We start from the raw sequence: 69,937 nt of genomic DNA, 5'->3' as shown, positions 1-69,937 counted from the left end.
TCCTCGTACTGCTCTGGCTGCTGCCCAAACTGCTCGGAAGACGGATCTTGGCACTGGTACTGAGGCTCCTCAGATGGATCAACGTCTACTCACGAACACATGGCCAAAACAATGCACAAAATAAGCATACAAGCAAACACTAACAAAAAGCTAAGAAACAGTACATCAATACATAAAAACAGCAAGAAAAACTAAGCTAAAACCATTCTACGCGTTACAACGATCGCGTGGATATAAAGAACGCTAAAATCGGAGCTAAAACGCATATTCTAGGCCAAAAACAAGGTTCAGGGGCTTATTTGTAAGAAAACTGAAGTTCCAGGGGGTTTTCTGCTAAAACCGAGGGCCTAGACGTAATTAAACATTAGTTCCAGGGTCTAGCGTGCAAAAACGCCAAGGGTGGACGGCGGGTTCAAATCTGGTAAAACTCAGGGGGGTCCGTGAATAAAACAGGGCCAAACTGCAAATAGGTTTTCAATGGAGGTGGACTGCGGGTTAAATACTCAGAACCCGGGGGGCTCTTTAGCAAAAGGCACCGGCCGAACCGGTATCTTTGGATATGGGCCGTTGGATCGCGATCTAGCGGCTCAGGATGGCTCGGGCTTGGATCTAATCTGGCGCGTTGATTCGGGATCGGGCGGCCACGGGCGGTTGGGGTGCGGGCGGCGGCGGGTTCTCGCCGGAACAGAGTTCCGCGGCGGCGATCTCACCGGAGAAGGCCAAAAAGGCGCCCCGGTGCATGGTTTGGCCTGGGATTTAGCCCAAACGCTCGAGAACGGCATGCGTGATGCACTGGAACACTCGGAGAGGCGGTGCGGGACAGGGAGAGGGGTTCTCACCGGCGAGGGCGGCTCGGCGGCGGTGAAGTTCGCCGGCGGGTGGTGTGCTGACCTCGGGAGCGGGCTAAGGGCCTAATCAACTAGCGCAAAAGGAAACTCGGGGATCCAGGGTGCTCACAGAGGGCGCGGGGCGGACGGATTCGCGGCGCAGGGGACCGGCGGCGGGGGAGTTGAGCGGCGGCGCTCCGGTGACCAAATTGACGCAGGCGCGAATGGCGGTCGGGGCAGCGAGTCCGGGGGCGAACCTGGACCCAAGACGAAGCTTCGGCGGCGGATCTCGGTGGCGGGGGCGCGGCGGGGCTTTGGGACCACGGCGGCGCAGGGGGTGCAGGGGCTCGGCGCGGCGGAGCTGTGCGAGCGGGCGGAGCTGGGGCTTCGTGCGGCGGCTGTGAAGGGGAGGGCGGGTCCGTGGGGTGGTTTAAAGAGGGAGAGGGAGGCCCGGGGCGAGCGTGATTCCACGCGAGGGCGGAGGAGATCGCAGCGGGGATGTCGGGCGGAGGTTGCGCGGGGAGGAAGAAAGGAAGGGAGAGGAAGGCGCTGACGTGTGGGCCCGGTTCGCCAGAGAGAGAGGCGCGGCTGGCGCGCGGGGCCGCGCTGTCAGAGGGAGAAAGGGGGAGGGCGCAGTTGGCTGGGCCGGTGAGCTGCGCGCGCGTGGGCAGGCTGGGCCACGGCGGCGTTCTGGGCCGAACCAGGGAAGGAGAGGATGGGCCGCGAGTGGGAAAAAGAAGCAGGCCGGGCTGGGTTGTTTTTGGGATTGGGTTGGGTTGCCATTTGGGTTATTGGGCTGGGTTGGTGTGGGTTTTGGGTTGGTTTGGGTTTTCTGTTTTCTCCTTCTCTTTTCTATTTCTAAACAAATCAAATCTAATTGAATTCAAACCAAATTTGAATTCAAACCCTATGCACTCAACCAAACAAATAAAACTTATGCACCAGCATGAATGCACAACCAAGTTTAAACCTAAAATAAATTTTAATTACTTAAGGAACAAAATTTTAGATTAAATGCAAGATTAGCACAAAAAATCCTTAGAAGAATTAAATAAACCAATTAAATTTATTATTAAACATTGAAATTTAACTTAGGGTGTTACAAATCCTACCCCCTTACAGGAATCTCGTCCCGAGATTCTGGGCTGGCTAGCAAAGAGATCCGGGTATACCTTCATCAACTTCTCTTCCTTCTTCTGACAAGTTTTCCGGAAAGACATCCGGGCATTCAGCTACGCGAATATCATCCGTGGGTTTAGCCTCCATCTGATGAAGAAAACCATAAGGCTCTGTAGCACTGACTGTCACCTCTTGGCCATCAGATGCTGACAAGTGAACTGTCCGCTGAGCACAATTAATACGGACTCCCCATCTGGTAAGGGTCTCCATGCCCAAAATCACATCTATCTCTGAGGAATCAATGACGATCAAACCAGTGCAGAATTCTGCCCTCCTTATAACAATTCTAACTCTAGAGCATATAGAGCATGTGTGTATCTGGCCCCCAGGTGAAGTAACTATCATAGCTGTCCTCATACAAGAAATTGGTATACGATGCTGCTCGGCAAATGACTTGGAAATGAAAGAATGGGTAGCACCGGTATCGAAAAGCACCGTAGCTGGATAAGAGTTGACCGTGAATGTACCAATAACCACATTAGAAGCCTCGGCCGCTGACTCGGCCGTCACGTGGTTCACCTTCCCCTGTCGTGGCGCCCTGGGTTGGGCTGGGCGCCCCTGCTGTCCTGCCTGCCGTGGAGCCTGAGGTGCTGGACAACTTTTAGCATAATGACCTTTCTGCCCGCATTTGTAGCACATGCGGTGGCGGTGAATGGCGCTACTTCGTTGACCTCCCTGTGAACTTATCTTCACATCTTGCATTATTTCTGCTGCTTGCTCTTTGGACTCCTTGCGACCGCGTGGCTGGATCACATTCATAGTGATAGTCAACCCATCAACATAATCATAGAGTGCTTGATTCTCGACCTGTGTATCTCTAGAGCACTTAGGATCCTTTCTCTTTGGCATGGTCTGTAGCTCTCCGACCGATGGATTATCGAGGAAAAGGGAATTCTCTACCAGCTGCTCTTGATGAGACCTCTTTCTCTTTGTACCGGAGAACAACCTCTGGTTCCTCCTAGTTGTGGCTCCATCTTCAGTTGCACGAACTTGACGACAAGGGACGCCATAGAATTGGCAACACTGGCAAGTCTTCTCACCATCACCCATTGCACTGTCTCCAAGATCTTTTTGTTCTGCCGACATCTGAGCTGGGATAAAGGAAATACAAATTGGTAAGGTCAAGGAAGAAAGAAAAGCTCCATTATTTAAGGTTCTATCCTATTTAGACAACATTGCACAGGCATTACTGCTGATAACTCCAGATAGGTGTTACATAAATCAGGGAACTAGGAACTAGAGCATAACTCTTCTGTTTCGTCTGAGAGATTCTCAACTTCTCTTGTACTAACTGTAGGCCGGGGTGTCACATCCCTACCCCCTTACAGAAACCGACGTCCTCGTCGGTGACGTCCTTGTCGGTGATCCCTGGATATCACATTCTCTTCGCACTATCCTTCTTCTCAACAAGTAAGACAGAAGAAACCCAAGGCAGGATAAGGTAGAGAGGATAGAGTGGATGGTTTTACCTCCCAACGATCTAACTCATTTTATTAATTAGTTAACTTTAACATCTAAGTGATTTTCTTTAAACAAATTTAAACTGCTAAGCTATGCAATCAAGCAAAAATCCAAATCAAACATGAAGCATAATAACAAGCAGACAATTTCACGATTTAGCCGAGTTTAACATACGACTCGACTAACACAACGCGTCGCAGAACGTGCTATCGTATTATTATAAAAGGTCAACTACCTAATACTTATGGTGGTCAGATGACTGATTCAGGCCAAATCTACGAAAACTATTCTTCAGAGAGAAATCAAGGCAAGACGGGTGAAAAGTCAAAGAAGTCAAGGGGTATAATAGTAAAATAGTTTCAGCAGACAAGGATTGGTGAGGAGAAGTCCTAAAACGCGACCAGTTCTATCTAGGCTTCGTCCTACAGTCGATACGGCTTTGATACCACTCTGTAACACCCGGTTTATAAAAGGACATAAACCGAGCAATCATATACGTGCCAGGATCAAGTCACACGTATATACAACAGAATGAACAGTATATCATAGCACATATCACGAATAAGACATAATAAAACGAATACGAATGTTATTTATTACAATAATGACAAAAATGTCTGATACAGCGGAAGCGAAGTACAAAATACGATAAAGCTCTCCGAAGCTGAAGCAGGGCGCCACAGGGACGTCGACTGGGAGACGAAGCACCTAGAAGTCCTCGTAGTCCTGGTAGCGCTGGACGAACTCCCTCGAGTCGGCAGGAACTGAGCAGCAGTAGCGAAGCCAAGAGGAAAAAGTAGAGAAGAGGCAAGGGTGAGTACACAACTTGTACTCAACAAGTATAACACAAACTATGAGGCTCTAGGCTGGCTGACTCAACTGCATTAGCTTTTAAGTGTTGGCAAAATTTTATTAAAACTATTTACTACGAGTTGATGAATTACCATTAACCCAGTTACATAGTTATTAATCAGAATTAATTAAGAAACTACTGAGAACCAAACCGAAACCAAGCCACCAAGGTAACCCCGAGAAGCACCTCCCTCGTCGGAAGGAGATAACTTCACTAATCAAAAGGAGGATCTGGGCCGCTCATAACCGTGAGCACGGCTAGTATACCAGTTTTACACTCTGCAGAGGTTGCACATCTTTACCCACAAGTCGTGAGCTACGCCAGTTGTTCATCACACTTCCTTAGGTGAGATGGCCAGCGACTCACTACGAGGCCTTTAAAAAGAATCTCGTTGGTAAGGCGTAACCGCGAGAGTTAGGTCGGCGACGATGGGGCCCACCTCCAGGGGTACAAGCACGTAGCACAGACCAAGCCGGAGGAGCAGGGACCATTGAAGCTTACTACTCTTGCCCCGCAGGTAAGTTACTCCAAACCAAAAAGATCTAATTATTACGCCAAGTCTATCCCATTCTAGCCTTGTGGTAGCGCTGTTGTCCCAGGTTGTCGCTCTATGAACCGGTCCTTATGGAGAGTGGCCAACCAAGCACTAAGCACCGTGCTGGCCCCCTAAACCATGTTTCTAACAAAAGCCAAATTTTAACGAGACGTGAGCCACTCAAGCCACACAGAGTGCCACTCTCAGAATTAAATTCAAGTAAACCATTAATCAATTTAATTAAAAAGGACCAGAGTGTGTTATAGCGCAGCAACCTAGCACAACTAACCAAAAATGCAACCCAAGGGTATATATAAAGGATATAAAGTGGCTAGGAAAGTCCTTATAGGCATACAGTATTAAAATGCAGTATGAAATTGTAATTTAAGATGATAGGTTGTTCATGTTATACTTGCCTTCCTCGTACTGCTCTGGCTGCTGCCCAAACTGCTCGGAAGACGGATCTTGGCACTGGTACTGAGGCTCCTCAGATGGATCAACGTCTACTCACGAACACATGGCCAAAACAATGCACAAAATAAGCATACAAGCAAACACTAACAAAAAGCTAAGAAACAGTACATCAATACATAAAAACAGCAAGAAAAACTAAGCTAAAACTATTCTACGTGTTACAACGATCGCGTGGATATAAAGAACGTTAAAATCGGAGCTAAAACGCATATTCTAGGCCAAAAACAAGGTTCAGGGGCTTATTTGTAAGAAAACTGAAGTTCCAGGGGGTTTTCTGCTAAAACCGAGGGCCTAGACGTAATTAAACATTAGTTCCAGGGTCTAGCGTGCAAAAACGCCAAGGGTGGACGGCGGGTTCAAATCTGGTAAAACTCAGGGGGGTCCGTGAATAAAACAGGGCCAAACTGCAAATAGGTTTTCAATGGAGGTGGACTGCGGGTTAAATACTCAGAACCCGGGGGGCTCTTTAGAAAAAGGCACCGGCCGAACCGGTATCTTTGGATATGGGCCGTTGGATCGCGATCTAGCGGCTCAGGATGGCTCGGGCTTGGATCTAATCTGGCGCGTTGATTCGGGATCGGGCGGCCACGGGCGGTTGGGGTGCGGGCGGCGGCGGGTTCTCGCCGGAACAGAGTTCCGCGGCGGCGATCTCACCGGAGAAGGCCAAAAAGGCGCCCCGGTGCATGGTTTGGCCTGGGATTTAGCCCAAACGCTCGAGAACGGCATGCGTGATGCACTGGAACACTCGGAGAGGCGGTGCGGGACAGGGAGAGGGGTTCTCACCGGCGAGGGCGGCTCGGCGGCGGTGAAGTTCGCCGGCGGGTGGTGTGCTGACCTCGGGAGCGGGCTAAGGGCCTAATCAACTAGCGCAAAAGGAAACTCGGGGATCCAGGGTGCTCACAGAGGGCGCGGGGCGGACGGATTCGCGGCGTAGGGGACCGGCGGCGGGGGAGTTGAGCGGCGGCGCTCCGGTGACCAAATTGACGCAGGCGCGAATGGCGGTCGGGGCAGCGAGTCCGGGGGCGAACCTGGACCCAAGACGAAGCTTCGGCGGCGGATCTCGGTGGCGGGGGCGCGGCGGGGCTTTGGGACCACGGCGGCGCAGGGGGTGCAGGGGCTCGGCGCGGCGGAGCTGTGCGAGCGGGCGGAGCTGGGGCTTCGTGCGGCGGCTGTGAAGGGGAGGGCGGGTCCGTGGGGTGGTTTAAAGAGGGAGAGGGAGGCCCGGGGCGAGCGTGATTCCACGCGAGGGCGGAGGAGATCGCGGCGGGGATGTCGGGCGGAGGTTGCGCGGGGAGGAAGAAAGGAAGGGAGAGGAAGGCGCTGACGTGTGGGCCCGGTTCGCCAGAGAGAGAGGCGCGGCTGGCGCGCGGGGCCGCGCTGTCAGAGGGAGAAAGGGGGAGGGCGCGGTTGGCTGGGCCGGTGAGCTGCGCGCGCGTGGGCAGGCTGGGCCACGGCGGCGTTCTGGGCCGAACCAGGGAAGGAGAGGATGGGCCGCGAGTGGGAAAAAGAAGCAGGCCGGGCTGGGTTGTTTTTGGGATTGGGTTGGGTTGCCATTTGGGTTATTGGGCTGGGTTGGTGTGGGTTTTGGGTTGGTTTGGGTTTTCTGTTTTCTCCTTCTCTTTTCTATTTCTAAACAAATCAAATCTAATTGAATTCAAACCAAATTTGAATTCAAACCCTATGCACTCAACCAAACAAATAAAACTTATGCACCAGCATGAATGCACAACCAAGTTTAAACCTAAAATAAATTTTAATTACTTAAGGAACAAAATTTTAGATTAAATGCAAGATTAGCACAAAAAATCCTTAGAAGAATTAAATAAACCAATTAAATTTATTATTAAACATTGAAATTTAACTTAGGGTGTTACAAATCCTACCCCCTTACAGGAATCTCGTCCCGAGATTCTGGGCTGGCTAGCAAAGAGATCCGGGTATACCTTCATCAACTTCTCTTCCTTCTTCTGACAAGTTTTCCGGAAAGACATCCGGGCATTCAGCTACGCGAATATCATCCGTGGGTTTAGCCTCCATCTGATGAAGAAAACCATAAGGCTCTGTAGCACTGACTGTCACCTCTTGGCCATCAGATGCTGACAAGTGAACTGTCCGCTGAGCACAATTAATACGGACTCCCCATCTGGTAAGGGTCTCCATGCCCAAAATCACATCTATCTCTGAGGAATCAATGACGATCAAACCAGTGCAGAATTCTGCCCTCCTTATAACAATTCTAACTCTGGAGCATATAGAGCATGTGTGTATCTGGCCCCCAGGTGAAGTAACTATCATAGCTGTCCTCATACAAGAAATTGGTATACGATGCTGCTCGGCAAATGACTTGGAAATGAAAGAATGGGTAGCACCGGTATCGAAAAGCACCGTAGCTGGATAAGAGTTGACCGTGAATGTACCAATAACCACATTAGAAGCCTCGGCCGCTGACTCGGCCGTCACGTGGTTCACCTTCCCCTGTCGTGGCGCCCTGGGTTGGGCTGGGCGCCCCTGCTGTCCTGCCTGCCGTGGAGCCTGAGGTGCTGGACAACTTTTAGCATAATGACCTTTCTGCCCGCATTTGTAGCACATGCGGTGGCGGTGAATGGCGCTACTTCGTTGACCTCCCTGTGAACTTATCTTCACATCTTGCATTATTTCTGCTGCTTGCTCTTTGGACTCCTTGCGACCGCGTGGCTGGATCACATTCATAGTGATAGTCAACCCATCAACATAATCATAGAGTGCTTGATTCTCGACCTGTGTATCTCTAGAGCACTTAGGATCCTTTCTCTTTGGCATGGTCTGTAGCTCTCCGACCGATGGATTATCGAGGAAAAGGGAATTCTCTACCAGCTGCTCTTGATGAGACCTCTTTCTCTTTGTACCGGAGAACAACCTCTGGTTCCTCCTAGTTGTGGCTCCATCTTCAGTTGCACGAACTTGACGACAAGGGACGCCGTAGAATTGGCAACACTGGCAAGTCTTCTCACCATCACCCATTGCACTGTCTCCAAGATCTTTTTGTTCTGCCGACATCTGAGCTGGGATAAAGGAAATACAAATTGGTAAGGTCAAGGAAGAAAGAAAAGCTCCATTATTTAAGGTTCTATCCTATTTAGACAACATTGCACAGGCATTACTGCTGATAACTCCAGATAGGTGTTACATAAATCAGGGAACTAGGAACTAGAGCATAACTCTTCTGTTTCGTCTGAGAGATTCTCAACTTCTCTTGTACTAACTGTAGGCCGGGGTGTCACATTTACCTTGCTTACCTCAGCGGAGGTGCGTCGTTACAGAAGTAAGGTTTAACAAAAAGTAAAAGCTGGAAGTGCTAGAATAAAATAGATACTTAGATGCCACCTAACTTATATAACATAATTAGGGCATACGAACTATCTATCCTATTCCTTAGCGCATCTAGCGTCAACTTTTCGAAAACCCGAAATCGTTGCAAGGTAGGAGTTACTTAACGTAATTAAGCACGCCAGTACTCACCCCAGTGCAATTTAGAGCTCTGATGCAAGCTGTAGCAGCACCGTCCAAATTAAACCGGCTTAAATGTACTAACCATCATCTTAATACTTAATCAAGTTACTGTGCACTTAAAACGGTGTAACCTGACAGGCTGTCGGGTAAAATCCCGATTAAACTACTGTACTCCAGGATCACAATTGCATTTAGACTCGTACGAAGACGAGCACAGGTGATACCAGCATACAGAAATCTTCAAATTAATTTACAACACGAGTTTTACATAAAAGGTTCGAATACAAACGACAGAGTTCCAAAACACAGTGGAAGGTTAAAAACTGAGTTCGAAATACAAAACAATAACCACAACGATGATATAAGGTGAGCTCCACATCCTGCCCACCGATGTGATGCCAACCTGCCCAATCTTCACGGGGAAGACGGGGCCCACTCGACGGTCCGACCCGGAGGAAGCGGCTGTCCAATCCAGGACGCACAGACCTCCTCGAAGTCAGCGGGGACACAACCTGCTAAAAAGGGTACAACAACAACCCTGAGTATACTAATACTCAGCAAGGCTTACCCGACTTTGGGTATACTTAGCTCATTACCTAGACATGCAAAGCTTTTTGGCTCTGGAGTTCTTTTGCTGAAAGGCTGCTAGGAGTGAATCCTTACTTTCAATATTTTAGCTCCATTTAGTACAGCGAATATTAACTAAATTTGCCTAAACATCTAGAGCACACATGGTGGAACAGATTATTCTTCAGTAACTCACAAACCAATCTTTTCCATTCCTCTTTCATTCCACTTTCTTACTACGATGCGACAAAGTGACCAAGGTTCTCTTTACTGAGAGAGACGGCGAATCGATCCGATTTAACCTTGCAAGGTGGACCTAACTCACACGACACGCGTAAACCCCGTCGGGCCACACACGTCAACTGTTCCCATCATCACCCCGACGTCTGAATCACGCCTGCCAAAACCCGGGTGAAGGATCCCTCACGGCGAACTCCCTGAGAACCCGGAGGCGATATACTATCCAACACCCGCTATCATTCCACTCCCAGAGTAGCAGGTCGCGATTCAAAGTATCGTTGCAAATCCAGTAATTAGCTTACCGGTTTCGACTACCTCCTACTTCCGGCATGTGGTTAGTACTGTTCAAACTCGGTCAACACTGCCAACAACGGAACGGTCCTCAATCGACACAGGCGGAGATTTCTTTTCATCCAAGCCATACCATTAATCCAACTCATTTCCGCCCGGTCTCCATTTCTCTTTACTCAACAATCCATTTCAAAGCCATAGCTAAGGAATCAAGATCCTAAACTCGCGACTCGCGAGTGACAGTAATCACTCGACTTCTACCGAAATCCTATTTAGCAGAGCATTTCTATCGACACCTGCATACTAGTATAGGCCCACGGTACCTAGGGAAAACATGCATACTATGGTTCCATTCAACTCCTAGAACATAAATGCACAAATACTTAAATAAGTATTGAATAATTTAAATTATGGTTATGCTCCGGGGCTTGCCTTTCAGGTCAGCGGGGTTAATGAAAACCTCTGGACTGGGCTCAATGGCGTCCTTCTGCGGCTCTTCTGCTCGTGGCTCCTGGACCGGCTCAGCGATCAACTCGCAGGCGACTTCGTTCGCGGCGTCTACACGAATAAAAATATGCCATGCACAATTAGAACACAGTGCAATGCATGAGCACTTAATGCGATGAAAAGATCAACTCAAATTAGCCTGAAGTGTTTCCTTCAACCACAAAACTACTAAACTTGCTTCGGTAGCAGGGATTAAAACAGAGGCTTGTTTTGCATGCATGAAACAATTAACTAACAACATTTAAATAAAGAAAAGAGCATGGCTAGGGGCAAACTATAAGCAAAACCCTAACTTGCATACATGATCTAGCAACACAATTAATCAGCGTAACGTGAAAGTAGTAAAGCATGCCTCACAAATTTTTCCAACATTTATTGATATAGAAACACATTTCTATTAGCCCTAGGAAAGGAAAACAAACACTAACAGATGCACAACCAAGCACATAGGCCATGCATCTGAAAATTTTACAGTGAACTACCCATGATAAGATGAGGCTACTAAAATATTTTCAGAATTTTTAGATCAACAGAACTGCAGAAATAAAATAGACAAGCACAAACACAAAGTAAAAACTATCAGGGCTAAAATTGACATTTGACATGCATGGATATTTTTCATCTAAAGATCTCAGTTTTAGAAACCTAACAAAATTGGGTTTGCATTTTTAGGATTTTTCTGTGATTTTCTACAAATTCTAGAAGTTTTCAGCCAAAATAACTAAATGAAAAACAATAAAAAGGGGGGCTGACAGCCGGGCCCCACTTGCCAGGGAGCCCAGCCCGCCCCCTCCTCTGCTTCGCCCGCACGGGCGGGCGGCGCGCGGCTAGGCAGCCGCGGCGGCGCTCCCCGCCGGCGGGGGCCGACCGGCGGCTGCTGCTGGGCCGAGCCGTGGCCCGGGGCGGCCGGGGGGTGCGGGGCAGCAGGCGGCTCGCGGGAAAGCGCAGGGCGGCAGCTGGCGCGGCGGCACGCTGCGGCGCAAGACCTAGGGCGGCGGCGGCGCGCGGTGTTCCGGCCGCTGCAGTGCAAGGCGGCGGCGGGAGTGGGGGGCGCGAGCTTCAGGGAGTCCAGACGGCTCTAGGGCTCGCGGAGGTGGCGCACGGGGAGGCGCATGGGGGCCGGCAACGTGCGTGCGCGGCGGCCAGCGTGTCCGCGGCGGCGATTCGGCGGCGGCGACGCCGAAATCAAGTGGGGAAGGGGTCGGGGAGTAGGAGTAGGCCGCGGGGAAACTCACCGGGGGTTCGTTTTGCGTGAAGGAAGGCCGGGAGAGGGTCGTCGATGAGAGGGGCGAAGCTCGGGGCGGAGCTTCAATGGTGGACGGCGGTCTGCAGGTCGATTTCGGCCGGGATGTGGCTCGACCGAGCTCGGCGACGGCGAAGGAGGTGGAGGGCTAAGTGTATCGGGGTTCGGGAGGGTCGGGGCGTGAGGAACGGCGGCGGAGCGACGAACGACGGCCGGCGCGACGAGCTCTGCTCGCTTCGGCTCGCCGTGCACGCGAGCTCGAAGAAAGAGGAAAGGACTGCGCTGGACGGGAAGCTTCGAGGCCTGCGCGAGAGGAGAAGAGCGGCGCTCAGGCGCAATTGCCGACGCGTGGAAGCGGCGCGCCGACGGCCACAGTCGCCGATATGGCCGGCGAGCAACACCGCGTCGAGCACAGGAGATCTACTGTTTCTTCGTTTGAATGATTTTAACTCGAAATCGACTAGCTGAAACTCCAAATTTCATATGGGAACATGAAATTTGGTCAAAATAAAAGTTGTAGAGGAAAAGAAGATCTACAACTTTCGTTTTGGGCGAAAGTTGATTTGGAGCTCGGATCGATGATAAAAACGAGATCGAAAACGGCTGAGTAGATGTTTACTAAGCGAACGCGATTAGCGCTAACGATGAGCTTGAGTCCACGGTTAGTGAATTAACTCGGGATTAGCGAGCACGATTAACACAGAGGTGTTACAGTGGGCTGCAAGGTAGGGCCGCAGTCGCGTAGCGGACGTCCGGCGCTGGATTTGGCGGAAGCGGGGCGCTCGCATGGGCTTTAGCAGAAGCTGTAGAGGAACCACTGCAGCGGATTTTTCCACTTCCCGGTACTCCGGGATGGGGTACCGAACCCAGTGCGAGAAGCCTAAGTGGTCGCTATACGAAATGAAGCTGCGGCTAGCACGATCTCTCCAATTGTCATGGCTATGGACAAAATCAATGTATTGATCGTTTCACTATCGTCAGTCGTCACCCTTTTTCTTTGGAAGAACTCTATCCCACCCTTTACAATTGCTTCCTGGTAATTGCTGCTCTCTTCACTGGTTACTGGTTTCATTCATAATGTTAATGAAGATATCTTTTTAGTTATAGGTAAGATGTGTACACACACTTTTCCTCGCAAAAAGAAAGTGTAACGCACTTGAGTGGTACGCAGACACAGGTGAGTGCGTTCCTAGTCACAAAGTCACACACCATCAAGAGGAACATAGACTTGTGGAGACGCGGCAGCAGGACCGATGATTTCGCACTAGCCATTTGCAAAGAACCGCAATAACTCAGATTCCCATCATCTTTCATTTTTGTTCTTTTAAGATCTTTTTTAGGACCACCACCGTACGTCTTTTTCGCGCATCGGTGCTTTAAGATCGGAAGCATTTTACTTTCCTTGAAAGTTGAAACTTTGTTTGGACAACGTTAGGTGCGTGTCTACGGACGTGTCCCTCGTGTAACAGGATGGCGACGGCGACGTTAACCTAACCAGCAACCATTGCCTTCTTGCTGATGTTTTGCGTTAAATAACCTGTTTGCGAAGTTCAAGGGGCCAGCCTAGTGGATGTTCGTTCGGAGTCTGCTTGTTGCGTGCTTGTCGTGCGTGTAGATGGCATTTTCTCGCTTGTTGCCTCCTCTAGTGTGCTCCTCTTGTACTAGCTGCTCTCTTGAGTGGTGTGAGTGCGACCTCCCGTTCTGCAAACATTACTGCCGTGGCCCGTGGCCTCAGACGATTAGCGGCGCTGGCTAAGTAGCTGTTGCATCTGAGTTTTTCTTTTTTCCTGGCGCGGTTGGGCCTGAGATTCCCTGGAGTCCTGACTCTTGAACACGGGCGAGGCACGAGGCTTAAATTTCTCTGAGGAATTTGTTCGGAAAAAAAATCTCAGAGGAAAAGATCTGTGAAGGGCATGCAGGTCCGTGAGTGACCGCTGTTGGGGCTTTAATCCCTCAACTCCAGAACACGAGCATGCCTCGTAGCATGCCGACGCTTTGATCGGCAGAGAACTGTGTCCATCACCAGAAGCCAACAATGTAGGACCTTGACAAGTTTCGGCACCATTCACTACTTCGAATCAATCAAATCGAGTCAAAAATATTGTGCACAGCACAATATAGGCCAGAAAGAACCTCGAGCCTTCAACATGCGCAAGAAGGCTACAAACTCGCAGGATCGATCGACCGACTGGTGAGAAAATCAAGCAGAGTTTTGGCCAGCAGGCTGACGACAACCAACACATGCATGCTTATCGCGTACACACGAAACAACAGAGATTGCGAAGGACAAACAAAACGATAGGGGGGCGCACGTTACAAAAGATGGTCCGATATATTAATCTGGCCATGATCACAATCTTCGGTCAGTGCAGGCATCTAGAGCTGCATGCCAAGGTGCGTAGTTCGCAACCTCAAGTTATCAACACAGGGAGGTCGCATCAACGTTAAATGGCATACGAGTGACTGGGCGTCGGGAGCCACCAGGCAGTTCACATCTGGTATGAGAACTCTAACGACGAATAGGGCAGGAATTCGACATAAACATGAATAAAATCAATCCCTCAACCAAGGGAGACTAGGGTTCAAGCTGCGTCCCTACAAGCATTTCTATTCCATCATCAGAACTTCCTCCACTCATCAGCTACAGAAGTGGTAGCGGCGAAATTGTCCTGCAAACAAGGCAATCAAAACACATGGTTAATCAGTCAAACGAGGGGGGCAAAACAAGAGAAAGCTACGGTGATGTGAAATAACTAGTTTCCACATGTCAGTTGCAGCAGCTTATGTGCTGTGCAAACATCAGCTACCACTCTCAAATGATTCAAATGCAATACACAACGGAGACAAACTTAAGTCTGTATCATGCTGCCCAGAAGACAAGACAACAAGGGGTCCAAACCAGCAATGCCAAAAGGGATCTCCAACACCTGGTGCCGTTCTTGCATGCCAGTTTCCAGGTAAATAGCATATGCAGTACCCAGAAAGAACATTATGATATAGTAACTAAATAGATGCTATGTGCCTGTATGATCATGTAATTAAGGTAGCTGCCAATATTTGGGTAACAGTAACCCACTGGACACAAATTAAGATTGATTCAATCCATGCGTATATACTTTTCTGCTACGCAAACACAAAATTTATTTGACTGCAAGGTTTCTTTTTCCTTAACTGCTAGGCTGTAAAGCATATTTATTTGAAAATTTAACACACAAAACAAACCCATAAAGTAAGCCATAATGATATGAACATTCAATACCAAGAAAAAAAAAAGATACCACATAAAGGTGTACCTATGTCCTTGAAAGACGGTATGTCGGATGATGGAATTTGCAGCTCTTCTGAAATTTACAGTAGCCATGCTTCATGTAGTGAGAACACTCGGGTTCACCAGGCCTTTCAGGATATATTGTCTTTTCCTGTTGTTGCAGAACATTCTCTGACTTCATGACGAAATCATGCTCATAGTCAGTACCATCACAAATTGCTTCCTGAAACAACACGGTGCCAAAGTTCAGATATCAGAAAGGAACGATAAACCATTTATTTTTGTTGAAATCACAATGTGGCAAAATTTGTGAGCACTAATACACTAATTCTACAACCCCTAGAGGTCATGTGGGAATAACATTTGCTGTTCTTTGCATAAACATCAGATCAGAAATGAAAGTACAGAAGCTTGTGTATGCTTTCTTATCTCCATTACAGATAATCAAATAATCAGTATATAACTATATTTGGAAACCAATTAAAGAATCTCAGAACCCGTAAGGTAATTTGAAAAGGTGTGTTCAGTTATTATCTCATGCCTCTTCCAATGCTTCAGAAAAAGTACCAAACAAAAGGAAGATGAAAGAACTACCAATAGGTACTACTGCCAAATAAAAGGGAAGATAAAGAACATCTATATCTCTAATACAATGACCCATAGGTCTCCTGGACGTTCATGTAAAAAAAGTGCCACCACTGAATGAACTAACCATCAGTAAAAAATACATACCCCTGTGCTTGAACACTGATCTTTGGGATGAGAAAATTCACAAGCTGATCCAAATTGGCATGTCCCAGTTTTCATGTAGAATGGGCATTCTGCTGGATGCCACCCAGTTGAAAGTCTATCTTTTGGATGATTAAATATACATGCTGATTGAAATTTACACTTCCCAAATTGCATGTAGTACCGGCAATCTGGTTCACCAGGTCTCTCGGGACATTTTTGTTGCTGGTACATATGGTCCTGTAGTGTGATTCTAGCTGATTGATGGTGTTCGTTAGCAGCAACTGACCGTTCTGGACTTGCTGGGCCCTGTATGCTTGGGATTCTAGCTGCTGGATGGTGTTGATTAGCAGCAACCAACCTTTTTGGACTTCCTGGGCACTGCATGCTTGGGGTTAAATCCATTGGGTGATGAAATTTACAGTCTGCCCCAAATTTACAGGACCCAGTTTTCATATAGAAGGGGCATTCAGGTTTACCAGGTCTATCAGGATAAACCTTCAGTTCTTCTGCCAGTGGTGGGTCTCTTTTTGAACGGTATCTACTTTGAAAATTGTCTTTTGGATAGAATCTTCTTTGGAATTTGTCTTTTAGATGGTATTTACTTGGGAATTTGTCTTTTGGATGGTAATATTGGCATGCTGATGCAAACTTACAATTACCAAATTTCTGAAGGAAAGGGCATTCAGGCCTCTCAGGATAGTCCATGTGTTCCTGCTTGCACAAAGGCCCATCTGAACTGTCTGCTGAACAGCAGCCATCAGAATCATCTGAAGCAGATGGCCAATCGGGATCCTACTTGAAGCAGATGAGAAAAAATTGTCAAGAATACATTGCCATAGCCATAGTTCACAAGAGTTTCAGGTGGCATTCCGAAAATTGCAAAAGTGACAAATCTAGTTCACCTGAACATGAAGGATGCATGTCTAATGTAAGGATCTAATACCAGCATGCAAAATTGTGAAACACATTGGGTCAGATGCAAAATCCATATGAAGAATAAACTGCAAGTCCCTAAGGTGGTTCACAAAAATTGCAAAAGTCCATTCACTATGTCAGGGGCCTTGGGTAATCCATGGCATACAGTACAGCACATGAGAACTTGCCCAATTGTACTTGCTTTCTAGTATTGTATTGTATAGTCCATTCAGAGGGGAACTGTATCTCCTTAGCTAAAATGTGGATTGTTATTATGGGCTCATGTTCAGGAGGAAGACAACATCTATTTTGGTTAATCAAAAGATTAGACCAGAAGGATCCCTTGTACCCTCTATGCCCTCACGTATCTCCATCTGTTTCTCAAAAGATAATAGATTATATCCCCACACCAGATATTATCTCCCTGCCGTAGTCTTCCTCTCCCTCTGTCTGCTAAGAAACTAATCTACACCAGTTCTCAGTCAGATTCCTACCCATCTATCCTTTCCCAAGTCCATAACATCCTAAGGCGGTTCTTAACTAAATATGCCCTACATCAAATTCAAATTTAGGTCATGATAGACCCTGCTTTTAGGGTAGCCGTGCCTCAGCAGAAGTATAAAATGTCAACCAGTGTCAAGCGAAGGAAAAAACAATAAGTGTCAATGTCTCATAACTAATATCTAAACTCTTTTCTGAAAGAGTGTCAATACTGGAACAGCATACAACTATACAAGGGTAGTGGTAGCCTATTAAGAAAATGTACTTGGACAGACCTCAGGTTACTCATATCAGATATTCAGAATGCCTTTTTAAATTGGAGTGATCCAATTTCAAGAAATTGGAGTGGCATGGATCCAACTAACCCTTTTAAATAAAGGTTCAGGTCTATATTTCAACTCAAGCATCCAGTATAGTAACATTAATTTTCAAGATTCAACAAATACATGTGAGCAGCCTGACATGATTTCTTAGGTCATATGACTTGGTTTTGGGTCAATAATATCCTAAAGGAACAAAAAAAGATTAAAAAATGCAAATCACAATTCCATTGAAGATTGGAAGAATCTTTATCCATGTACAAGCAGATGTGCTACTGCCCTACATAAAAAATAAAGAAACATCCGCTCCTCAAAAAAATATAGCAGCATTCCAATATATGGAAAAGATTAATATTTTAATCTACCATGAGATATAATGATCAATAACTAAAGGATGTATGGATGTACCTTCTGCACCTTCATTTCTTTTTCTTCTGTACAAGGAGGCTCATTCTGAGGAGGTAAAAGCATCCGAAGTATGTTTGGAGGAAGAATCTCTGAGCCAGATGATATGTCATTTATGGTTGTATATTCAGCTGATTTCTTTGAGTGCGGTGAAGATTGCAAGTTAGTATCATCCCACCCTGTTGGCATGTGGGGTTGAACATCAAGGACTTGCTCTGGATGGTTAAAACAACATTTCTTTCCATATTTGCACGTTCCATTACGCATGTAATAGGTACATTTCCTTGCTCCCTGATCAAAGAACAAAATTAAGCTTAAGCAGCTTTAAAGCAAAGTATAAGTTTCTCAACCAACTTAGATGAATATAGGGGAAAGGAAAACCATACTTCTCGAATGGGGAGGCCAACACGGTTCAGTTCCAGAAATTCAACTTCACGGTTTCTTTGTTCAGAGGGGAAATTTGAAACTTCCAGTTTTGCTTTGAGCTGTAGTGATGAAAAGACATTTCAATATATTTAAAAAAGGACGAAAATTATCCCAGATATTACAAGGTAAGTAAATGAAAAACAAAGCACTGAACAGGTATTATCCAACTTTCTAATGTCCACATCAGTATATGACATGTCCTGCAAATACTGTCAGCACTTATATCATGCCCTTCAAATTTAGAGGGAGAAAAATATATACTGAAGGATAAAGATGCATGCACACATGTAGAACAAGTCGAGTGGAGGGAGACATATTATATGGTTGGTTGTTATATCATTAACAAGATGAATAAGGATGGCACTGAAAAACCCAAAAAAAAAAGAAGTTGACCAATTTTACCTGTGGATGGTTGAAGTGGCATGATGACCCGTATGAGCAGCTCCCGTTTGACATGTAAAAACGGCAGTTCAATTTACCAGACCTCTGTGGGTATCGTGTAGAGAAACCAATATTCTCCCTGCTCGCCTCATGATCTTCCGCAGCAAAATCATCTGTGCTTGTTCTCGGTTGATCACTGGTGCATTGCTCCACCACCTTATCTTGATCTTGTACAGAAACACCATCCTCAACTTGCTCTGCCACCACAATGTCCTCTCGCGATTCCACAGCAATGTCAACCTTGGCTGCACCCAGCACACTAACAACACCTCCTTGCTCCACCATTTCTGGATCTTCCGCAGCATTATCATCTGTGGTTGTTCTCTGTAGATCACTGGTGCATTGCTCCACCACATTACCCTCATCTCGTACAGAAATGTCATCCCCACCTTGCTCTCCAAGAACTACATCCTCCTCTTGTGACTCCACACCACTGCCATCCTTAGTTGCACCTTGTTTTCCAATGGCATCTTCCACAGTATTCTCATCCTTGGTTACTCTTAATTCGTTGCCTGCAGATTGCTCGACTTCCTTCTCTTGATCTTCAACGGTAGTCGCACCCCGTTCAAAAATGGCACCTTCTTGCTCCACCACCTCTTGGCATTCTACTGCATTATCTTCCATGGTTGCTCTCAGCTGATCACTGGTACACTGCTCCACAACATTACCCACATCTCCTACAGAGATCTCAACCCCACCTTGCTCTGCAACCACCACGTCCTCATTATCTTCCACACCATCTTCATCCTTGGTTGCTGTTGATTCAGCGTCAGCAGATTGCTCTACTTCCTTCTCTTGATCTACAACACTAATGCCATCTGTGGTCACAACCCTTTCAACAATGGCACCTTCTTGCTCCCCAATCTCTTTGTTTTCTGCAGCATTATCATCCATGGTTGCTCTCAGTTGATCACTGGTGTACTGCTCCACCACATTACCCTCATCTGGTAGAGAGATGCCATCCCCACCTTGCTCTACAACCACTATACTGTTCTCCTCTGATAACTCCACAACACTGACATCCGTGATCACACCATGTTTGTCAATGACATCTTCTTGATCCACCATCTTCTTGTTAGCTTCCGTGACATTTTCATCATTGGTTGTTCTTGATTCGTCACAAGCAGATTGTTTGATTTCCTTCTCTTTATCTTCAACAGCAATGTCATCTGCTGCCGCGTCCCTATCAACAATGATACCTTCTTGCTCCACCACCTCTTGACCTTCTGCGCCACTATCATCCATGGTTGTTCTCAGTAGACCACTAGTGCATTGCTCCACCACCTTATGTTGATCTTGTACAGAAATGTCACCCTCACATTGCTCTGCCGCCACCACACCCTCATGTGGTTCCACAATAATGTCATCCTCAGCTGCATTCAGCACACTAACATCACCTTCTTGCTTCACCAACCTCTCCTTTTCTTCCACAACATTGCCATCCTTGGCTGCTCTTGTTTCATCATTGGCACATTCTTCCACAGCTTCCAGAGTAGTATAACACTCAGTTGCCCCTTCTTGCTCAAGTACTCCTTGATCTTGGGTAGCATTATCATCTGCAGTTGCTTTCAATTGATCACCAGTGCACTGCTCCACCACCTTATGTTCATTTTGCACAGAAATGCTGTCCTCACTTTGCTCTGCCACCACCACATCCTCTTCCGCTTGCGATTCCACAGTAGAACAATCCTTAGCTGCATCCAGAACGCCAACAGCAACTTCTTGCTCCACAGCCTTCTCCTTTTCTTCCACAATATTGCCATCCTTGACTGCTTTTAATCCATCATTGGTGCATTGTTCAACAGCTTCCACAGCAGTGTAATCCTCAGTTGCCCCTTCTTTCTCCATCACATCTTGATCCTGTGCAGCATTATCATCTGTGGCTGTTCTCAATAGATCACCAGTGCACTGCTCCACTACCTTATGTTGATCTTGTACAAAAATGACATCCTCATTTTGCTCTTTGACCACCACATCCTCCTCTTGCGATTCCACAGGAGCGCCATCCTTGGCTGCATCCAGTACACCAAGATCCTTGGCTGCATCCAGTACACTAAGATCCTTGGCTGCATCCAGTATGCCAAGAGCACCTTCTTGTTCCACCGCCCTCTCTTCTTCCACGATATTGACAGCCTTCACCACTTTTGACCCATCATTGGTGCATTGTTCTACAGCTCCCAGAGCGGTGTGACACTCAGTTGCCTCTTCTTGGTCCAACAAATCTTGATCTTGCCCAGCATTATCGCCTGTGGTGGTTCTCAATTGATAACCAGTGCACTGCTCCACCACCTCAAGATGATCTTGTACAGAAATGACATCCTCACCTTGCTCTGCCACCGCCACATCCTCCTCCTCTTGTGATCCCAAAGCAACGCCATCCTCAACTGCATCCAGTATGCTAACAGCACCTTCTTGGTCTGTCACCTGCTCATTTACTTCCACAGCATTGTCACACTTGACTGCCCTTGTTTCATCACTGGCACATTGCTCTACAGCAGTGATGTTACTCTGATCTTCCACCACAGCAGCACAATCCTCGCGAGGCCCTTCCTGCTCCACCACCACCTCTTGATCTTGGACCATGCAACCGTCCGCGGTCACCCCCAATTCATCACACTGGCACTGCTCCCCCTCCTCCTCCTGACCACGCAAAGGGAAATCATTTCCGTTCGCAGAGCACCCACCAACAGCAACATCTTCCTGCTCCCGATCTTCAGCCGTAGGCCGCCCTTGCTCCTCCGCCGGTACTAGCCCTAGACCCTCCTCCCCCAAACCTGCGCCAAGCCCAGCAGCCTGATCCTCCCCGTGCTGCCGCTGGAGAGAAGCCAACGGGGGCAGGTGGGGGCTACTGATGGCCGGCGCCGCGTCGGAGGCAGGGTTGCCGTAGCCGTCGGCGGGGGTAGCGAGGCCCCCGTGGAGCAGGAGGCCGAGGCCCACGTTGGACGCCGGCGGCTTGGGGCAGGAGAACCGGCCGATCGCGGCGGAGAGAGAGGCGGGGATAGGGATGGAGGAGAGCAGCCTCCTCCCGAGGCCACCACCACCACCTCCCCCAGCAGCGGCGGCGGGCTTGGGCTTGGAGGTGGGTGACGGCGAGGAAGGTGGCGAATCCGCGGCCGCCAATGCGTCCTTGAACTCGTCCTCGTCCTCCGCCCCGGCCATGGCGGCGGCGTCGGGGTCTCGGGGAGGAGGAGGGGGGAGGGGAGGGGAGGGGAGGAGAAAACCCTAAACCCTCGATCAGTGTGGAAGCTCACGAGCCGCAACCACCTCGTCTGGCTGTCACCCACTCACGCTTTCCTCCCCGGTTACTTCTGTACGAAGGAGAGCACAGCTTATAAAGTAGCAGTACAAAGAAGAGAAGATGAGAAGGGTAGGAGTGCAGAAAATTCAGAGTCCCTCCCAAAGGAGATTTCGGTCTTCAGGTGGGATAAAATATGGGGTATGGAGGTTCCAAATAAGGTCAAAATGTTTGTGTGGCGTCTAATTCATAACAGCTTGGCAGTCCGACGGAATTTGGCCCGTAGAGGGATGAAAGTTGACACTCTATGCCCTATGTGTCAAAGGCTAGATGAAGATCCTGGACACCTTTTCTTCAAATGCAAAGCGGTGAAGGAATGCTGGAGAAATCTCAATTTAGAGGAACATCGTTTGACTTTATCAGCTTGCCAATCGGGTCGGGAGTTGATGCAAAAAATATGGTCCATTTCACCGCATCTCCAAATGCAAATTGTTGTTCTGTTATGGAAATGGTGGTCAGTGAGAAACAAGGTGAATGCAGGGGAAAAAAGCCTACAAGCATGGAGATCTGCTCTTTGGTTATCTTTTATGTCTCAGAATTTGAAAAGAATCAAAAGACAACAAAATTTCAGCAGCAGATTGGGCAAAGAAAATGGGAACCCCCTCCTGAAAATATCTACAAGATAAATATTGATGCTGCTTTCAAGGTTGCTACAAGTCATGGAGGTTGGGGTTTTGTAGCAAGGAATAGTATGGGTGAATATCTGGAAGGGGGCTGTGGTAATTTGCGTAGGGCAGCCTCCTCTTTTCAAGCTGAAGCTCTTGCTGCTCTGTACAGTCTGGAGAGAATCGCACACCTTGGTATGTCAAGAATCATCCTTGAAACTGATGCTACGGAATGGGTGCATGGTCTGACCACTACTGAGCTTGATCATAGTGTGGATGACTGTCTTCTCAAGTAAATCAGGGATTTCATTACCTCATCTTTTGATTACTGCATTATTCAGCACTGTCGAAGAAATTGCAACAAAGTGGCGGATTGCCTTGCAATGCATGGGGCGAGCGTGGTCAGCTCTGGTTCAGCTATGTTTCTGAGCCAAATCCCTACCTTTGTCTCCAATCTGGTCTGTGAAGACCAGGCTGGAGTTGATGTCTGATGGAAACTTGTTTTCCGAGTTCAAAAAAAAAAAAAGAGCACAGCGGAACAAGGATGGGCTCCGTGGGCCGCCTCGGAGTATTATTGCCTGGATAGGGATTTGTGTAGAGAATGTTTGTTAGCACGAGATTGTCTTGGTAAGCACAATGCAACTTCGTGACTTGTTAACGTCTAGGGATTGGGTTGTCCAACTATGAAATGCATGTTTCAGCTGGGGATTTGGATCCTTAAATTAGATTGTAGCTTTTGTTACTTCCTCCGATCAGATTTTATAAGGCCATGTTTAGTTTCCAAAAAATTTCAAGATTTCCTGTCACGAATTTTTGGACACATGCATGAAGCATTAAATCTAGTTTTAAAAACTAACCAATTGCACAGTTTAGCTGTAAAGTTTAGCTGTAAATGATGAGATAAATCTTTTGAGCCTATTTAGTTCATGATTGGACACTAATTACCAAATAAAAACGAAAGTGCTACAGTAGCTAAACCCAAAAAATTCGCGAACTAAACACGCCCTTTTTTTAGTAAGGGAAACACAAAGTAGTGGCCAATCGACGGATATCTTTTTAGCCTTTTTTAGTTCAGGTTCAATTCAATCCGTGACTCACTGCTTGCTTCAATTCGCGTTGGAGCAAGCAGGTCCTTGTCTACAGAAATGCCCTGATAGCTATCACCAGGGGTGGATCTAGCACCGGGTCAGCCGGGGCTCAAGCCCCTCCTACCCGTGCTAGAACCATGGAGCTCCTAAGTCCCTCCTATAATCTTGTAACCATTAAACCTTGAGAGAAGTAGCTATAGGTAGAAGATGATGTAAATCAGCCCCTCCTAGTATTTTTTCTAGATCCGCCACTGGCTATCACTCTGCACAGCGCATGGTCCATCTCATCGAATGGCTATCGTTGAAACTTGGAAAAATCATCTGATCTAGAGTTGTTTGGCCTATACCAGCGACACCAGTGACAGCAACATCAACGCCAACGAGCATCCTTGTATCGTGTGCAATCTCCTCCCCAACAACATCATGGTGCCTGGAAGAGCTGACCACCTGCGAGAGCACATGTGCTTCCTACCTGGCCATCTGGAAGGTCATACCAGCCAACCTTGACGTACGTGAGAGCCTCCAGCATCACTGCTGCAATTCAGTTCTGCCCAGCTTCAGCTTCAGGTGTGGAGGGGTGCTGCAGATTCTGCAGAACCCAAAACCTGAGCTATTACAGTGGAACCCTGGACGTGGTAAAGAAAGCACTGCCCAGGCCAGCTTCAGCTTGGAGTAATCACCAAGGGCGCCATTTGACGGCGACATGTTTTGGCCTGTACATCCCAAGGTCTTGGCAAGTGGTAGTATTTTTTTGCTTGGTCAGCTAGCTCCATACAGCTTCTGAACCATGGTTCCTTTAGCACGCGGTAGACTAGAACTTGACAACTGAGCGCCCGAACCAGAGGTAAGTTTTCTTGACAGAGACTTGGTACCTGCAGGAGGAATATCTGCAGACTAGTTGGGCAGAGACATGCAGGAAGGTTACTGGAAAGACATGGTAAATTACCTGCTGAACAATGACTCATCTTCTAGCAGTAGATGCACACTCACACGCCGGAACAAATCACTTTGTTCGCTTGGCTTGTCAACCAATCAAACAGCAGTGTTTTTCTCTCACACCAAATCAACACCAGCCACCAGCCACCAACAGTAACAACAAATAAACACCTGCCACCGGCCACAGCCAAACGAACAGAGTGATATTAGCCAAAACATACACATTGCAAAAAAATAAAAAAAAATCAAATGGTGGAGATCGAAGTCTGCATTCCCGGCCTCTACTTTAGGAGAAAGCATAATGATGATAATCTAACCATTTATTCCGTGTCATGTAGCGTGTACTGACTAGGAAGTAGGAATTGAAGAAAAAATGCACAGGTGCATTAGTTGGCCGGTGGCCCGCGATAGACTAGAAGAGTAGAAGGTAACCAGCCACCCATGCCGCAATATGCAACCAACTCGTTTTGCTTCAATATCCCCAGCTCCTGATTCCTGAAAACTCTGTTTGGAAGCAGTAGATGGTAACTGATAGCGAGATAATCACGTTGTATTGATTGCTTAACCTCCCTGAGTAATCAGGGGTACAATATATAGATGAGATCAAGGCAACAACCACCCTGACTTATAGCAACAGAATCAGGGGTGCCGATCTCATCTATCCATACCAAACGTGACAAGCAAGGAGTCCTAGCCGGACTCAACCTGGCGCTAAACACCAAGGAAAGGAAAATACCCCTAAGCAAGGATATATTTCTATCACCCCCCCCCCCCCCCCCCGCTGTCGGAACGTCGATGCTGCAGATGTTCAGACTGGACCGAAACTCAGTGAACACCGATGTCGGGAGACCTTTGGTGAAGATATCAGCAAACTGGGACGTCGTTGGAACGTAAAGCACGCGAACGTCACCAACAGCAACCCGTTCTCGCACAAAGTGAAGATCAATCTCGACATGCTTTGTGCGCTGATGTTGAACCGGATTGGTGGAGAGGTAGACTGCACTGACATTGTCACAGTAGACCAAAGTCGACTTGGTCAGTGGGCGATGAAGCTCCTAAAGCAACTGATGAAGCCAAGCAGTCTCTGCAACTCCATTAGCGACAGCCCTATACTCTGCCTCAGCACTGGAACGAGATACAGTCGTCTGACGCTTAGACGACCAGGAGATCAGGTTACCACCCAAGAAGACAGCATATCCAGACGTGGATTTGCGTGTATCCGGACACCCGGCCCAGTCAGCATCCGTATAGACTACCAGCTCAGAGGGCGAGGACGGACGAAGAAGAAGGCCGTGATGAGACGTGCCCCTAAGATACCTCAATATCTGCTTGACTGCTGAGAGATGAGAATCCCGAGGAGCATGCATATGAAGGCAAACTTGCTGAACCGCATAAGAAATGTCCGGGCGAGTGAAAGTCAGATACTGTAAAGCACCCGTCAGGCTGCGGTAGTGGGTCACATCACTAAGAAGATCACCATTCATGGCTGACAGCTTGGCATGAGTATCAACAGGCGTGCTACACGGCTTACAATCAGACATGCCAGCGCGCTCCAGGACATCCAACAAGTACTGATGCTGGGAGAGAAACAAACCATCTGAGCGGCGATGAACAGCAATGCCCAAGAAGTGATGTAGGGGTCCCAGGTCTTTCATGGCGAACTCACTCTGTAAAGTAGTGATGGTGCTACGAAGAAGCCCCGGGCTAGAAGCAGTAAGAACAATGTCATCAACATACAAGAGCAAGTATACTGTATCAGTGCCACGACGGTAGATGAACAATGAAGTATCAGACTTAGCCTCAACAAATCCAAGCGCGAGTAAGTGACTGGCAAAGCGGCTGTACTAAGCACGAGGAGCCTGTTTCAAACCATAAAGCGACTTGTTGAGCTTGCAGACATGTGAAGGGTGAGCGGAGTTAACAAAACCTGTGGGATGACTGCAGTACACTGTCTCAGATAGTGTCCCATGGAGAAAGACGTTCTTCAAATCGAGCTGATGAATAGGCCAGTCCTGGGAGAGAGCCAAAGACAAGACAGTGCGAACTGTGGCGGGCTTGACAACATGACTGAATGTCTCATCATAATCAATGCCAGGACACTGTGTGAACCCCCGAAGAACCCACCTAGCCTTGTACTGATCCAGTGAGCCATCTGCATGAAACTTGTGACGATAGATCCATTTTCCAGTTACCAAGTTTGTACCAGCAGGACGTGGAACTAGGGTCCACGTGTCATTAGCCATGAGGGCATCAAACTCCTTCATGGCACGTCACCAATTGGGGTCGGCAAGTGCAGAACGGACCGTCTTCGGAATCGGCGAAAGAGGCGTAGAGGCGTGGAATGCAGCAGGCTGACGAAAACCATGCTTCCCACGTGTAGTCATTGGGTGCTGATTCACCACCTGTGGAATCTGCACAGCCCCTGAGGGTGGAGATGGCGCAGCGCCCTGCGCGGGAGGAGGTGGAGCCACCTGCCGAGGTCGTCGTATGTAGACCTTCAAGGCGAACGGCGTAGCCGGGGGCGTGGCCGCGCGTGGCACGGGTGCTGAGGAAGCTGTGGCCGCGCGTGGCGCGGACGTCGTAGCAGGTGCCGTGCGTGGCGCGAGCGGCGTGGTCGTCGAAGCCGGTGCCGCGCGTGGCGCGAGCGACGTGGTCGTCGGAGCCGGTGCTGCGCGTGGCGCGAGCGTTGAGGCTGACGAGGACGAGGATGCACGTGGCGCGGGCGTCGGTGTCGCACTGGGCAAAGGCCACAGCGGCACCAGGGGCGGCGTGGGCACCACGGATGAGCTCGGCGCAGCAGCATCGCCAGGGGGACCTGCAGGTGACGAACTGGAGGAACCAGAGGGTTGGGGTCCAATAGGGAAGACCGAAACCTCATGGTTGCTCTGCAGAAAATCAAGCTCATTAGTAGGACGGGTGCTGGAGAGAGGAAACGAATTCTCATCAAAGATGACGTGTCTGGAGATGAGAATTCGATTAGTGGAGAGATCCAGGCACCTATAACCTTTGTGATTGGAGGAATAGCCGAGGAACACACAAAGGGTGGAGCGAGGCGAGAGCTTGTGGGGAGCAGTAGCAGAGAGGTTAGGGTAGCAGGCGCATCCGAAGACCCTAAGGTGATCGTAGGAATGGGGTATCCCAAGGAGGGAGAAGTAGGGAGTACCATGGGTAAGGGTTTTGGTGGGGAGACGATTCAGAAGGTAGGTCGCAGTCTGGAGGCCTTCAACCCAATAAGAAGCAAGAAGGGAGGCTTGGAACAGCATGGAGCGAATGACGTTGTTCACGGTGCGGATCATGCGTTCTGCCTTGCCATTCTGGGAAGACGTGTAGGGGCAGGACATCCTGAGCATAGCGCCATGGTCAAGGAAGAAGGAGCGGGCGGAGGTGTTGTCGAACTCACGCCCGTTGTCGCTCTGAACTTGCTTAACAGCACAGCCAAACTGGGTCGTCACATAAGAAAAAAAAGTGGGACAAAGTGGAAAATGTTTCAGACTTTAAGCGAAGTGGAAACGTCCATAAAAAGTGAGAGCAATCATCAAGAATGACTAAATAATACTTGTAACCCGATACACTCACAACGGGAGATGTCCACAAATCACAGTGAATTAAGTCAAAATTCTTGAGAGCCCGAGAAGATGAAGTAGGAAACGGTAAACGTATGTGACGACCTAACTGGCATGCATGACAGATGGAGGCATCCGTGCCTTTAGTACAAGATATGGCGAATGTGCTGACAAGCTTGGAGAGAGGCTCGAGACCGGGGTGTCCAAGGCGACGGTGCCACACAGCAGCAGGGGCAGCAGCAAGGGCACATGATGGCGGCGTGGATGCTGGAAGCTGCAGAGTGTAGAGAGGCCCGGGACTATTGAACCTGGCGATCACGTTCCTGGAACGAAGGTCCTTCAAAGAGAGGCCAAGAGGGTCAAACTCGATGGAGCAGTGGTTATCAGTTGTAAACTGGCGGACAAAAAGAAGATTCTTAATAATGGAAGGTGCAACAAGAACATCATTAAGATAAAAGGGGCCAGGTAGAACTGAATGACCACAAGCTACGACAGGAAGAGTAGACCCATTGCCGACGACAATCGATGAAGGATATGAAGAACATGGTGGACGGAACAGAGAGATGTTACCAGAGTCCGGGGTCATGTGAGAGGAGGCGCCGGTGTCGACGACCCAATCGGTGGAGGCAGGCGGGTTCAGCGCCATGGTACTGAAGCTGTTAGCCAGTGGCTGCTAATCCCAATGGCCAGACCAAGGAGTCCAGGGCGATGGCTGCTGCGCGAGCTGTCCTGCCTGCTGCTGCGCGAGCTGCTGCTGCTGGATGGCAAGGTGCTGCTGCTGGGCCAATTGCTGCTGCTGTAGAGCTTGCGGCTGAAGGGCGCCCGGGTGCTGCGGCTGGAGGACGGCGAGCATCGCCTGCTGGAAGGCGGCCTGCTGCTGCTGCTGCGGCCCGTTGCGCTGCTGCTGTTGTTGGGCCGGCCCGCGCTGCTGTTGGCCCGTGGACGTGCCGGGCCACATGGTAATCTGGCCCGTCAACGGGTTGTAGATGGAAGGCCACGGCGCTTGGGCCTGCCCCTTGCGGCGCCTGCGTCTGCCGCCGTTGTCCCCGCCGCCGCTGCCCGTCGAAGAATTGGCGCCGCCGGTGGCACCAGGCGAGCTGCTGGAGGAGCCACTCCCGCCAGCCGAGGGGGTCGGCGCAGATCCGCCAGGAAGGCCGCCGGAGGAGGCGTTCTTCGGCGTCGAGGCAAGGAGGGCGGTGGAGGGCGCTGGTGGCGACGCGTCGACGGAGAGCTCCTCGAGGAGGAGATCGTTGCGGATGTCGCAGAAGCAGGGGAACGGGTTGGAGCGGCGGAAGTGGACGCGCATGTGCGCGTAGCGCTCGTTCAAGCCCCGAAGGACATTGAGGACGAGGGTGCGGTCATGAACCACTTCGCCGAGGTCGCCGAGGAGATCCGCCATGGATTTCATCTTGGAGCAGTAGTCGCCGATGGAGAGGTCACCCTGGGTGAAGACGCGGAACTTGGCGTCGAGCTGAAGGGCGCGAAACTCGCGGTTGCCGAGGAATTGCGCCTCGATGCCGAGCCAAGCCGTGCGCGCCGTGCCGCCGCGGGTGCGCACGGTCTCCATGAGCTCCGTGGTGACGGCGCCGAAGAGCCACGAGAGGACGACGGCATCCATGCGGCGCCAAGCGGGGACGTCGAGGTATGTCGTGTCGGAGAGGACGTGGGAGGAGAGCGCATAGCGCTCAAGGACGAGGAGGAGGAGTTCCCGCCAGCGGTCGTAGTGCGCCAAGACAGGATCGAGGACGATGGGCACTAGGGTCCGGATGTTCTGGACTCCGGCAGCCTGCGCGTGGAGATTGGCCACGACGGCGGCTTCATACGCGCCGGAGTCGTGGAAGGAGGAGTCCGCGTCACCGTCGGGGGAGGCAGAAGGGTTGGCGCGGGCGCGAGCTACCTCAGCCTCGCGCGCCAAATCCGCAGCGGTGCGGCGTTCCTTCTCCAGGGCTTCATGCGCAGCGCGAACGCGCTCTTGGGTGTTGGCAGCGGCCTTGGCGGCGGCGGCGGCGGCGGCATCGGCAAGGGCCTGGCGCTCCTTCTTCTCCTGGGCAGCGGCATCGGGTGTCGTGTCGACAGGAGAGGAGGCGGCGTTGGCCTTGGCGGCGGCGGCGGCGGCGTCAGCCATGGGTGCGGAAGCGGTAGGTCACAGGATGTGACGGTCTCGTGATACCATGATAGCGAGATAATCATGTTGTATTGATTGCTTAACCTCCCTGAGTAATCAGGGGTACAATATATATATGAGATCAAGGCAACAACCACCCTGACTTATAGCAACAGAATCAAGGGGTGCCGATCTCATCTATCCATACCAAACGTGACAAGCAAGGAGTCCTAGCCGGACTCAACCTGGCGCTAAACACCAAGGAAAGGAAAATACATCTAAGCAAGGATATATTTCTATCAGTAACAACGGTGCTTCAACTTGAAGGCTGTGTTTATGAACCATGGTGAATATAGGCATTGGTCTGAACTTGACATGTACATCAACAACAAACGGACGACCCTCGTCAGGAAATCCTGTCCCAAGGTGCTGGCTGTACAAAGGGTTCTATAGGAAGTTAGTAACCACCCGAAGGCTTACCATTGGAGTCATTCATGCATTTCTCATGTTCTTCCATTCCCCTTTTCCTGTGCCACCTCCTTATTATACGCATCCTGCAGGCATGCAAGTAAGATTACATTAGAAAGATGCACTGATTTAAAAATCCTAAAAAGCTATGCCATGAATCTGCAGGTATCCAACATGAAGATCTAAACAAGAATGCATGTGAAGCCTGTTGAGTGCACGTACCTGCAATCTGCTGGTCTTGGTGATGTTCGTGTCAAAGCAGGATGTTGCCTTGGCATAGAAGACATAGTGCTTGTATGTTCCATCAGGCTGTCTGCCTCCATGAGCATTCAGTCGTTGGACATGCTGGATCTTACCCCACTCGGAGGTGGCATCTTGCAAGTATATCATTTGGAGCAATCTTAGGCTGCATTTTACGTCCAAGTTGTTTATCTCCACTTCCCGCAAGTATTCTGGGAGTGTTTCAGCATCCAAGTCATCCCAAGTGATGCTCTGTAGTGCTGGCAAATCCTCCAACAGCGCTAGTGCTGGGCAATATGTAATTTCAATCTTTTGCAAGCATGAATTGTTAGTGACCCTCTGAAGTTCTGGGTTCTGACTCAAATGAAGCTCAACAAGGGATGGGAAATTCTCGACAGAGACTAGGTGAAGGATATTCACCAGGCACAACTTTCTAAGGGATCTTGTCTGGCATGCAAGTCCTGGAGGAAGACGCCTCAGCTTGCAGCTGTCAATTCTAAGTGACTGAAGAACAGGCATTGCTTGGACTTGCTCGTCCCAATCCCACTCTCTCCATTCCATCACCTGGTCGAAAACAAGTTCCCTCAGCTTGGGAAATGCAACACCAACACCGCAAGAAAGATGATAAGGTTGCCTAATTCCAGTGCTTGTTTCTATTATCTCTGATGTCTCATCCATGCCAATTGCATCACCACCTAAGGTGGGGAGGAGGAATGGATGCCCAATAGACTCGATTGATGGAGCATGAAGGATCCGAATATAGTCAAGGAAGGGTATCTGGCCTAAACCAGATGGTAGCTGCTTACAGCATGGATAATCCCGTATCACCAACAGCCTTAAGTTCTGGAATGCTTCCATCCTTGCCATCCACTTAGGCATCTGATGTCCAAAGTAGCCAGTAAGCACAAATTGTTCTATGCGAGGTGGAGGGCATAGATCACCAAACACCTCTTCAATTCGTGTATGATACTCTCTGCGGTCATCTTCCACCTCATTGTTTTCTTTGAACATACTGCTGCATCTAAGCTCCAACTCTGTGAGGTGGGCTTTACTGCTTAGCTTAGCTTCAGTCACCATAGAACCTGCAAGTGCCTTCTCCAAACCCTCTATACTCAGCAACTTGAGTTTTGACAGAGACCCCAATTCTCCCAAGCTACACCGGTCATCTATGTTATCCTGTAAGTTAGTTGGGAACCCCCACAACTGAACCAAATTTTGTAGATTCCCGAAACCCCTAACTATTGAGGATATCTTAGTCCCTCTTATGTCAAGTGACATCAGATGTTGCAGCTTCACAATGCTGTCTGGTAGTTGCATCAAATTTTTACATCTATTAAGGGCCATATGCTGGAGGAATTTCAAATTTCCTATACCTCCTGGGATTGTGGTTATGCCTGTGCCTTCAAGTCCCAAGTATCTCAAATGACACAAGTCACAAACAGACTCTGGCAGTTCAGTAACATCTGCATCTTGCAGATGTAATACACGTAAATAAGAAAATTTATTCAGTAAAAACTTTAGCTCAACTGCGGTGGTACCAAACAGCATCAAGGTTCTCAGTGACTTCTGTTTTTGTAAAGATGCACAGTCTATTTCTTTCTTTGACACGGATAAGCGGCGGAACTTCAGGTTGCCAACGGAACCATTTATGCTTTTCCCCTCATTTACCAGCAACCCTTCATCTCTTATTACATACTGTGCAAAGGAGCGAACAACATCATGCATGATCCATCCTGACTTATCCACGATTTGAGTATCATATTCCAAAAGGTTCCTTGAGATTAACTCTTTGTAGTACTCTATTCCTAAATCTTCTGGTAGCTGAGAACCAGTGTCGTCTCTTACAAAACCTTCGGCAATCCACATCTGGACAATAGTTCTACGCCGAATTACTTTACTCTTAGGAATTAGCGAACATTGTAAAAAGCACTGCTTTAAAGGAGGAGACAATTCTTCATAGCTCAAGAAGACTGCATTATTAAGATCGTCACTCATTAAGGACCATGCAGAGTGGTCAAGAATATCCATCCAAACACCTCTTCTTCTGCTTCTGCTGAGTAGAAGTCCTCCAACAACCTTTACTGCAAGTGGCAATCCATCACATCTTTTTACAATAGCCATACCAATGTCCTCTAACCCAGCAAACTCGGATTTATCCTCATCATTGAAAACTACCTGCTTGAAAAATGGAATGGATGTATACAGTGCACAATTTTGTACAGTATAAAGAGAAAATTCTTGAAAGTTCATATGATTTGAGCCAATAACTTGCAAGAAAAAATAGAACAATCACTAAACAATTCAAATGAGATGTCAAGATGATGTCCAATGTATCACTTGTTTTCTACTTAAAAGTCTAGGACAGCAAATTTTCTACTCAAGGGTAGAGTATTTTTTTAAACTTGAGGACCACATAAGCTATCCTGTCCTAGGAATATATACAAGTATAGAGCTACTAACCTTCTTAAGCAAGGACCAACAGTCTTCAGGATTTAGCTTGTCAATATGGTGGAATAATTGTGCTTTCATCCTACATGCAACTCCATGATTTCTCGTAGTCACCAACACCTGGCTACCTGGAGCACCATCATTAAGTGGGACCCTAAGAAGTTCATTCCAGATGCTATCACTCCACACATCATCCATCACCAGCAAAAACTTTTTGTGCCTCACTGCACATTTCACTGCACGCTCAAGTTGGTCCTTGTCTCCAACATAACCCCTGTAGTTACCATCAAGAGCAGCTAAAACCCTCTGAAGAACATCAGTTTCGTCCACATCCTGGTTAACACTAAGCCATATCCTCTTGTCGAATATTTCCTCCATAGCACTATCATTAAAAATCATACGAGCTAGAGTGGTTTTACCTATACCACCAGGGCCAACGATAGCAATGCTAACAACAACTGTGGAAATGTCCAAACATTTGGCACGAGTATCCACTTGGCTCGAGAGGTAATTCATGAGCATCCTCGTATCTTGCTCAACCTTCTCTCCAACAATATCAGAGCGGATGATCGATGATCCAGATTTTCGATGGTAATAAACAGCCTTGTGGTCGAGATACCTGGATGAGCCTACCGCCTTCGAGATGAAATCAAAGTGTTTGCTCCTCTGCAAAATGCCCTCCAGCCTCTTGTTAAGTGCTTGGATCTTCCTTCCAATTTTGTATGTACCGCCAGGGTTGCAACGACAGAATAGCAGAGAGATTTTGCAACACTCTAACAAAGATGAGGTCGAAGGCCCCATTCCCCACTGCAGGATCTGCCACTTGTCAAGGACGTTGTCCATGTCATACATGGCGTCTCGGAGCTCACTCACCCAATTCCCCACAGTAGCATTGCCGTTGCAGATGTGGTTCCTCTCAGCATCGACCAATATTCTGCTGAGATCACTGAAGATCCTCTGAAGCTTGCTGATCTCTCTGGGCACACCCAAGAGAATATCAGTTTCTTGCCTGGCCATGTGGAAGAGCATGGCAGCCAACCTCAATGCAAACGCTTCCAGCATCACTACTATGATTTAGGAACTAGGCAATAGCTTAGAAAATTATGTGTGAATGAAAGCTGCAGATTCCAAAACTTGAGCTTTTACAGTGGAGCTCTAGCAGTAGTAGAGAAAGTAATGTCCAACTTGGAGTGGTCATCTATCAGGGGTACCAATTGAGGGCGACATGTTTCAGCCTGTATATCCCAAGGTCTTGGCAAATACTAGTATTTTTCTTTGGTCGGCTAGCTTCATGATACTTCTGTTCCATGTTTCCTTTCACCAATGAAGTCAAAATTGATAGAGAGCAAAAGTTAACTGCCGGAGATTGCTTTGTATCACAGAAAGACTGACTGACCATAGACCACCAAGTGTCTGAATCAGTGGAGAATTGTTGAGAGACCTGAGACCTGCAGGATGAATCAGTGCAAACCGCAGAGTAGCTTGGCAGAGACATGCAGGAAGCTTACCAGCAAAGTCATAGTGATATCATCTAGCAGTAGAGGCCAACTTAACTGGACAGGAACATGTGGGAACAAATTCAAGCTGAAAAACACACGCATAGATTAAAGTCCATTCCCAATCACTTTAGGAGAAACTACACCCATGATGCCGTTGACCACTTTTCCCCCCGATTTCAGAAACACATGTATGGTGACCCTTTCTTATCATCATCATCATGTAGTAGCATGTACTAATTAAAAATTGAAGAAATGAATTTCTTTCCATGATTAAAGCAACATATAGTATCCTTTAGCCAACTGGCACGGATATTAAACTTAGTCTAAAGTTAACATTTTTGGAGGTTGTAGTCAAAAGTAGTCTAAACTAGGCGTTACATCTCGTTTATTTATAGCTTCCCTCTTTTTTCAGAGAAGGAAGTAACAGAAGCATGAGACATTTTGTTTCAAAAAAAAATAAAACAAGAAGAAGCGTGAGGCATTACCCTCCCCAAGTACCTTGTTGGCTGGTAGCGGTCAAGGAAGCAATCCGCTCCGTACACGGCGTCTTCGGGCTCGCGGCTGGACAGACCGCTCTGCAGCAGGGCCGTGGCCCTGTCCATGGTGCTGGTGACGAAGCGCGCCACCTCCCGCTGCCCTTGATCCGGGCAATCTCGCCGGATAGCATCTCCAATCTCCATTGTCTCCTTTCCGCCGTCGCCGACTCATCGGCGATAAACTGGACGGCGATAATAATAATTTCAGCGAACCGTCACTAGAGCTGTTTGCCTGTTTGGATGGGCCAGAATCGGGCCCAACCGATAATTTGCTTCGACAACTATATATAGCTGCTTGTGCTATAAAAAAAAACTATATATAGCTGCTGACCAAATGGATCTTTGGATCGACGAGGAAGATAAACGAAATTCATACCGTCTGAATAGAAGGTTTCATTTCTTCCTTAAAAATAGGAATTCTATATGTCTATCGTAGTAAGAAATAGTTAAAGTTATTAAGGTCCCGCTTAAAGGTACTAGAGCTAGAGTTTAATCCTGTCCTGTTTGGAGCCCATGTGTTAAAACAATACTACGCTCGTAGGCATCAGCACATATTACCTCTTTCCTCCCGTCTAATGTTTGGCCCGTATTCTTTATTTTTGACTAAAATTTAGCCCATCCATTAGCAATGTTGTTTGAATAAGCTAATGTTAAACTCTTTAAAACTTTTACACGTTAGCAATAAGATCCAATAGGACCTAACTTAACGGAGGGAGTAAAGTAATATGTAGAAATCACTTCAGATCATTTGTTGCTATAGGCCTTTTAGGCTTTTACCATGAGAGAAAGGGGCAAAGGAGGCTGCTAAAATTTTTCAAAACATGCGCCATTGCCCATCTTTTCCCCCTTAATGACGTCCTATAATTAAATTAAAATGACATTTGGTTCTTTCTAGAACTCATGGTGATTTTTATTAGTCCTCCCCATTCCCCAACCTTTTGAACATAAAGACAACTTCTTCTGATTATCAAATTTTATATTTAAGATAAACTACTTAGTTTCTCGTTCAAAAAATAATAGTTTCTTGTGAAGTGATAATTTTAGACACAGTCATTTAGCTAAACATGGGTAGAGAAGAAGCATTGTTAATTCATCTTTTAAAAAGGAGAAGGCATATATCGAGTAACATCTCTTTCTTCTCATCACTTTTCTCCTTTGCCGATAAAAGCATGCATATATCGAGAGTACTCTATTGTTCATCTCATTTTATAATTTTACACATCGGTATTAAGAAAATGGAGACAGCATCACATTTTCTCATCGAAAATTCTCCCAACTCAAAATTCTTCCTTTCCTCGAAAGAGAGAGAATTTATAAGTTCTTTATTCGGTTCGGGACCTGCCAAATGCACGTACGGCACCGACACTAACAGGTCGCAGGTGTGAATGGACCCCTTGTCAGTGACCGAAGGGCGGAGCAACGAGCAAGTGCCAGTACCGAGTGTACTGGCCGCCACCACTCGTCCCCGCCCCTCGAAAGCCCGCACGAGCCCTCCCCTTCCTCGTCCAATCTGTTCCCCGATCCGACCCGAGCCGGCCGGCCATGGCGATTAGGGCTGGCCGCCGCTCCGCCCTCGTCGCCCTTGCCTTCCTCCTCGCGGCCTCCCCCTGCCTGCAAGGTAATGCCGCCCCCCGCGACCCAGCCCCCGTCTGCCCTTCTCTACGAACCTCCCCCTTGCTTCCCTGCGCCGCGTTTCCGGGGATTCCGCTCTCGCGAATTCCGCGGCGGAGTGGCGGTAGATCTGCACCTTTTCTCCCGTTCGCGGCGCGGATACGGGCCAGATAGCGAGGTGTAGGGTAGTGCCGCAGCAGATTGGGACACGGACCGAGTTTGGGGGAATTCGATCGCCAAATTTTGTGTTGTGACTGTCTCATGTGGGAATGGGCTATAGCAGGACACAACTTGTATATGGGGATTACGTGTAATGTTGTTCTGTGGCTGTCTCGGTACATTTGTATGAAATATACTGCACTGTAATTTTTAGTGTGGTTAGAATTATGGCATGGTGCAAATTTTCTAGTGATCGATAATGCAACTGAACATATAGCAATTGAATATATGTTCTTCCAGTGTTGGTTTCTTTGCATCATGCAATGTAGGTGGCTGCTAGGGCCTTTTGCATTTTCAGAGCATACTCACGCATATCTAAGGAATTTCCTGGTACTATAATTGCATATAAATAAAATACGCTGGCCTCTGTGCGACACTGTTGATCCCAATTTTTCCCAACAGTTCAATCCTGCTTATCTTTTTTTGAATCGAGGCCGGCCCCCATTTCCATTCGCATGAAACGGAAATACAGAAGTTTGTGAACGAGTAGCAGGGGGAAACAGAGGGGGAAAGGCTAGGGAAGAAGGTTCCTAGCGTGTGAAGCCACCTGACTTGATTCAAGCCAAACGACTCCACAGGGCCTCGGGAAGCAGAAGTAGCATTATTACAGACCAAACCAAAAGGCTAGACTAACATCCAGGGAAGCCAACATCCCAGAAACACAGTTTCGCGATAACCTAAGGAACCCAACATGAGATGAGCTTGATCTCACGCATCCTCTTCGTCTGGCACAGCATCACCTTGGTCTTGGTCAACTGACGACGGAGGAAGAAGCATTCTTGCTGTAGAGCGACTCTGATTGGAGAGCAGCTGGCAAGCCATTGATAGCAGCAGCCCGACTCCCTCCTTGATCTGGGTCTGGACCTCTTCCTTGTGTAGACCTGCTTATCTTAGTAACAATAAAAAAGAAGGATTAAAGTACTGTGCAAAGACATAAGGCAAATACATGCTTCTATGCTTACAGTTTTACACTGTAGTATAATAGACCTGTTTTTAGTTTTAAGGGTAGTGCCACCTGAGTCATTGGGCATTGGAATTGTGCTGATATCAACCTAGGATGCCATTTGTTCTATTCAATGCCTTTCAAGCAATTGTTTTGCATATCATTGGCATGCTCTAATAGTTTATGGTTTTTGTTTGTTTGTGTCACCTGGAGTGTGGATCAGCACTTGTCGTTTCTGAATGGCTTAGAATACATCACAAACATTTCTGAATGGCAATCATTTTAGTGTTTGATTGATGGTATTTTGAGTTTTTGACTAGTTCACACATTTAAGAAGAAACAGCATGAAATAACAAGTTATTGGAATGTTTAAACTAAAGACAGTAGAACCATGGCTTGAATATCTTCAAGGCTTTTTCGTGATTGTTGAATCTGTTTTCTCGAGTTATCCTAATGCAGTTGTTTATGCTTTGTGCAGCCAGAGTGGATCAACTTTATCATGGAAGACAGGCTAGTGAAAAAATTGTCCTGCCTTATTTCTTTATTCTGTGTCAAGATATATGTGATTATATTGTCAGCCTTCTGTGATGTTAGGTATCCGACTGGAGTAGGCAACTCAACTTTGAACTGCAAAATTTGTCCTCAAGTCAAAAGGGTGGGTAACTGAGTATTGATACCATATGCTCGTTGCACTTGAGAGTTTATCTATTAAGAGCAGTGATTTTACTTGGGGGCTTTACATTTTTTTAACATTAGATGGTCGTCATCTCCTGGCAAGTCCACAAGAGATAACACACAGGGTAACATTATTCCCTTCAGTACTTATCCTTGTAAATTACATAAGTTGGGATGATTGTAGTTGTGCTTATTTCATCATTACCATCAGCAGTCAACTTCTTTCTTGTGTTATTTTTTCATGAGTCACAGCTTATTCCAAAATAGTCTCCATTTATCTCTGACCATTTATTTATCACCCTGCTGTAGAAATTAAGGGCAAGGACTGGTGTCAGGAAGAAAATGGAAGTAGTGCAGCAGGATGATGAAGCCCTAGTGAAACTTGAGAACACAGGTATAGAACGCTCGAAAGCTGTTGATTCTGCTGTTCTGGGAAAATATAGCATATGGAGACGTGAAAATGAAAACGAGAAGGCAGATTCAAGGGTTCGTCAGATGAGAGATCAAATGATCATGGCTAGAATATATTCTGTGCTTGCCAAATCCAGGGACAAGCTTGATCTTTATCAGGAACTGCTCACAAGGCTCAAGGAAAGCCAGCGCTCCCTTGGGGAAGCTACTGCTGATGCTGAACTTCCAAAGAGGTGCCTGCTCTAGCTGTTCTTTGGTCAAATTTTCCTTTCTACTGATTCATCTCCTCTCTAATTTGCAGTGCGTTGGAGAGAATGAAAGCAATGGGTCAAGTTCTGTCAAAAGCTAGGGATTTATTGTATGATTGCAAGGCTATTACCGAGCGTTTAAGAGTGATGCTTCTGTCAGCTGATGAGCAGGTCCGGAGCTTAAAGAAGCAGAGCACCTTCCTTAGCCAGTTAGCAGCTAAGACAATTCCAAATGGCATCCATTGTCTATCCATGCGCCTAACAATAGACTATTACCTTCTCTCTCCAGAGAAAAGAAAGTTCCCTAATAGTGAGAACTTGGAAAATCCCAATCTTTATCATTATGCTCTTTTCTCAGACAATGTTTTGGCAGCATCAGTTGTGGTCAACTCAACCATCATGAATGCGAAGGTTAGTGTAATCTGATATTCAATTTTGAAGCACTTTGTTATGTGCATTATTGAATGACCTGATTATATAGCAATGCAGCAATTCTGATTTTGCAATAAATTTGCAGGAGCCTGAAAAACATGTATTTCATCTGGTTACTGACAAGTTGAACTTTGGAGCTATGAACATGTGGTTTTTGCTGAATCCACCTGGGGATGCAACAATCCATGTTGAAAATGTTGATGACTTTAAATGGTTAAACTCCTCTTATTGTCCTGTTCTGAAGCAGCTTGAGTCTGCAGCCATGAAAGAGTACTATTTCAAGGCTGATCGTCCAAAAACACTCTCTGCTGGTTCCTCTAATCTTAAGTATCGAAACCCAAAATATCTGTCCATGCTCAACCATCTAAGATTTTACCTCCCTCAAGTCTATCCCAAGTTGAACAAAATCCTTTTCCTGGATGATGACATAGTTGTCCAGAGGGATCTGACTGGACTCTGGGAGGTTGATCTTAATGGAAATGTAAATGGAGCGGTGGAAACATGTGGAGAGAGCTTTCACCGATTTGACAAGTACCTCAATTTCTCAAATCCAAATATTTCTCAGAATTTTGACCCTAATGCATGCGGTTGGGCTTATGGAATGAACATGTTCGATCTGGAAGAATGGAAGAGGAAAGATATTACTGGGATTTACCACAAATGGCAGAACATGGTGAGTTAGAGATAAGGTTTACATTGCTTCGATGCCCGCTTTTCTTTTGAGTGTTGCATTTTCTGTTCTTACAAAACCAGCTTGCCTGTTTGGCTCTGGTGTTTCAGATATCTAGCAAGTGATCCTCTCCATAATCATGCGTACATAATCAATCGTATGCATAAAGCAACATGTGAAATATTCCTTCATGAGCATGAGTGCATTTTATACTCATCATCTATGAATGATTAATAGATTTATTAGTTCATGGCATGTGCTTGGTTTAAGGAAACTGCAGTTAAATTTCATATTCCATTTTTCAGCTGCTTGTACATCAATACATCATTAATGTTGTACACCACCTCATCCTAGATAGGGCAGTCCATCATGTGTTGATTCCAATTTTGGTGGGAGGACCCCTTTCATCATGTGTATACTAATTCTGTGCAAATGAAGAATGAGGTGGTGATGGATGAACCTATTCCATTCCTCAAACCAAACAAGAGTTTTGACGAGAAGTGAGATGACATGGACCACCTCATTCTTCAAACCAAACAGTGCCTTAGCGATGCAGGACTTCTTAAAATTGTGGAAACATAAATATACTGCTTGAGATGTACATACGTTCACCAAATTCCAAAACTGTATTTCACACTGTTTTCCCCTCTCTTTTACAGAACGAAAACAGGCTGCTCTGGAAATTGGGCACACTGCCACCAGGTCTTCTAACTTTCTACAAGCTGACACACCCTCTGGATAAATCATGGCATGTGCTTGGCCTAGGGTATAACCCAACCATTGAGCGCTCAGAAATAGACAATGCCGCAGTCATCCACTACAATGGGAACATGAAGCCCTGGCTGGAGATTGCAATGACTAAGTACCGACCTTACTGGACAAAGTATATCAATTATGAGCATTCCTATATTCATGGATGCAAAATCAGCCAATAGACACCAGCTGAAGTATTCTTCCATGATGAACATTGGAGTTAGATGGGGCTACAAATGAAGTCCCCTGTTAGTAGTATAACTCAGCGACATGTTCTTTATTTGTGTTATTAGATTTGTTAGACATCCAGTGTATGTAGTTCCATCACCCATTTGTGGTGCTTTGTACCCTAGTCCATTGTTGGTTCTTGTTTTTTCCTTCTCTTTTTGTCATGGAAAGAAAAGAATGTGCTCAATGATTCTCAATTTCTCATCAGCTGATAAATGCAATCTGCCTGAATTTGAGTGGTGATGATGTCATTTGAACTGTATTATCAAGTGTTCCTTTGAACATTCGTGGCCGCATTTACATCGGTGCATGAATTTTGCTGAAGTTTTTAACTGAATATTAGTATAGTTGAATTATTTCTTTTTTTATACTGAAGTATAGTTGAATTATTGATGAGGATGCAATGATTACATAGTTTGGGTGTTATGTAAAGGTAGTTGTTTTGTTTTTTTTCTCGTTAATAGCAAATTAGCAATTTAATTCGTATCACGCTTAAGTTCTTTATGCCAGCTAAAATGTTGTGAATTTCTTCCTGTAACATAATTTTAATTATTTATGTTACGTGACATTGATTAGACATTTGTTTTTCTTTGGGCTATATTGAGCACTAGTTTGTCAGGTCGGGTGTTTTGGAAACAAACATAAAGTCCTTGTAAGGTCCTGTGAAAAATCGACATATGCAGAGGACTGCACAAATTCATCTATAACTTTATCAAACATAAAGCCTCCCAGGTATGCACGCATTGTTCCAATGTGCATGCTGACGCATACATCAACTGTGGATTTTATGTAGTATACGGACTATACCTCCTATGATGCACATTGGCACAATACTGTAACGATAGTCATATGACCTTGCAGAAGTCGGCTATTCAGCAACATATCTGATGCTAATAAGAGTAGGCAGCTTGCAGAGCATTGGCCTTTTCGTATGCCACCAAAGCATCTGCATCTCTTCCATCCAATGAGTACGCTTTCCCCTGGGTAAAAATGAAATAAAATCAAACTTTAATAGGTTTGACTTACAATGGAGTACAAACAGAATCCAAGTATCTCATGAAAACCAATGATAATAAACATTGGGCTGAATAAACTGAGAAGCCAGTTGTGGGTTTGTCAGGATCGCAAACTGTATGGTAGTTATGGTCCACGGAAGTCAGATTGGTATAGCAAGAAAATTCAGAAGGTTCCCAATTGTAGGGTAGATTATCAATATTTACTAGAATCTTCAAAAACTCCCTATATTGATGCATTAGGTGTGGACCAATCATTTTTGTATTTGTACCGGTCGGCTAGTTTAGAACTTTCATCTTTAGGTTGGTAAAAAAAAAGCACACATATTCATAATTTGACATCTCAGAGTCTGCTTATATGCCAAGAGGAATATCTGAGAAACAGTTTTTCCGTTGGGCCTGTAGAAGGTAAATTTATCTTGGATCCACAAATTGTTGTTATCCGTTCCTATAAGGCTATAACACCCAAGATTAAGTGTCTTGCTGGAAAGTGCTCCCACAGATTCTTGGCCAAAAAGAAATCACAATTGCCAATTCAGTTAGAGATACTTCAGAGTTTTACAGTTAGGAAGCATTGTCCGGAATAAAAATATATAACAGAAATGAAAAGAACACGATCATGGAAGCATTGTTACCAGCAAACGCCACAGGAAGGGTGCCCCTTCTCGTTTCCTTGTTTGTTTGCCAAGCACATCAATTGCTGTGTAACATTGAACCTAAATTAACTCCTAACACAGGGAACAACAGAAAAGGTGTACTTCGATTTTGTGACGAGAGAATACCACATACCTTTTGAAGTCTCTCCACCATTTATTAGAACAGTGAACCAAACTTCATTGAAGACATCCACTTGTTCATCTGATGCACCAATCATCTAATTGCACCATTTGTTAACCATTAGGAAACATAAGCAAATTTATATTTTCTTGTGCCAGTCAAAGGATTCCATGATCTTACTTTATAACATAGAGCATCGAAGTCTGGACCCAGGGTGTCAAAGACCTTCTTGTGCTCTCCATTTCCAAATTCATAAACAGCCTCTGCTAGCTATGTAAAAGAAAGTAACAAAAGAAAGCAACATTTATCAACGTTGCTGGGGAAAATTTGTGATGCAAATTTTTATGCAGTGCTGCAATAGGCAAGTTAGTAAATAAACAAGAAAATAAATTTATAGAAACAAAGATACAGGAATGCAGCACATCGCAAAGCTAGTTTGCACATATTACCCTGGAGCATGAATTATGTCCAATGATATTTAGGCAGAAATACTACAAATTGCGTCATACTGTCAATGCTATTGGATGAGTAAATAAACATTGCAAGTGATGTCCTCTCTTCTTGTACTTGAATTTGCGCAGAACAATTAGCATACCTGGACAGCCTTCTGCATCACTTGCTGCCTATTTTGTTCCATTGAACTGACCCTGCAATCAGGTTTACATCTACAACATCAATAACTATAATGGAACCTAATTATGTCCTGCAGAATAAAATACTGCATCTGACCTGGACTTCAATGATTCCAACATATTGTGTGCACTATTCAACTCGACCATACTTGATAGCGCCCATAACGTAAGCAAATCAAGGAGCCATTCCACATGCCACACAGACTGAAAAAGTTTAAACTCTCGAAGAATGAGCTTCATATAGCTTTATTTCAGATCAGTAAAATAGGAGTAGGTAGCTAAGTACCTTAATTAACTATGCACCAACCTATAGCACAAGTTTTAAATGTTTCGAGGGAAAGGTCAATACCTCATCCTTGAGTGCATCCAGCAATGTTGCTAACCTCTCTTTCGCAAGATCTACATGACCACGGACAAACAACCGTAGCAGCAACCCTAGAGCATTCAAATACACCTGAATGCATGAGAAACTATTCAGTGTCCCAAACATCCACGTCTAAAGAAAAATAACCAGCAAAAATACCTCCGCTGCCTCACAATCACTTTTCTCAAGTTCCTTCATGATATTTTTATCATATACATCCAGAACTTTCTGTAAAGGGGATTCAGCTTCCAAGTAACAAACAGCAACATGCCACCAGTTGTGAGTAAGCCTGTAAGAGAAGAATTTTTTTTTTCTGAGAACCATGAGCATGACTTTTGAATAACATATTAACATCAATAGAACACACATTGTGTGGAAAACTACATACAAAAATGATGTGCAAGCCATCCATGATGGAGAACATGATTCCATGAACTCAGTAGCTTCTCTGAAGCGACATTCCTGCTGAAAAACGTGGCAGAGCTGCACGAGAAAAGCAAAGATAGGTCTTTCAATAGAATTTTTAGTTATTGGATATATCAGCTAAGTGAAACAGTTTATTATTAAGATAGATTTTTCTTAATGAAAGAAGCTACAGAGTGCCTGCCTAACAAGAACTCAGTAAGAGCTATCCCACATAATAAGAAAGAAATAATGATACTCTTGTCACAAAGATAAATAGTATCTGGACTTCTAAAGCAACAGACAGATCAAATGAAGTGGGTGGGGGTGTAGGACCGGAATTAGTAACCAAGGATTCCTCATAAATGAACCTGATTCAACCTGTTGAATAACATAAAACCTAATTGTTTGTGTAATAGTTATACAGTGTGCCTGTTATGATCAAGCGCTACATGCTAGCTTCTGCTTGCCAGTTCGTTATTGGTGGGTACTGGGTACACCACGAAACATTAAACCAACGATCTGAAATTCCATGCTTTGATGGGTGGGATCAGCATGCTGATGGTAACTTTTTTTTTTGAAGCACTAAAAAGATCTGAAAACACAAACCTACACACTTATGGGTCAGCTGAATCGCAAATTGCATTTTCCTTTAAAAAAATACAAATTGCAATTGCTAGCACTAGATCCTGCACAGAAAGTCATCCAATGGAGATTCTTTCATCATATTTCTACTGAATGGATCCAACAAGGGAAGCATTTGAGGTTACAGTTATAGACAACATAAAAGAACCACTGAAGCTATAACCTGATTATGAACATACATTATGCTGCGACCAGACGTCATTTTTGTTAATAGCCAAGCCTTTTCGAGCAGCTCTCTCAGCTTCAGCCATCTTTCCAAGCTCCAGCAAAGGGAAGGCGAGCATTCCATATATGTAGTTCTGATCTTGATTCTCGGGCAAAACCTGATCAGCAATAAGCATCATAAAAATCTAGTGAAAACAAAGACTGTTACTACAGTTTTCTACGTGGAGCTGAATTAACGAATTATTTGCCAATTACCATTTGGCACATGCACACACAAAAAGAGAAGTTTTCAAAGAACACAAGTGAATACGAATGAGCACTATTTCAGTTTCATGCTCTGGATCAGTGGGGTCACCATGCTGTCAGGTAACAGTTGGCATTGGACTCCTTTCAGCGAAATTTGATTTAATTTTCTATTCCAAGTTACCATATTAGGCATTCCTTAAAATGAGGTCAACGAATGTACACAGGATAATTTTTTTCGGAATGAATTTAGACTTTCTCGGGTCAAATCCAAATATTTTAAGCACACTGGAGCCTGGTATGACTTACTTGTTCGACAAATTTTAGGGATAAATCCGGCTTTCCCGAATAGAAGCAGATGAGCTGCGCTCTCTTGAGAGACAGGAGATCCCTGGGAAATTTCTTGAGCAACTGTTGCATGCAACCGTATACCAGACCAGAGATCAATCAATTGGACCGCAAGTACCAAAAGAATCCAATAGCACACGCTTCCAATACCCAAAGCCTGAATCAACTAGAAACTCAAAGCCATCACAACCTCGAAGTGTCTCTCCAGTGCCACCTCCTCATTCCCCTCCTCGCCCACCATCGCGGAGAGCGTCCCGAACACGGCCCTCTCGTACTCCGTCGCATTCCCCTGTAAGCAGGCGAGCAAGCACACCGCTTTTTTTTAGAACGGAAGCACACCGCAGGTTAAGGCAGCAGGATCATCAGGGAACGAAAGGGCGCGCGGGGGATTCAATCGGAAAGCAGGATGGCAGCTCACGAGGTTGTCGGCGGCCCCCGCGGGGTCTCTGGGCGCGACGGCGTGCGCGGCGTGCGCGGCGGCGAGGGCGCAGGACGGGTCGGCCGCGGCGGCACGGAGGACGGCCGCCGTGCGGCCGCGGCCGAAGGACAGGAAGGCCGCGTAGTAGGCGTCGAGCGCCGCCGCGCACTCCGCGGAGGACGTCCGGTACTCCTGCCCCCACATGTCCCGCCTCACCTCCCCCTCCACCGCCGCCGCCGCCGCCGCCATCCCGGTCGCCTCGCTCGCTCCTTGGTCGGTGGGTGCTCGCGTCGCGCTAGCTAGCGGGCGTCGGGAGTGGGAAGCGGGTCGCGGCTGCCGGTGCGCTGGTGCTGCTTGCTATCGCGTTGACACGGGAGTGGCTCGGCTGTCAGCGTCTTGTTTGCCGGGCACGGTGGGTGACAGGTGGGACCACACCTACCGTTTGCGCCCGTGAGGCCCATCGCGTTAGGGGGTTTAGTTTCCAAACCATAACTTTTTTTTTGTCAAATTAACAGTTTGACCAGATGTCGGGATAATTTTTTAAATATTAATTAAAAAATTAATTTTAGAACTCACCTGAAAACTGCGAGACGAATCTTTTGATGACCGCATCATTAGTACATATGGGTTACTATAGCACTTATGGCTACTTATGCACTAATTAGGCTCAAAAGATTCGTCTTGTCGTGTACATCCAAACTGTGCAATTAATTTTATTATTTAACTATATTTAATACTCTATACATATATGTACAGGGAGATGCACAGATTTAAAGGTGAAAGTTTTTGGGAACTAAACGCGACCGTGACATGCCCTGCGAGCTGCGACATACGTGGGGGTTCTTTCCATGGCGAGGCACCTCGTGGAGCCGTGGGTGCCGACGCGGCGGCACGCGAGGTTGGGGGGCGATCCGAGGACGAGCTGCGGTCGCGGATTTGGACGGGTGGGGATCGTGGGATCGGGTTGGAACCTCGTGTTCTCCTTTTCCTTCACTTTTCTAAGACTGATCTTTTTTGGAATTTACTGAAGTTTTTTTTCCTAAGTTCATTCATAGCGTAAGGGAATGTGCAGTCAAAACTATGTAGCCCTGGTAGCTAAAGAAAACTCTTTGATATTGATCATTAAAACAACTCTTCGTGTCCGATCATTTGTTCAAGAAATATTGGATCATGCGTAGGAGCATAGAACCATGTGTGCTTAGCAATCATCTCGACTGATCTTTCATCTGACCCGCAGCGAAATTTTAGTTTGGTTGATTTTTGAATCACAGTGAAGAGGCCATCTATTTTTGAGCCAAGATAGTACTAAAAGAGAACTGAAATTGAGATACATATTTGAGCATCTTTTACACATTTGATTAGCTGACATGTTACTCCATTCTGAATCACCGTGTTCGGCAGGCTGGAGCTGGAGGCTGGAGCTGGAGTGGTGTGAGAAAAAAATACTGTTATCTGGCTGGTGGCTGGAGGCTGGAGCTGGAGTGGTGTGAGAGAGAAATACTATAGGGCTGGAGGGCTGGAGACCAGCCGAACACGGTGAATAACTGCATGTTAGCCTTTTGTGCCCCTGTGGACCTATCCGAATTATCCCGTCACAAATTCACAGTTCACCGGCTGATCCGCAAGCAGATCACACGAAGGCTGTCGACCAGTCAGCCTCCATCCCGCCCGTCCAGTTCCGATCAAACGGTCCACGCGCGACGGTTGGTGACACTCCGACGAACAACCCCATGCTCCTCTGCATCAGAAATATCCTGCCTGCCAGCTGCCGCGGCCAAGATCCAAGAACTCGCGCCCCGGCACGGACAGGGCAGGAGATAGAGAGTGAGAGTGACCGACAGTCTCTGGCGCCATGAACGTGGAGGAGGAGGTCGGGAAGCTCAAGGAGGAGATCCAGAGGCTCGGCCAGCAGCAGCCCGATGGCTCCTACAAGGTACGCCTTGTCTATCTGACGCCCTCTCTCCGGGACCGCCGCCAGATCTGAGCCATCCATGCCGCCGCATTTTCTTCTTCTGTATTGCCATCTCTGGCGTGGCCTTGGCTGGGATTCCTCCCCTCCTCTCTCGATGCTTAGGGCATTGTGCAGTTTGATGTGCATTGACCAGTCACCTGACGTGAAGCTGCGGAACTTCCGCAAAATATTTGATCCGCGGCTGCGATCGAGTCGAGTCCTGGAGAGGCCCCTGTCGATTTGATGGATTTGAGATATCATTCTTTGGCGCTGCTGATGCGAAGAATAAGGGAATGCTTATCTTGCAAGGCGGTGAATGCTCGAACTGATGTGCGCAGAACCAGTCGCTGCCAAAACTAATTTTCCCCAGTACAGATCCCCAAATATGTACACCTCTGGTAATTATCTAGTCAACTAGTGCATCCATAATGTTACAACTGAAATACAACATTTCTAGAATTCTAGTCCTTCTGATTTTGGGATGGCTTTTCATCTCGGTTCTGCTGAGATTGCCATAAGCTATTCAATTCATATATTATCCCCTATTACGGTGAACCGATTAATTTTTGAAAATTTTGAGAAGCCCAAACAAATGGAACCTCTGTTCACAGTGTCCTAATTGCACTAGTTAAATTTTAGGCTGTATCAGTATATGTCGCCTTCTCAATGAAAATGCCCACTGTGATTGTGCACAGAAGAGTGTTACCTGATCAAGGACTGTAGTCATATGTATTCCTTATAGAGTTCTTTCATATCGCAGATGTTTGTTTTGTTGACTACTACAGAGCCTGTTTATTTGAGAATACTCAACAAATTCAATAGAATTCTTTCATCCTGGTTATCTTTTATTTGCTTAATTAAGATGAAATTAATATCCCATCTGTGTAATCGTGTGTTACATTCTAATAACGTTCTCTTTTATTTTTCCTAGTAATTTGTTTCGGGGTTGTCTTAAGCATGTCAGGCTATAAAAGTGCATATTATAGCTTAGAACAGCTTGTCACCATGATTCTCCTTCGATTCCTCTTTCAGCGACTCCAATGTCTATTTTTTACCTCTTAAGATTAGGCTGGTTGCTTTCATGTTTGGTATGACTAATTCAAACCTTGCAAATCCTAATCTTGGCTCATTTCTTTGATCCATTGCCCTACTAATCATCTTAAAATATTTTGACATGTGATCTGAGTCCCTAACTCTAGCCAAAAGGTAACGATGAAAAGAAACAGAAATAACCTGGTATACTGGTATAGTACATTGATATAGTCCCTGGCACCATCCATGTACCGTGAGCTTTTGTAGCTCTTCACAGTTTATGCTTGGGCTGAAATGACATTCTTAAATGTGAGCACTACTGGCAGGTGAGCATGCTATGACTTGCTTATTGCAGACCTTTTGCTAAAAGAGTTCCCCTTTTGAAGAGTCTACAAGCGATATTGTTAATGTTAGCTTTATAACACATAAGATAACATTATGATGCTACAGAGTCTATAAGAAATTACCTATGTTTCTTCTTTTCATCTTTACTGTTCTATACCTTGTGAACTTGTATAGAACATCAATACTGTGCATTACTGAACTATTACGGTTTGCAGGTCAAGTTCGGTGTACTATTCAATGATGATCGCTGTGCAAACATTTTTGAAGCACTAGTCGGCACCTTGAGGGCCTCCAAGAAGAGGAAAATTTTGACATATGATGGCGAGCTGCTTCTGCAGGGTGTTCATGACAATGTGGAGATAACCCTATTGCCGCCTCCTGCAGTTGCTGCCGCTTGAGGCGCACAGATCCACCAGTCCCCCTATTCTGTACCGTTGATATGCTAGCACTTTGTTGTGCCTATATGTTTCATGAACTATTTTGTATTCCCAGAAGACTGCTATTGTATGATGTACTACGAAGTTGTGATGCTAAAAAAATTGGCTTGCTTGAATATGGTTGTGTTGTAACATTCTAGATGATTTTGTTTTCCTCTCCAGAAAGTTCTCTTTCTAGCTCCAGTACTTTTCCATTTTCCTTGTTTTGGTAGGGATCCTTATCTAAAATTACTCCTCTCACCAGCAATATGATGTCACCCTGATCAATGCATCAACCTATAGTACCTGTATCCATTCTCATTTGATCAGGTCGTGTGTATCTCATAAAAACCTGATCAGACCTCTCTCTCGCTGAATCATAACGTTGTTACAAGCAAAGGAACGATTGCAGATTACAGAATACGAATCAATACGAGAGGGCTGTGACTCCTCCATGGAGTACAGGCCATGAACCCTAAACATATCTTGACTGCATGCGACGGCCTGAAACAGAAATGTGGAATTTTATCATTGCTTTGTCCAACTACGCCCCGACATAACGATCGTCGATTGATGGTACTGCAATGACGACAGCAGTTTCTTTGTCTCCCAGTTTTCATTTTACTGCATCTACGCCAAGTTCACCCTTGTTTCAGCTACAGCTGCAACTGTGCTTCAAATCATCTCTGGCCTCCAATTCAACCCCATGTAAGTCGAAAAAAAAAATGTTAATCAAGGCGTATGCAAACTTAGCGATACGTGTGGTCTGATATTTTGATCTCTGGATCTTTCGAGAAGAAAGAAAAAATCTATGTTCAGATGGCAGCGCCTGGCTCAGTGACTCAGTATCCCTGACCTGCCTCAAGTCTGAACCTGCAAAGTACTACGCCATTGCTGCAGTCGCGCACGCTGCGACGGTGATTTGATCTTGCAAAGTACTCCGCCACTTCGATGGAACTTGGAGCAGTAGAAAGAGCCCATGCTCGCGGCGACGACGAGGTACGAGCCGGCGACCCCAGAGGAGGCAGAGCGCGCGCGGGCTAGCTTTTCTCCAAGAAAGCGGCGGCGAATCCCCCTCGCATCCTCTTGCCTGCGTGGTCCACCTCGCTCGATAGGCGCACCTGACCTGGGACTCCGACCGTCCGGCGACCACCATGGCAGCGTGGCGCTGGCGGCTGGTGCCATTCAGCTCCCGCGTGGCCGCGATTGGCTGACGGGGACGACAGACTTCTCCGATCAGGGCCGCACAATTCCGATCCAGCGGATGACAAGACCCAGGGATGGACGGTTTTTCAAATACCGTCCACCCCCGGTCGGTACCGTCCACCCCTGGAACGCCTCCTTGGCTGCATGTCGTGCCGGCGAGCCTCGCCGGAAAGCCGCCGCGCTCCCGGGCGTTGGTAGCCTATGAATGGACCTACTCGATCCCAGCGCGTGTCGCCGCCGCCGATCACGCAGTTCCTGTCGTAGCCATCTTCGATGAGATCGGCGCCATGGTGTTGTTCGCGGCGGCTGGCACGGGCATCGAGCTCATCGCCATGACGCCACGGTCTACGAGTGTGCGACGATCTAGTCCCGGGCATGGCCGACGGCCCGTCCAGCGCCGCTGTACTTCCCGGCCAAGCGTGACCGGCATATATCGTAGTGGAGAGTGGACAACCTCGTCCCCGCCGCACGCAACCTGCAGGCGGCGCTGGCGCAGATCGAGACGGACTCATGGACGCGTAGATGCGTGTGTCCACGGACAGCTCCCTCGCCGTGCTCGCCACCTCTTACACGCCGGAGGCAACAACGACGAGGTCGACCCGACGGCTCCGAGGTCGATTGGCCATACCCGCGTGCCCGATTGGACGGTTGCCCAGAGCGCGAGCTGTTCTTGAAGAGAGCGGAGGCGAAGCTTGACGCGTCCTCGATCAGCGGATCGCCGGTGCCGCTCGACGATTCCTGGTTCCCATGCTCTATATCTGATCTAGACCTCCGGCCTCCGCCGTGCAGCTCACGCGCCTGGCTAACGAGGACGGTCAGCCCCGCGAGCGCGATCCACGCCTGATCCGGGCCGTACGAGTCCAATCGGATGGCTGTTAGGGACCCAGGGGTGGACGGTATTTGAGATACCGTCCACCCCTGGTCAATACGTCCGCTCCTGGTCGTGGCAAGGACGCCGCCCTTGTGGCTCGCCGTCGCCGGAGAGCCCTGCGCAGTAGGCATTGGTTAACTCCCTCTCCTTCCTCCTGGAGCCTTCTGAACAACGGCCGCAACATGGTCGTCGTGCGCCGCCGCCTCTTTTCCCCTTGCAGCCGTCAGCCTACGGCTACGACTGCATCCTCCGGTCCGTGTCGCAGTCTCACTGGCCAGCCCGAACCTATTTGCAAAGTACAACGAACGTCGTTGCAGTCGCGCCCGGTGTCACAACGTCCACTTCTATCTAGCGTCGCCATGGCGGGCAGCGCGCTGGAACTCGGAGCAATAGGAAGCCCGCGCTGGCGGGCGGCGGCGACGACGTCACGACGGCGACGGCGAGGGCCGTGCCAGCGGGCGGCGGCCCCACCGACCAGAGCGCACGAGCCGCCAAGGCTGTTCTCCAAGGATGCGGCGACGAAGTTCCTTGCGTACTCGGCCGACGATCCCGCGGGCGTGGGGCACCACGCTCCAGAGGTGCGACGGACCTGGGCCTCCTGCCTTCGCCACGGCGTCATCCAGCTCCCGCGCGGCCGCAAGCAGCTGCCTGACAAGCTGACAAAGACGACCAAGTCCTCTGTCTGCCCAATCTGGACCGCATGTTCTCACGCCAACGGTTAAAAATGAACCAGGAGTGGACGGTATTTGGATTACCGTCCACCCCCGGTCCCCGGACGGTATTTGATCAAGGATCATGAAGAGGCAAAGAGCTGAGCGCCGGCGCGTGAACACAGAACGGGAGAACTCCATCGTCTGACACTGCAATTATACATCATGAAAGGTCCTCTGACGAACAAGTGACAACTGCACGTCTCCGTCAGCCAAAACAAATCTGAGATAGGCGATCTAAACAGCACACAGCCATCTGGAAAATCGAATCATTGTTATGGGCAATGTGGCTCTGACAAAAGGAGTTGATGGACATGTATGCCCGTAGATCTGCTGCTGCACACGAGCAAAGGATTGCAACTGCAGCATTACTTGTTGGAAGTGAAGCTGCTGGTAAGTGGGATACACCTAGCAAGTTTCAGGCATGCGTTGGTCTGTTCTTTCTCGGGGTGGAATACGGTGGCTACAAAAAGATTATACTGCCATTCTGAAGAATGCTCGTTTTCGTCATCATTCATCAATCACAAATCCATGGCTCGGAAGTCTCCCCGATGAGCGCAATAATCCGTTGAGAAAGGAGCTACCTCCTGCCATTGTGCACGGAAGCAGTTGAATCCCAAGAGCGCACAACGATTCTGCAAGAACACAGCACATGGCGAAACGTATGATTTGTGCAATATTACAATGTGTTTTTATTTGCAATGCCACTCGATCCCCTGCACCTTTTCTTATTACCCAGCAAACATTCATGCATTTGACCCGGAGCTGACCCTAAAAACCTCGTAGATGAAGGAGACTTCATTGTGGATCAACCTCCCTACCCAATTGCTGATTCGAAATTGTTGCTGAAGATTTCACGGTAGGGCATGGCAGCTGTTCTCACTGCAACAAAGTTTGTTTACCATTAGCGTAAGAACTACTGGCATTTACAAAGTTTGTTATGTGAGGAACCAGCCCAAGTTGATCCCGTCTAATCGAGTCATCGTCCATTGATTAACTCGATTAGAGAGAACCAACCCCGCTAGTCCTTGGAATGTGTCATGAGCACCGCCCAGGATTTAAACAACTCCACTAGTACAACAGCAATACCATTACACAATCACATCCACACATGAGTGAATATTACAAAGGAGTTTAAAGTGTAGTACATCAAGTCTTAGAATTTTGCAGCGGATAGTTCTACTACTAGCTCCATACATCGCAAAATAAGAAGGTAAATACTATATGCCGATAGTGCCCTTCACAAGCCACCGACCATCTACTCCTCACCCGCACCTCCGTCCGCGAGGTAGAAGTAGCCGAACACGGCCTCCGGCTGCGCATCACCTGCATCAAATTAACGATAGCACCATGAGTACAAAGGGTACTCGCAGGACTTATCCAACATGGGTATATATATATCCCGACCTTAAAGAGAATACATTTGGTTGGTAGCAAGGTTAGGTCATGGCGATTAATTTGTTTTGCAAAAAGGCATCTATCTTTAATCAAGTTGTGATAAGCAAAAGACAAGCATCTATAATCTCTAAGTCATGCATCAATACAATTGCATAAGTAAAGTGATCATATACAACTCGAGATCAATCTTCCATGAACTCATCACGAATCTTTATAATGGTGCGAACCTCAAAGAGCGTGGTCACTGCCCGAGAGCGCAGCTATTGCAATAGATTAAAGACCCTGCAGGGGGTACAACTTTACCCACACGAGGCTAAGACCAACGCCCATACCCACGGCCAAGGATAAGGGTTGATTCATACCCCCAACCGTTCACACAAACACAACTGACTATGAGCGAACGGTCGGGAAGGACAAGTGCACCGAAACCGTCGATCACACTCCATCACGACCCGCACTGAATTCGATCAAGGCAAGGTGTGACTCATGCTAATTGGCTTGCCTTCCCATTATCAAGCATGTGGTTTGTACTAAAAGGTGCTCAAGAGACCGGCGACCAAAAAGACGGTCCTTAACCAACTCAAGCAAGACTAACCATTTGGACTCCTTTCCATCATGGCCCTACCATTCCTGCCCAAGTCCGAATCACGATTCATAGTTGCTCACATTTATTTCATCATCATCTAGGAGTGTGGAATTAATCAAACATCCTATAGCTCGCGAGTGGCGGTGCCTTGCCACCTCTCGTCTTCTACTGCGGCTAAGCATGGCTAAGCATATTGTTCGTGACTCCTAACAACCATACTCAACTATGAGGGAATATCCTAAGCAAGGTTGGTAATGCATCGAATGGGTTCTAAGCAAACATTGATGCATATACATAGTAACTCATGCGCAATCACGACACATATAAATAAACTTTATTGATCCAAAATATAGGATAAGAGAATGCTTAGGTGCCTGCCTTGAGTCTCAAAAGAAGCATCGTCTCCCACGGGCTCTGACTCACCCTCCTCTTGCTCCGGTGTCACGGTCTCTACACGAATACAATTGATGCTTGATAAATGAGTATGTCATGAGTGTATGCCATGATGTGTAAATGACATGAGGAGGCATGTTCTAACAAGGCCAAACCATGATATAGGGTCTAGGTATAATGTGCACAAGTGGGTTGTTCATGAATGAGTGCAAGAGTGCTGAACAGGTAAGGGCAGACCGTTTGGTCAGGGAAGCGGAGCGTCCGGTCTGAACGGCGGACCAAGTGGCGGACCGTCCGCTGGTCAGTCGCGGACTGTGTTAGGGTGAAAACATGCTCTCTGACTAAATCGCAGACTGTTCGCGTGGGTTAAGCGGACCGTCCGCATCTCAATTTTTGAAAGGCTGAAATCGTGTAGAGACTCTGTTGGGTTGGTCGGGAGCTGGCGGACCGTTCGGCCATGTTGGGCGGACCGTCTGCAACAAGGCCGAGGCTCACCGGCGAGCTTGCCGCCGGCGATTCCGGCCACGGTTTGGGGTGGGGTTTGTTCCTAGAGGTTTCTGGGAGCTTAGGGAGTTCACTTTGGTAACTAAACCTCACATGCATTAGGGTTTGGAAGCTCTAGGTCATCAATGGTGATTTGTGCTCTAGGTGAGTTCTTGGCTTCAAATCTTAGGCAATGGGGACAGATCGGGGAGGGGGTACACTCACCGGCATCGAGTAGAATACCGGCGAGGGCTCCAAGGCGACGGGGAGGGCTTGGGGAAGCTCGGGGTCATCTTCCTTGCTTGAAGCTTGAGGGAGGGGATGAAGTAGAAGAAGAAGCTTGTTGGGAATGCTCCTCCCCAAGGAAGAAGAGGAGATCGGGTTGGTGCAGCTCGCCGGCGTCGTTCTCCGGCGTCCTCCGGCGATGCTCCGGCGGGGTGGAGGGGCTTCAATGATGGGGGAGAAGGTGGAGCTCCTCCATTGGTTGGGGCTTGAGAGGGAAGGTGAGGGGAGTGAAGGAGGGAGAGAGAAGGCCGGGAGGAGACTCCCAGGTGTTAGAGGGTCGGGCTGACGAGTGGGGCCGCGAGGGGGTACGTGGCGCCAAGTCTCTGCGCGCTTGACACGCATCAGAGATGCACTAGCGAACCGTCCGTGAGTGATGCGCGGACTATCCGTGGGTGGGTGACGTGGCAGGGGAAGTCGATGTGTCCGAGGTTGACCATTGTCGATCACGTGGCAGAACCGCGGACCGTCCGCCGTATCGGGGCGGACTGTCTGCCACTACTAAAAATAGTGGATTAGCCTAAGATTCAATTCTCTCCTATGTCTGAGCTAATTATGCTTAATGCTTAATGATGCACATGATGACATGTTTCTTCTGTTAATTAATATAGGGCTGTTACAAATTCTCCCCCCGTTGGAAAAATCTCGTCCCAAGATTTGGCTAAGGACATATAGATGGGGCGGACTGTCCGCGTGATCGTGCGGACCGTCCAGAGGTCAGAGAAGAAAAAATTACCAGAGAGGGGTGTGCTCAGTGTGGTCCTGGATTTGTCTACGGCGGACTGTCCAGTCCAGAATGGCGGACCGTCCGCCAGTGGAAGGCCGAAAACTCTAAGTGTCGGGTTGGTTCTGTGTAAATCTGGGCAAGTCTACTGCGGACCGTCCGCTCCATTCTAGCGGACTGTCCACTAATGAAAATGGCGAGACAACATGTTTCTGGGAGGGTTCTGGTACAAATTAAGAAACTACGGCGGACTGTCTGGGGTTAAAAATCGGACCGTCTGCATGTGATTTCGGCTGGGAAACACAGATAACAAGCTCTCCGGTGGAATTGGAATTTTATACGGCGGACCATCCGCGGTAGAAGGCCGGACCGTTCGCGAGTCACGAAAAATGCCCAGAAACAGCACAGCTAGGAGTGGGTTTTCTCAAGATATGAAGCATCCAACAACAGAAATTCCTTAGATTTTGTAACAACTAACTTAGGATCACTAAGAAGATGTTGAGTAAGATAAATGGGAGGGTTGTGAACGTACATACTCGTTCATGAATAAATCGGGATAGGATTGTCGAAATTAATCTTCTTGCTCCCATATCGCTTCACGCTCAGAATGGCGACTCCATTGGACTTTCACAAATTTGGTAGTCTTGTTTCTAGTCTTGCGCTCCGCTCGATCAAGAATTCGGATAGGATGCTCTTTGTAGGAAAGATTTGGTTGGATATCAAGATCTTCATAATTGGTGGCTTCCCTAGGAACTTTTATACGTTTCTTCAATTGTGAGACATGAAATACATTCTGGATTGTTGATAGAGATTTTGGGAACTCCAATTGATAGGCAACAGCCCCACGCCTCGCCAAAATCTGAAATGGACCAACATAGCGAGGAGCAAGCTTGCCTTTCTCTTGGAATCGTTGGGTGCCTTTGAAAGGTGTAACCTTGAGATAGACATGATCACCAACTTTGAAACATAACTCTCTCCTACGCCGATCCGCATAGTGCTTTTGGAGAGATCGTGCCGCTCGTAGTCGTTCTTGAATGGTTTTCACCTTCTCTTTGGCCTCCATAACAATGTACGGGCCAAAGTATACTCGCTCTACGGATTCCGATCAATTGAGAGGGGTTCTACAACTCCGCCCATACAAAGCTTCAAACGGAGACATCCCAATGCTTGCTTGGTAACTATTGTTGTAGGAAAATTTAGAAAAGGGCAAACATTCAACCCAACTCTTCCCATAAATAATTGCACATGATCTGAACATATCTTCAAGAATTTGGTTAACTCGCTGGGTTTGCCCACCGGTTTGAGGATGATAAGCGGTGCTAAAAGTGAGATCGATGCCCATAGCATCATGGAGACTTTTCCAAAATTGAGCGGTGAATTGAGGACCTCTATCGGAGACTATGGTTTTTGGAACTCCATGAAGACAAACTATTTTGGTGAGGTAGAGCTTGGCATCCTTATCCACGATATATCTATCTTTCACCGGAAGGAAGTGAGCTGACTTGGTGAGACGATCCACGATGACCCAAATAGAATTGTACCCATGGAGAGTACGAGGAAGCCCAGTAATAAAATCCATGGATATATTCTCCCACTTCCAAGAAGGAATAGGAAGAGGTTGGAGAGTTCCGGCCGGCTTGAGATGTTCGGCCTTCACTCTTTGGCAAACGTCACATTCGGCTACAGATCTTGCAATCTCTCTTTTCATAAGAGTCCACCAAAATTTTCACTTCAAATCTTGGTACATCTTGTTGCTACCCGGATGGATAGAAAATTGAGATTCATGAGCTTCATCAAGAATTTTGTTTCTAAGCTCAAAATTCTTGGGAACTACCAAACGTTTCCCAAACCAAAGAATTCCTTGATCATCGAGCTTGAAGCACTTGAGCTTTTCTTCATTGATTCTAGCTCTGAGTTTCATCATGTCTTTATCTTCATGTTGAGCATTCTTGATTTCATCAATGAGATTGGAAGTGATAACTAAAGAGGCAAGTGACCCATGCTCCACCATAGAGAGGTTTAGCTTCCGAAAATCATCACAAAGAGTGCTAACTCCGGATCGGGTGCGCAAGCAATGGCATCGTGCCTTTCGGCTCAAAGCGTCGGCAACCACATTGGCTTTACCAGGATGGTAATGAACTTCTAATTTGTAATCTTTGATCAATTCCGACCACCTTCTTTGCCTCATATTGAGTTCCGCTTGAGTGAAGATATACTTGAGACTTTGATGATCGGTATAGATATTGCAAGAATTTCCAAGAAGATAATGACGCCATATCTTGAGAGCATGAACAACGACTGCAAGTTCAAGATCATGGGTAGGATAATTTTCTTCATGACGCTTCAATTGGCGTGAAGCATAAGCAATGACTCGGCCTTCTTGCTTAAGAACACAACCGAGTCCAATTCTAGATGCATCACAATATACATCAAATTCCTTAGTAATGTCCGGTTGAGCAAGAACAGGAGCAGTAGTGAGCTTGATCTTGAGGGTTTGAAAAGCATTCTCACACGCATCGGTCCACTTGAATTCTACACCCTTCTTTGTCAATTCAGTCATGGGCTTAGAAATTTTGGAGATATTTTCAATGAACCTACGGTAATAACCCGCAAGTCCAAGAAAACTTCGGATCTCACTAACATTTTGGGGTTGCTTCCAATCAAGCACATCCTTCACCTTGGTTGGATCCACAGCTACACCATTTTCCGAAAGAATATGCCCAAGAAAAGCCACTTCCTTGAGCCAAAACCCAGACTTGCTAAACTTGGCATAGACACGATGATCACGAAGTTTTTGAAGAACAATGCGAATATGCTCGGCATGCTCTTCCTCGGTCTTGGAGAGAATAAGAATGTCGTCGATGAAAATTACCACAAAGACATCAAGCTCTTCAAAGAAGATAGAATTCATGAGGTACATGAAGTATGCCGGGGCATTGGTTAACCCATAGGACATAACTGTGTACTCATAAAGCCCATATCGAGTAGAGAAAGCCATCTTGGGAATATCCTCCACTCGAATTTTGATTTGATGATACCCCAAATGAAGATCAATCTTGGAGAAGAATTTAGCACCAACTAATTGATCAAACAAAATGTCAATCCTAGAAAGAGGATATTTGTTCTTCACGGTCACTTCATTCAACGGTCGATAGTCCACACACATCCTTATGCTACCATCTTTCTTTTTGACAAATAGAACCGGGCATCCCCAAGGTGAGGAGCTCGGACGAATAAATCCCTTGTCAAGAAGAATTTGCAATTGTTTCTTCAATTCGGCTAATTCATTGGGAGGCATACGATAAGGTCATTTAGATACCGGGGCTGTCTCAGGGAGTAGCTCAATAACAAACTCGACTTCCCGGTCGGGAGGCATCCCCGGTAATTACTCGGGAAAAATATCCGGAAATTCGCACACCACCGGAATTGCCTCTAACTTCGGCACAATGGTGGCATTTAGAGCATGAAGTTGGGAGCCAAATTTCTCATGAAGATAAAGATAGACCCGCTTTCCGGAAGGGTGCCTAAGTTCAATAGAGTGAGGGTTGCACCGAATAATCCCATCATGCTTAGTCATCCAATTCATCCCAATTATGACATCCAAATCTTCTAAATCAATTACCACAAAGTTTACCATGAAAATCAGCCCCGAAACTTCAAGTTGAGCTAAATTGACCACTTCTTTGGATACTAAGGTGGCTCCGGGAGCATCAATAACAAATGGAGTAGGAATATTTCGGATAGGAAAATTATGTTCTAGGGCGAATTTCCTACTCATTAATGAATGAGATGCACCGGAATCAAATAATGCCCGAGTAGGTTTAGAGTTGATGGAAACCATACCAACAAGAACTTGCATGTCATCCTTAGCTTCTTCCGCCGTGATATGGTTTAGCTTGCCATGCTTGGAATTTTGCCCATCCTTTGCAGCTTGACGAGGAGGAGGAGCTTGAGGGTTTGGAGCATTGCTGGCTCCATTCTTCTTTGGTGAGGGACAATCTCTAGAATAGTGGCATTGACCACCACAATTGAAGCACGGTCCTCGGGAGGCATTTCCACCACCGCCTCCCGGCTGCCCCGAAGCATGAGGAGATTGACCTTGGGGAGTCGGAGGACGGCGTGGCATCTACATAGCTTGAGGAGCTCCAAAACCCGGCGCACGGGGAGGAGGAGGAGGTCCCATGCGCGGGCATTGCGAGCTACCACCGGTTGAAGAACAAGAAGTAGCCCGCTTGCGGTTCTCAACATCAATCCTACGGTTCTCATTCTCAAGAGCATTCATCTTGTACTCGGCCTTGATTGCCTTGCTAACCATGTCATTAAAATCCTGGAAGTCAGTGGTAGAGAGATGAGATTGAAGCTTCAAGGATAACCCATCCATGAAGCGATCTTGCTTCTTCACATCCGTGCTAATATCATCCAAGGCATATTGGGCAAGATAGTTGAAGGTGTTGACATATTCCATCACCGTCTTGTTGCCTTGGCACAACCTACGGAATTCATCTCTCTTGATGTTGAGCACACTCTTGGGAATATGATAAGCACGGAAAGCTTCACAAAATTCAGCCCAAGTCACTTGATGTCCTTCGGCAACTTGTGCCATATATCCATGCCACCAGGCTCCCGCGGCATCTCGAAGTTGATGAGCCGCGAAGTCCACCTTCTCTTGATCATTGCATTGAATAAGATCAAATTTTTGCTCTATGGCACACAGCCAAAATTCAGCATCTAGAGGCTCCTTGGACCCACGGAAGACAGGAGGGTTGGTGGCCATGAAAGCGGAATACCCTTGACGTTGCCCACCATGACCTTGTCCGCCCATATTTTGCAAAGAGTTTGCATAATTTGATTTTGAGCTTGCCGACTCTCCTCCGACCGCCTAAGAATTTCCAAAAGAGCGGGGTGCACCAGAGGAGGAGAGGGCAAGTTATTATCACCACCGGCGCCTTCATCTTGAGCCATCCTGCCGCCAACCACAAATGAGGTGGGCGACCGGGAGAAGGAAAATTAATATAATACAATTGCACGAGGAGAAATTGTACAACCATACAATATATCAACCACAAATGTGTGAGAATAATAAAGAGATCGGCATCATAGCTTGGATGGATCAAGAATGATGGAACCAAGAAATTTTGGACAACAACTAGAGAATTCTTCATATGAGAGACCCATGGTTCAATATTTAGTAGGCCATATAGTGCCATAAAACATATCCGTGAGTGATGATAAATGATGACATGTCGCAACCATACGCATAAATTATACGCCACACAACTAGGATAACAGAGTGTTGAAGCAAAAAATCAACACACTAGAATCTGAGGGCAAGTGTTCGCCAAGCACGGAAAAGTTAACCAACTGTGCCAGTCAATTTGACCTGAAATTGACAAGGGAGAAAACAAAGTCAAATTCGAGAGCATATCGGCTGGGATTTCGAATATCTCTCAGATGAGCGTATCAGCAAGCTTTGCCGATACTGAACGCGACAAAAAGATATTAAATGCAAGCGCATAATAAACGAGCATATCGGCAAGGTCAGCCGATACACTAGACGACAAAATCGGCTTTGAATAGCCGATCGCGTGTGTACAACAAGATCTAAGCTACGAATGTGTAACTCAGATGATGTAAGCTAAAAACAGATCTAAACCGGCTCTTGAGATAACAAAAGTGTTACTCCAAAATCTAAATCTGATATCGATGCACCATCGGTTAAACCGGTGCTAAAGGTTTGGCTCCTGCGTGCTTGACATCGTCTCTGGAACATAGTACATCCAATGCACCGATGCCTAGCTTTACATCGTCGGTTCAACTGGTGACCTGTCAATCTTGACTTGGTCTTCGCTTGATCTCCATTTGGTGCTCAGACTTGCACCGATGCCAGGGCGTCGGAACTTCCGACAACCATCGGATGCACCGATGCTACATACATCGGTTCTTCCGGTGCTCCTGTTTTTTGCAGAACTCATCCAATTCAGCGTTTCTTTGAGTTCTTTCTTCATGTATTGCTTTGTATGGCCTTTTTACTTCATCCCTGGGATCTAGAAATGTTCACTTAACAAAACCATTAGTCCCATTGATTGTGTTGTCATACGATCACCAAAATCACTCGAAATGGCATAAATGGTGCCATGTTCGTTACTGTTGTGGACTCCATGCGCCTTGTGCATTCAGCTGTGTTGCCAATGCATCCTGCTGTGCACCCATCGGCTGAACGGCCGATGGATCAGGCTGAGAGGCTATCGGCTGAGAAGCCGATGCATTAAACTGCATCTTGGGTGGCGTAGAAAAGAAATCCGGATGCATACCATACCCAGTAGCAGGATCCCATCCTTTAGGAAATACATACGCAGATACACCTTGCACAGTTGTAGCAATCGGCGGCGTGGTCGAGTAGATAGGATCTGCCGTACCCGCCGATGTTGCAGTAGTCATCTGGGGTGGAGTTTGATTGTTGCTTGTTCCTGCCTGGCTATTTTGAGCTGACAGGGCTGCTGCCATAGACACCTCCAAGGGAGTATATTGCATCTGATCTGGTTGTATATAGCAAGGACCCATGCACCCTGGTAACGTGCCTTCAGCAAAAGTCTTGACCACTGCATTGTGCACCGTGTTGCCCATAACTGTTGCACTCTTGATGAAGGCTTGTGCCACAGCTTGGCCAACTGCGTCTATCATCTTTCTTTCACGTTGAGCCTCTGTTAATGGCTGGAAAGATAGAAGATTAAACTTCTTGATCACCTCGCCAGATCTGTTAACACTGTACGACTTGAGGCATTCACGTTTGAATTTCTCCACCAGTTCTTCATATTCCTTCTTTTGTTCTTCTTTGAGCTTATCTTCAGGAACAGGAATATGATTTTCTTCACTAACTGCAGATTTATCTGTGAGTTCCACCATGTTGAAGCTTTCGTGAACCACCGGGCGTGTCAAAAGATGTGTTGATGCAAAAATCAATACACTGAAAACTGAGGGCAAGTGTTCGCCAAGCACGGAAAAGTTAACCAAGCGTGCCAGTCAATTTGACATGAAATTGACAAGGGAGAAAACAAAGTCAAATTCAAGAGCGTATCGGCTGGGATTCCGAATATCTCTCAGATGAGCGTATCGGCAAGCTTTGCCGATACTGAACGTGACAAAAAGATATTAAATGCAAGCGCGTAATAAACGAGCGTATCGGCAAGGTCAGCCGATACACTAGACGACAAAATCGGCTTTGTATAGCCGATCGTGTGTGTACAACAAGATCTAAGCTACGAATGTGTAACTCAGATGATGTATGCTAAAAACAGATCTAAACCGGCTCTTGAGATAACAAAAGTGTTACTCCAAAACCTAAAGTCGATCTAGTATATTTTTAGATGTGATAATGGCCAAAAAGCATAGGAAAACCTACAAATCTAACCGATATCGATAATTGGTTAATAAATCTAGACGAGACGACAGTGATACGCCCGGAAGTCAAAGCCTAGATGAACTCGATAACTTTTGAATAGATTTGAACGAAGCCACAGCGATGCGCCCGGTAGCTAAAGTTCAAATATACTCGGTAAAACGAAAACTCACCAGCAAATCAAGTCGCTCGAATGTGAGACGTCCTTGATCAACTTGAAAGAACTCGTCGAAAAAGAAAAGAAAATGCGAAGTCACCGAAAAAGTACAAAGAAATAGTAAAGTTGTGTTGTATTGGATGTGTATCAAGTTTTTTCCGGTCCCTTACAACTCATATTTATAGCCTAGCGCTATCAAGTCCTAGCCGATTACGGCAAATGTTACTTGACCCTAAAGAAAAGACTATCTAAAAGATAAACTACTTAAAATATTACAACCGAATCATCAAGATTTTCGTAGAGTCTGGATCCTCTTCTCCTCCCTTGATTTCATCGGCAACTCTCCATCGGCCGATCACCAGAGCTGGCGGATTAGCATCTTCGCAGAATATTCCTCTGGCCCATCGGACGGACTTCCATCGGCCGATTCCAACTCTGTGCATCTTTTGGTTTCTTTCGAATCGGCCACCTTCCCTTCATAAAAATCACCTTCCTTGACACGTGTCAAAAAATGGTGTCAGCACAGAGGTTCACATAGATAATAATAGTACAATACATGGCATCGTAGCTAATTAGTGTCTCACACGGTCTCACCAATTAACTATCCGATTACATAAAATAGGCAGTACATTACAACGAGTTACATAGCTCGAGGAGTCTCATAACCGCCACAAGATTACATAAATATTTTAGAATGGACCATAGGGACCTCTCGCGAAGTATGGTGGGAAATCATCCAAGAGGTGGTATTGAGGGGATCCGGTGTCTTCGGGGTTCTCCGGATGAGTAAGAGCTGCATGTTCGCCTCCAAAAATAATCTCCCTAGTCAAGGTTGTGGGGGCAAAGCGGCGCACACGCAGCCCATTAGACATGCGTGCTTGCCCCACAACGGGTTGAGGAAGATATATGCCTTTGGACTTGAGAAAAACGGAACTCCAGAGGTGCCGCCTCATGTGGAGTGTAGTCATTGGGTCCATACAACACACCATGAGGCACTTGTCCCATACGAACATATGGCTCCACGGCGCGTTGTAGTCCATTGAAATGGCGTCTTGTCTCCCTTAGCTCAGCTCGGATGCAACGAAGGCTTCGGTCTTGTGCCGCCACCAACTCAAACATATGCCTTCAATACAAGGTGGTACCTTCCATTCCCATCTCAAACACATTCACACCTTGCAACGGTCCTTAAATTGGAAAATGAGTGAATGGGTAACGCTCCAACTCCATCACTTCTTGGCAGAGGATTGCCATGGCCTTGTATGCCACTTCTTGAATTGCCATCTCAATTGAGGTTCCATGTGCTGAAATGTGGTGAGCTTCCGTGACTCCTTCAACAAAGCACCTTGAAATGAACACGATGGCAACATAATCCACCATGCCCGGCCCAAGTCCCCTCGCATATACCAAATACTCCGGCATCCGCGAGAAGTTGCCTCTCCAAAGCATCTCGGCAAGGAGGGGAGGAAAACCTTCCGCCTCCTCGGCACGAGTCACCATGACCAAATGGCCCAAGTTTCCGTTCATCTATCATGAGCAAGACAAGATGAGTTAGTGAACATATTAAAAATAATTACTATGCAGCCCATAAGATGAGAAAATTGGCTCTAAAAGAGGTAAGAATTACATACACCATAGAAGAAATATAACCTTAGGAAGATCATGATTTTACAAGTACTTGATATTAGTGATCACCATTGTGTTTCTAAGTGTGCCTCACACCAAGTTTTAGTGGTAATCATGCATGGAATGCAACCATAGCTCTGGTACAACATTGTGAGGAACCAGCCCAAGTTGATCCCGCCTAATCGAGTCATCGTCCATTGATCAACTCGATTAGAGAGAACCAACCCCGGTAGTCCTTGGAATGTGTCATGAGCACAGCCCAAGATTTAAACACACTCCACTAGCACAACAGCAATACCATTACACAATCACATCCACACACAAGTGAATATTACAAAGGGGTTTAAAGTGTAGTACATCAAGTCTCAGAGTTTTGCAGCGGATAGTTCTACTACTAGCACTCCATACATCGCAAAATAAGAAGGTAAACACTATATGCCGATAGTGCCCTTCACAAGCCACCGGCCATCTACTCCTCACCCGCACCTCCGTCCACAGGGTAGAAGTAGCCGAACACGGCCTCCGGCTGCGCATCACCTGCATCAACTTAACGATAGCACCATGAGTACAAAGGATACTCGCAGGACTTATCCAACATGTGTGTGTGTGTGTGTGTGTGTGTGTGTGTGTGTGTGTGTGTGTGTGTGTGTGTGTGTGTGTGTGTGTGTGTGTCGACCTCAAGGAGAATGCATTTGGTTAGTAGCAAGGTTAGGTCATGGCATTTAATTTGTTTTGCAAAAAGGCATCTATCTTTAATCAAGTTGTGATAAGCAAAAGACAAGCATCTATAATCTCTAAGTCATACATCAATACAATTGCATAAGTAAAGTGATCATATACAACTCGAGATCAATCTTCCATGAACTCATCACGAATCTTTACAATGGTGCGAACCACAAAGAGCGTGCTCACTGTTCGAGAGCGCGGCTATTGCAATAGATTAAAGACCCTGTAGGGGGGTACAACTTTACCCACACGAGACTAAGACCAACGCCCATACCCACGGCCAAGGATAAGGGTTGATTCATACCCCAACCGTTCACAAAAACACAACCGACTATGAGCGAACGGTCGGGTAGGACAAGTGCTCCGAAACCGTCGATCACACTCCATCACGACCTGCACTGAATCCGATCAAGGAAAGGTGTGACTCATGCTAATTGGCTTGCCTTCCCATTATCAAGCATGTGATTTGTACTAAAAGGTGCTCAAGAGACCGGCGACCAAAGAGACGGTCCTTAACCAACTCAAGCAAGACTAACCATTTGGACTCCTTTCCATCATGGCCCTACCATTCCTGCCCAAGTCCGAATCACAATTCATAGTTGCTCACATTTATTTCATCATCATCTAGGAGTGTGGAATTAATCAAACATCCTATAGCTCGCGAGTGGCGGTGCCTTGCCACCTCTCGTCTTCTACCGCGGCTAAGCATGGCTAAGCATATTGTTCGTGACTCCTAACAACCATACTCAACTATGAGGGAATATTCTAAGCAAGGTTGGTAATGCATCGAATGGGTTCTAAGCAAACATTGATACATATACATAGTAACTCATGCGCAATCAAGACACATATAAATAAACTTTATTGATCCAAAATATAGGATAAGAGAATGCTTAGGTGCTTGCCTTGAGTCTCAAAAGAAGCATCGTCTCCCACGGGCTCTGACTCACCCTCCTCTTGCTCCAGCGTCATGGTCTCTACACGAATGCAATTGATGCTTGATAAATGAGTATGTCATGAGTGTATGCCATGATGTCTAAATGACATGAGAAGGCATGTTCTAACAAGGCCAAACCATGATATAGGGTCTAGGTATAATGTGTACAAGTGGGTTGTTCATGAATGAGTGCAAGAGTGCTGAACAGGTAAGGTCGGACCGTCCGGTCAGGGAAGCGGACTGTCCGGTCTAAACGGCGGACCAAGTGGCGGACCGTCTGCCGGTCAGTCGCAGACTGTGTTAGGGTGAAAACATGCTCTCTGACTAAATCGCGGTCTGTCCGCGTGGGTTAAGCGGACCGTCCGCATCTCAATTTTTGAAAGGCTGAAATCGTGTAGAGACTCTGTTGGGTTGGTCAGGAGCTGGCGGACCGTCCGGCCATGTCGGGCGGACCGTCCGCCATGTCGGGCGGACCGTCCGGCCATGTCGGGCGGACCGTCCGCGACACGGCCGAGGCTCACCGGCGAGCTTGCCGCCGGCGATTCCGGCCACGGTTTGGGGTGGGGTTTGTTCCTAGAGGTTTCTGGGAGCTTAGAGAGTTCACTTTGGTAACTAAACCTCACATGCATTAGAGTTTCAAAGCTCTAGGTCATCAATGGTGATTTGTGCTCTAGGTGAGTTCTTGGCTTCAAATCTTAGGCAATGGGGACGGATCGGGGAGGGGGTGCACTCACCGGCGTCGAGTAGAATACCAGCAAGGGCTCCAAGGCGACGGGGAGGGCTTAGGGAAGCTCAGGGTCGTCTTCCTTGCTTGAAGCTTGAGGGAGGGGATGAAGTAGAAGAAAAAGCTTGTTGGGGAAGCTCCTCCCCAAGGAAGAAGAGGAGATCGGGGTGGTGCAGCTCGCCGACGTCATTCTCCGGCATCCTCCGGCAATGCTTCGGCGGGATGGAGGGGCTTCAATGGTGGGGGAGAAGGTGGAGCTCCTCCATGGCTTGGGGCTTGAGAGAGAAGGTGAGGGGAGTGTAGGAGGGACAGAGAAGGCTAGGAGGAGACTCCCAGGTGTTAGAGGGTCGGGTTGACGAATGGGGCCACGAGGGGGTATGTGGCGCCAAGTCTCTGCGCGCATGACACGCATCGGAGATGCACTAGCGGACCGTCCGCGAGTGATGCGCGGACTGTCCGTGGGTGGGTGACGTGGCAGGGGAAGTCGATGTGTCCGAGGTTGACCGTGGTCGGCCATGTGGCAGAACCGCGGACCGTCCGCCGTATCGGGGCGGACTGTCCGCCACTATTATAAATAGTGGATTAGCCTAAGATTCAATTCTCTCCTATGTGTGAGCTAATTATGCTTAATGCTTAATGATGCACATGATAACATGTTTCTTCTGTTAATTAACATAGGGCTGGTACATGTTCCTACTGGAATTATGTAATAACTATAAGAAAAAAGGCCATGACTTATTACTATCAGACAAAAAAATTCAACAAATACAGACTATTCTAACAAAAAAAAATATGGAACCTGCAGGATAAATTCAGCGAAAATGAAACAAACTTCTGTAACTGTACCTAGTAGTAAGCCCAACAATATGCAGTACTTTTCATTTGAGTAGCAAATAAGTTGAGGACTTAAGGTAAATTTATTTGATTGCATACATACCCATGAAACCCATGCAACACCATAAAGCAAGGCCTAGAATATTTTTGACAGAAATTAGTAGAGAAAGATATTAAATTAGTATATCAAATATAGTAGTAAAAGCAGAGTAAAAAACCTAGTTAAATAACTTGCTACTTACATAAGCAATTAAGGCGAGTATTGAAATACATAAGATGCCTTTTACCAATTATGTGGCTAAGAAAGGGGAGGACCAAAATCTGCAGTTTGAAAACACTACGGCCCTGTTTGGGGGAGCTTAAGCTTCTCCAAAAGCTCCACTTGGAAAAGCTCCACTTGATTCCCTAGAAAGCTGCTTTTCAGAGAAGCTACCTAGTCTATTTGGGGGAGCTTATCCAAAGCGATTGTCAGGGAGCGGAGCTCCGGCCG

The 69,937-nt window shown here is 46.9% G+C and overlaps 5 protein-coding genes across 11 annotated transcripts; 2 read left to right on the top strand and 3 right to left on the bottom strand.

Moving 5' to 3' along the window:
- Positions 1-13,979: 13,979 nt before the first annotated feature.
- LOC120690370 lies at positions 13,980-21,975 on the bottom strand. The gene is made up of 6 exons (XM_039973006.1): positions 18,636-21,975; positions 18,194-18,292; positions 17,811-18,098; positions 15,667-16,458; positions 14,960-15,157; positions 13,980-14,335 (listed from the first exon to the last, which is right to left on the bottom strand). Exons 1-5 carry the CDS (start codon positions 21,831-21,833, stop codon positions 14,960-14,962), a joined length of 4,575 nt encoding a protein of 1,524 aa, XP_039828940.1. The 5' UTR covers positions 21,834-21,975; the 3' UTR covers positions 13,980-14,335.
- A 1,646-nt stretch (positions 21,976-23,621) lies between these two features.
- Positions 23,622-35,712, bottom strand: LOC120690366 (disease resistance protein RGA2-like). Of its 3 annotated transcripts, none has more exons than XM_039972998.1 (7): positions 35,419-35,712; positions 34,930-35,005; positions 33,434-34,869; positions 30,956-33,148; positions 30,746-30,819; positions 24,609-24,769; positions 23,622-24,549 (listed from the first exon to the last, which is right to left on the bottom strand). In XM_039972998.1, exons 3-5 carry the CDS (start codon positions 34,481-34,483, stop codon positions 30,769-30,771), a joined length of 3,294 nt encoding a protein of 1,097 aa, XP_039828932.1. In that variant the 5' UTR covers positions 34,484-34,869; positions 34,930-35,005; positions 35,419-35,712; the 3' UTR covers positions 23,622-24,549; positions 24,609-24,769; positions 30,746-30,768. The 3 variants fall into 3 exon arrangements, with proteins under 3 accessions (XP_039828932.1, XP_039828933.1, XP_039828931.1); XM_039972999.1 differs by having other exon boundaries at positions 23,622-24,534; XM_039972997.1 differs by having other exon boundaries at positions 33,434-35,005; positions 35,406-35,712.
- Positions 35,713-36,880: 1,168 nt separating this feature from the next.
- LOC120690367 (polygalacturonate 4-alpha-galacturonosyltransferase-like) lies at positions 36,881-41,897 on the top strand. Of its 2 annotated transcripts, none has more exons than XM_039973000.1 (8): positions 36,881-37,074; positions 38,708-38,739; positions 38,824-38,884; positions 38,986-39,029; positions 39,214-39,548; positions 39,617-39,974; positions 40,081-40,668; positions 41,325-41,897. In XM_039973000.1, the coding sequence occupies exons 1-8, from the start codon at positions 36,999-37,001 to the stop codon at positions 41,598-41,600; spliced, it is 1,770 nt and encodes a 589-aa protein (XP_039828934.1). In that variant the 5' UTR covers positions 36,881-36,998; the 3' UTR covers positions 41,601-41,897. The 2 variants fall into 2 exon arrangements, with proteins under 2 accessions (XP_039828934.1, XP_039828935.1); XM_039973001.1 differs by lacking the exon at positions 36,881-37,074 and adding an exon at positions 38,021-38,142.
- Positions 37,705-47,023, bottom strand: LOC120690368 (tetratricopeptide repeat protein 38-like). Of its 4 annotated transcripts, XM_039973005.1 has the most exons (14): positions 46,654-47,023; positions 46,426-46,524; positions 46,197-46,298; positions 45,659-45,802; positions 44,821-44,915; positions 44,592-44,721; positions 44,418-44,522; positions 44,166-44,272; positions 44,032-44,083; positions 43,617-43,706; positions 43,449-43,533; positions 43,295-43,359; positions 42,454-42,626; positions 37,714-38,175 (listed from the first exon to the last, which is right to left on the bottom strand). In XM_039973005.1, the coding sequence occupies exons 1-13, from the start codon at positions 46,900-46,902 to the stop codon at positions 42,537-42,539; spliced, it is 1,413 nt and encodes a 470-aa protein (XP_039828939.1). In that variant the 5' UTR covers positions 46,903-47,023; the 3' UTR covers positions 37,714-38,175; positions 42,454-42,536. The 4 variants fall into 4 exon arrangements, with proteins under 4 accessions (XP_039828937.1, XP_039828938.1, XP_039828939.1 ...); XM_039973003.1 differs by having other exon boundaries at positions 37,705-38,175; positions 44,592-44,915; positions 46,654-46,934; XM_039973004.1 differs by having other exon boundaries at positions 37,705-38,167; positions 44,592-44,915; positions 46,654-46,934.
- Positions 47,024-48,362: 1,339 nt separating this feature from the next.
- Positions 48,363-50,557, top strand: LOC120690365 (costars family protein-like). Its single transcript, XM_039972996.1, has 2 exons — positions 48,363-48,586; positions 50,197-50,557. Exons 1-2 carry the CDS (start codon positions 48,506-48,508, stop codon positions 50,377-50,379), a joined length of 264 nt encoding a protein of 87 aa, XP_039828930.1. The 5' UTR covers positions 48,363-48,505; the 3' UTR covers positions 50,380-50,557.
- The last annotated feature ends 19,380 nt before the right edge of the window (positions 50,558-69,937 follow it).

Source organism: Panicum virgatum, chromosome 9N, assembly GCF_016808335.1.
Source record: "Panicum virgatum strain AP13 chromosome 9N, P.virgatum_v5, whole genome shotgun sequence".
Taxonomy (NCBI): Eukaryota; Viridiplantae; Streptophyta; class Magnoliopsida; order Poales; family Poaceae; genus Panicum; species Panicum virgatum.
The sequence above is the reverse complement of the archived record's forward strand: the minus strand, read 5'-3'. Positions and strand labels throughout refer to the sequence as shown.

Excerpts from the sequence above, each read along its gene's own strand:
- LOC120690370 (XM_039973006.1), bottom strand. The coding sequence starts at position 21,833 with ATGGCCGGGGCGGAGGACGAGGACGAGTTCAAGGACGCATTGGCGGCC. Across the intron at positions 18,293-18,635 it reads GCCACTTCAACCATCCACAG|CTCAAAGCAAAACTGGAAGT; the intron begins GTAAAATTGGTC and ends TCATCACTACAG. Across the intron at positions 15,158-15,666 it reads ATCAGTGTTCAAGCACAGGG|GAAGCAATTTGTGATGGTAC; the intron begins GTATGTATTTTT and ends GTGTTGTTTCAG.
- LOC120690366 (XM_039972997.1), bottom strand. The coding sequence starts at position 34,483 with ATGCTGGAAGCGTTTGCATTGAGGTTGGCTGCCATGCTCTTCCACATG. Across the intron at positions 33,149-33,433 it reads GTTGGTCCTTGCTTAAGAAG|GTAGTTTTCAATGATGAGGA; the intron begins GTTAGTAGCTCT and ends TTTTTCAAGCAG. Across the intron at positions 30,820-30,955 it reads CCAAGACCAGCAGATTGCAG|GATGCGTATAATAAGGAGGT; the intron begins GTACGTGCACTC and ends GCATGCCTGCAG.
- LOC120690367 (XM_039973000.1), top strand. The coding sequence starts at position 36,999 with ATGGCGATTAGGGCTGGCCGCCGCTCCGCCCTCGTCGCCCTTGCCTTC. Across the intron at positions 38,740-38,823 it reads AACTTTATCATGGAAGACAG|GTATCCGACTGGAGTAGGCA; the intron begins GCTAGTGAAAAA and ends CTGTGATGTTAG. Across the intron at positions 39,975-40,080 it reads CAACCATCATGAATGCGAAG|GAGCCTGAAAAACATGTATT; the intron begins GTTAGTGTAATC and ends ATAAATTTGCAG.
- LOC120690368 (XM_039973003.1), bottom strand. The coding sequence starts at position 46,902 with ATGGCGGCGGCGGCGGCGGCGGTGGAGGGGGAGGTGAGGCGGGACATG. Across the intron at positions 46,299-46,425 it reads CACTGGAGAGACACTTCGAG|TTGCTCAAGAAATTTCCCAG; the intron begins GTTGTGATGGCT and ends TGCATGCAACAG. Across the intron at positions 44,523-44,591 it reads GTGATTGTGAGGCAGCGGAG|GTGTATTTGAATGCTCTAGG; the intron begins GTATTTTTGCTG and ends TCATGCATTCAG.
- LOC120690365 (XM_039972996.1), top strand. The coding sequence starts at position 48,506 with ATGAACGTGGAGGAGGAGGTCGGGAAGCTCAAGGAGGAGATCCAGAGG. Across the intron at positions 48,587-50,196 it reads AGCCCGATGGCTCCTACAAG|GTCAAGTTCGGTGTACTATT; the intron begins GTACGCCTTGTC and ends TACGGTTTGCAG.